Genomic DNA, 70,042 nt, shown 5'->3' on the forward strand with positions numbered 1-70,042 from the left:
ATTTTCTACCTTATTAATTATTACACATAGAGACAACATAAGAGAAATTGTATCCCAATTTGGGGACACACCGTGTCACGACCTCAATTAGATCCAAAGTTGCTCAAATCATCTCAATACTAGGGAATCAAAACCATTGGACAATTCTTGGTCCCTTCTTATTAGAATCGTTTAGAGTCAGATCTCTTACCATAGAATCTATTGATATCCAAAATCGATAGTAACCAAAAAAATCAGAGAATCAAAATTGTTTTAAGAGATTTTTTATTTTATTTTTATGTTATAATTTTGATTTTGATTCCATTAATTTGATAACTCGAACAAAAACCAATAGAAACCATAATTGAGAAAATTTAACGATTCTAATACCTAAAGGAATTGAATTGGAAGTGACCCATTGACATCCCCTAGTCAATACTCTTAAATACCAAATACACATGTACATCATATGTTTTCAATATAATCTTACAATTATCAAAATATACCAAACACCTATTTCCTCATTATTATCTACATTAATTTTATCTAAAGATGTTAAGATTATAAAAAATAACAATAATAGCAAACACCTAAATGAAGTTTATAAATTATTTCGAATCCACTAAGCGGTGAGAGTCTGTAGGTTGTATGTTCAATACCCAGTATGAGTAATAGCTCCTCTAAGCCATCCGTGAGGGTGTAATCTTAGTTATCTGATATTGCATGACCTTAGTTCAAATCCCATTGAACCCACCTTAACTGTTAACCACTAACCCCTTGCTTGCTTAGAAATAAAAAAATATAGGTGTTTATAATTATTCTCGTAAATATTAAGAAAACATTTATATGATATGTTCAATAATTTTCGTGAAATAAAAAACTGTTCTAGTATTGCATTTGTTGGGTTATGATGTGATATTTGATCAATAAATAACGGAACCATAGCCTAGTAATATTAGATCTATGGGCTTCAACTTTCTTATCACAAGTCCTCAGCTAAGAGTCACTTGTCTTGTAGTTGAAGCAATTCGCATCTTTTCCCTATACATCCGTTAAACACCAAAACATTCCCCATACTCAACTCTCCTTCCACCGCCAACTAAGTTCGAATTTTTCGCTCCCGCCAGTTTAAACGATCTATTTTTTGGCGCCAATAAAAACAAAAATAAAATACTCTCTCTCTCTCTCTCTCTCTCTCTTTGTATCTGCGTGTGCGCGAATGGAGATCTCAAGCCCTCCATCCTTCTTTCAAGATCTCAGAACAAGAGAGCTTAATGGATTCAGAGGTATTTCTCGAACATTTCCATCCCTTTAATTTCTAATTCAATCTCGATTTCAACACTAGTTGCAATTTTTAAACCCTTTTTCTCTCTTAATCTCTGCAGTACGAAAGCGACCGCGTTTTAGCAACCTATCGTCAGATTCGGATGATTTTGGTTCTGGAGTTGTTTCAATCGAGCACAACGGTTCCCCCAATCCTCCACTGTCCGTTTCGTTCTGTAAGGTATACTTTATTTATTTATTTAAAGTAATTTTAATTTTATTGTGCATTTTTGTTTACTTATGAACCCTAACTTCGCAGACGCCTAGAAATTCTCATTTTCTAGCTGTTTCTGATGAATTCGGCTGCATTAACTTATACGATACTCGTAGAAAGCTTCCTTCTTTAAGCTCTTGCAGAGAAAATGCAGGTTTGCTTGTTCCCTATCTATTGCTTAACAACGAGAGTTTTTAGGGTTTTCATTTATCGATTTTTTATTCTGTTTTGTTAATTTTTAAGTATTGGTTTTCTGCTATATGGGTTTCAGTGAAAGCTAGGGTTTTCCATTGGGTAGCTCATGATAATGCCATCTTCGATGTATGCTGGATCAAGGTAATTCCCTTATACCCACGTGTGTGTGTATGCGTGCGTGTGCTCTTTCCCTTTTTTTAATTGTAATTCAGAAAATATGGGTCTGGGCCATTTATTAATTTTATGATTTCAATTCCAATCTATTTTTGTAGGAAGACACCCACATTCTGACAGCTTCAGGCGATCAAACGGTAAATTCCTTAGCTTTGTTACATATATTAGACCTTAATTAGCCTTTGGCACATTTAATCGAATGCTGCAGAACAGAACACGTGAGATATATTGTTGGGTACACACTTGGTCATTTTTAGTTCTCACCTTAAATCCCACTATTTTTGACGTTCCACATAAATCTCATTTGTTGATGTCATATTAATAAGTTCATTAAGCTATATTTATTGTGGAGGGCTACAATAGCACTTTATCTGGATCTGAGACGTAATACCAACCAGAGTAAATCTTGATGCTAGGATTGGTTTAGTGTAAATCTCAAGGAGTAGATTGGCATGTATCCTGATATCTGCATTGGACCTGTTTGTTGTTCCATGTGGCATGATTGGGATGAAACGAGTCTCAAGGTTAATTACTAGAGGTTCCCTTGTTTGGATGAAAATGGATTTGGTTGTTAATTAAAGGGGCCTTGGTTTTTCTATTTAAAGTGTCAATCCCCGATGATGTAGTCTTTGGATTCATGACGAACTGCATAAAAAAAATCTCTTGTTTCTTTCTTTTGTGATGTGGTTGACTAAATGTGCGTATGATCCAAAGATCTATGATTCTTGGAGGAATCGGTAAGATCAATGCCACCCTGATTTTTGTCTCCACATTTACCATGTTGACCTCACTGGTTGATTTTCAGCTTACATAGGAAAATAAATTAATTCTCTTCTTAATTTAATGTTTTAAAATTTCAAAAATGTTTGCTTATCTGGACTCATATATCTTCCCATGTACTGTTCAATTGTTCTCTGGAAGGAAAATTCACAATTGCCTGCCATTATTCATGGCCCTCCTGTACGAAAACTGTATTTGGTGGATTCCAGAGACGACTTAAGAAACTGAAATGATAGAAATTAAAAAAAAAAAAAAAAAAAAAACTTTGGATTCATAGTCTAGTGAACCACAACAAAATCTGAATTTAATTGCTGAGTCTGCTATGACTTGGCAACAATTTGTACATGCTGTTCATGTACTACATGTTTCTTTTTTTTTTTTGAAAAGTATAATATATTGAAATGTGGGAAAACAAAATACAAGGAGGCCGAGACAGCCTCCCACAGCGCTACATGTACTATATGTTTCTGCTCCACTTCGTCGTTGTACAATCATCCATTACATGAATGTATTGTTCAAATCTGCTAATATACTTGTAGTTTACATTTGTTGTTCCCACTCATAACAACTAAGCGTGATACAAGTGATTCGACTACTAACTGAAGCCGAGTCACTTGGAAAAATCTATGAATAGGAGTCTAGCTTTAGTCAATTACTTATTTCTAATTTGATTCTAATAGCAATTGGATTGAACAACAATTTTGGCTTGGGCAGATAAGGGTTTGGGATGTAGAGAAAAAGGAATGTGTCAATGTCTTGACAGGGCATACAGGAAGCGTGAAATCATTGTGTTCTCACCCATCTAATTCTGGTAGGATCATGTTATTCATGATATATTTTCCGATCACCAAGAAAGCTTATATATGTTTAATTGATCTCAAAATACTATTTTTGTTAATCAGACCTTGTTGTATCTGGTTCAAGAGATGGATCCTTTGCTATTTGGGACTTGAGATGCAAGCTTAGTTACACAAATAGTCATGGGGAGCACTCATTATTGTATGTTTCTGTTATGATCTCAAATTCTGGTTTTCTTTCTATCATGAAATTAAGTAGTTTGGGTTACAGTTCTACATTTTTAGGTGCTGATTTGTATTTTACTTTGCTGCAGCCCAAGTTCTGTGGTCAAAGGTGCTCATGTCGCAGCTCTAGGAAAACGGACTAGGCGTGGAAAGGTTTGTCAATGAGTTTTGTTCCTTTTTTATTCTTCTTTTTGTTGACTGAATAACTAGACACTTTTCTTGTATTCTTCACTGAAGATTGAGTTGTAACAGGCAGCTTCCATGAGCATCACATCTGTTCTTTATCTTAAAGATGAAATTTCTATTGCCAGTGCTGGAGCAGTGGACAGGTTTGTGTGTGTTGAGTTCTCCATTATTGGACCTACTTTGTAATTTGTATTAATGCTTTTGTAGTGGCGGTTCTTTTGGTTTGATCTTTGTAATTTGGTTCATTTCAGTGTTGTGAAATTCTGGGATACCCGGAACTTGAAAGCCTCGATCACTCAGACATGTCCCCATCCCGAACAATTGCCTGAAAAGGTCAGTTGGATCCACATCAAGTATGTTATACTGAAAGTTAACATACATTTTCTGAGTGATTTTATGCAAATTGGTTAAATAGAAACTATAAAATCCCTTTGAGGAAGATGGAGCTCTGCTTCACCTACCTTTCAATAAATAATGGAGAAAAGAAACCTATAGGCTGGATTTTGAAGCCTCTTGGCTTGTCCAGTCTACCTTGCATAAACACAATCAATTAATACTAAATTACCCATTTTACGAAGTTAAGGTTGAAGTTCTTGACATATTGATGTGCCAATTTCAGGAAAGGAGGGTACATGGGATATCTTGCCTATCGCAAGATTCAAATGGTGTGTTTCTCTCAGCTTCTTGCATGGACAGTAGGTATTTTCCAATCACTATTCTTTCCTTTTTCTCCCACAATGCATTATCTTTCGTGCCCAGTAGCATACAAAATCTCAAACATTGTTTTATCATAATGACTGAGATCATAACACTATTGAACTGTGCTCTAACCTCAAGATCATGGGTTCAATTGAAGCTAACCTAAGACCTCCTCACTTAGACTTCAAAATGCATGCGTATACATTCAGAAATAGTAAAAATAAGACTATTCTAAGATTTTATTTTCGTTCAATCAGAATATACTTGTACAATGTTCTTCAGCTTGATAAAGGCCCCATTAATACTTTCTCTGGAGGCTGGTTTGACACATTTTATGTTAAGGTAAACCCTTTGTATTTGTTTGCCTTACTATCGAATATTTCATTGGTGTCTATGTTAGGATAATTGTGTTTATTATTTCTTTAATTTTGATTCATGTAATTGCAGTCGGCAATTAGCCCAGATGCCACTCACATACTCAGTGGTTCAAGTGATGGAAATGCCTACATATGGCAGGTTCTTGTTTGATTTATCAGTTAAATTAGTTTTCTTGTTTTTTGGCTACTTTCCAGCTTCATATAATTACTTGTCAAAATGTTTTTTATCAGGTGAAAAAACCTCTAGAAGTTCCTATCACGTTGAGAGGTCATGATGGAGAAGTTACAGCTGTAGATTGGTGCGTATTAAAGGCAGTGTCATTCGTCAGTGTTACATTCTAAAAGTGTTATCTCCCCTAATACTTGCTTCTTTACAGGTGCCCATCTGAAATTGGAAAGATAGCAACTTCTTCTGATGATTTCACGGTTAGTGTAACCACTTAACAAATTAACTCGAACAAAATGTTCAACCATGTCCTTCAAGCACTATAGAGTATCGTGTGCTAGTCTTATCGCTTGCATTTCTCTAGAAGATGAAGTTTGTCTTTTAAAAACGACACTTACACATACAATTATTAGTGTTGAGTATATATTTTCCTCCACTCTTGGGTGTGCCATACCCCAGTTAAGCCCCATGACCCTCTTATATTCATAGTTCTCCCCCTCTTTATTAGATCGGTCTTTTAGTGTAGATGGTTGGTTAACATGGTGTCAGAGTTTTAGGTTCATATAGGTCACAGGTTTGATTCGATTCTTTCCACCCTTGTGGGTGAGGGGAGTGTTGAGTGTATATTTTGCTTCACTTTTGGGTTGTCATACCCCAGTTAAGCCCCTTGACCCTCTTATATTCATAGTTCTCCCGTTCTCCATTAGATTGGTCTTTTGGAGTAGTTGGTTGGTTAACAATTAGTACTGTAGTACAAATCAAGGAAAAACATCTAGTTTGCATCTCATATCTATTAATATGCCCAATCAAATCTGATTTTCTATCATGCTTCAATTGATAGGTCCGTGTTTGGAATATCCAGAAAGGTTTCAACTCAAGTACTAGATCCCCTTCGGCTGTTCGAAGGAGAGTAATGGCAATGCCAAGCATTGAGTGTAGAAAACTGTTCATGGATGAAGATCCAATGGATCTCACAAAGGCTGCCAGCAGTCCTCATGCTTCAGAAGATGACTTGATTGGGGATTGCTCACCTAATAAGATTAAAATGCCTGAAATCAGTACACCAGAATCCACAAAGACAAAGATTTCATTAAACTCATTTTTAAATGAAAGCTTAGCAGTGGAGAAGACTCCAGAAGCTACATTGAAGAGCCCATCTTCGGTTCTGAATCCACCTTCTTCCTTGAAAAGAAGAACCATCCGAGATTACTTTGTCGGGATTTCATGATAGTTGAGGTTTATTGCTTTTGGATTTCTCTTTTACAACATACGTCGGAAGATTGGAATACAAAGTGCTGATATTTGGGTTTGGGTCCTGTCAAGAAAGTATGGGTTGAAGCTTATCAAAATAATTTAGTGTTACAGTATCCTTTTCATAAGTTCTAAATCTTTTGTTGTATCACCATTTTGCAGGGTTATATTTGAATGTAAATAAGGATTATTTGATCATAAAAATAATATTCCAAATTTTTTTTTAATGTCAGATATTTCATCTTCAATTATATATTTATTCACTTTGATGATAAGTTCCGATAGTTAAGTTTTGATGGACCCAAGTCTTCCCTGACACTATTTTTGAATAAAATCTGACCGCATTTTGGGCTTCCATGAGTTGGGGCTGGAAGATGGGCATTTCCTGGATCAAATCTTGCAGGCACTATTCACCAACTTAGCAAGATCAAAGAGCATGAAAACATGGAACATCAGTTGTGGTCCTTGGAGTTATGAAGCACACCCATATACCCTTTATTTGGAGTGAAGACTAGACTAAATTACCCTTATTCATGAGCCTAGTTTATCGATATTTGAGAATGGCAGCAAATGAACCTCTATAGTCATATAATCCTCGAGTGGCTAGTTTTACATGTGCAACAATATCATTTCCTGTGAAAAATGTGTTCCTATAAAACAATTGGAATTTGCCCGAAGTGTAAAGTTGGAAGTTAGCAAGACGCTTTGTATCATTGACCAGCCATGTTCAATATAGGACAGCCAGGTTGTAGGGTATAGGTGACTAAATTAAACCATTGTGATGCTTGGTACCAGACCACTGTTCTGATAAAGCACATGATCTATACCGGATGGCCCCTCCATATGGGGATCGGGTAGGGGTGGCAAATAAGTAATCTCTTTAAGTGCCCCCTCTTGGCCAAACGGTAATGGTAATTTAGTAAAATAACTGACTCAATTTTACCCCTTTTGGGGATTATTTAGTCACTATATAAACAAATAAGGGAATTATGGTCTAGAATTTAATTCTAACAAAACTTCGTTAGCATCAATAACACGCGTACTCCTGCATGTTTTTGGCCACAGCTAACCACAACAAGTGTCTTAGGCAGTTAAAGGCAAGAATACATGCACTTAAATCTCTGAAGCGGATTCCTTGTGATGGCACGCGCTTATAGCTGTTTCATTATTGTATTGTCGTTTATCATCAATGCGTTTCGTTGTTTCTCGGTGTGTTTTCTTATAAGACATGGGGTGCTCTCTAGCCAAACCAGACTCAAGCCATTTTCTTCAATTATAGAATAGTAGGTTCTTATTGATTTCATGGAAGATGATGAAAGCCCTTGGAGATGCCCATCAGAAGCATTGGATTTCGACAATTTAATTCAATGTGCATGTCTCAATGGTCTTCTAGGAATGGGTGGCATTGGAAAAATTAATGGGGTGCTTAAGGGTACCCTCCCTACAAAACCATGGTATGCCATCTTCTATTATTTTGGTCTTCCTTGACTTATGTTTCCTCTTCTCTCATAGAAACCTCCCTCCAAAATATATTTCTTTTCAACACACTTTTGAAAGTTTTAGTATTGGCTCTTCCATTTTGCATTTTTTTTCTTGGTAGGAAATATAGGATTGTACTTTCACTTACATGTGCTCTCATTTTTTATTTTTCTTTAATAATTCATTCAATCATTTAATATCTACTAATAAAACTTAGTCGACTCGAAAGGAAAGTGATTTATATTGGATATTTGCTAAGCTGGAAATAAAAACTAAATAGCTACAACAAGATAAGGAAACTTACAAAGTTAAGGAAAAAGGTTTAAAAATTAAATTTGAAAGGGTTAGAGGAATTTCAATTGAACGTGGATCTGAGAGGGATGAAATCCATTTTCTTTTTTGAGATTCTTGTTTTAGTCTAATTGAAGAAGTCTGAGTTGGGCGTCGGAGTGTATTTGATAGTTACAGCACCATTACTGCATGCTCAGGAACCTTCACATAGATCTCAAGGCAAAGAAAACCCCCCCTTTTCAAGTTAATTGATCCATCAAAACAGTAAAGACCTTATGCTCATTAACCAAGTTATGTCTTTTTTTATTGGAGGTTTGAGTGAGGATGGCATTTTTCTTCTACAAGCCATGGAGTTCAAAAAATCCAAACATCTCATAGATAGATAAAGATGTAGGAATTTATCAAACTGTGCTCCTTCGTATACGTCAGGAGTCTATATTGATGAGATATGACTAGAAAAAGTATGAAATCAAATTCTTAGGGAATTATACATTTGTGTACTAATAAGATTATTCACTATTTCTCAAGATTATAAAACAAAAATTTAAAAGTTGCTTGGGCTAAGAGAAAGAAGAGGTCAAGTATGAATGGCATAACATCTACAATTGGATTGAAAAAAGCATAAGCCTTGGGAAATTTGGCGAAGAAAAAGTACTCGAATGAAGGGTAAAATTAAAATAGATATAATTACAGCGATCGTTCACCGAAGTGTGTTATTTTCATGTTTAAATTTCACTTTTGTTCATTATTTTCACTAGAATATGAAGAAAAGAGCGTAAATGATTGATTATATATTTCTCAATTTGATAAAAGATAAAATTTTAAATTAACTAATAGCTGGAAATTTCCTTTTTAATGCAGTTTTTTTCCTCGGCTAAGATGTGGAAGGGTGTAGGGTACTGTGGCTAACTCTTGGGATTGTCCGAGTTCCAAACCAGAAGTGGGAAGCACTTTGGTATGGATATTAAATATGCAAGGGTTAGCATGTTAGACAGAAACAGGATGTTTATTGAAACGTCTGATATTGAAGTCTTTCAAGAAAAGAAAAGAAGAACATCATACTAATAGTCTTGTCCTCGACAATTTTTTATTTTATTTTTAGTTTATTATTACTTTGTGTTGATCTTCTAGACTTGGTTCCGGATAGAGTGGAATGGAGGAACATGATTCATTTAATTTACCCCAAACTGTGTGATAAGGCTTTGTTGTTGTACTTTCGATAATCAATGAAAAATTTCCCTATTAGTGTCAAAATTTTTCTCTTTTATAATTGATTAGCAACCACCAGTGTAATCACTAATGCCTTGCACGTACTCGATGGCTTCACTAATGCATAAAATGTTTTCTCTCAATTTTGCATTTGATCCCTTTTTGGACACTTCTAATTAGGGGTGGGTAACGGGTCAGGCCGGACTTAATTGGACCTTAAAATCCTAACCCAAACCCATTGACATATTTTTTAGGGATGATCAAGGCTTTCCCTGCATTTTTTTCTAGTGTCGAAAAAAAAAAAAAAAGGAAAATTATAAAAAAAATCTAATTTTTTATTATTATGAAAAAAGTAACATATTTTTTATAATTATTAAAAGGAATCCAAATCGGCACTTGAAGTGTTGATTTCATATTTTAATAATAAAAAAAAAAATTGGCACTTCAAATACCGATTTTTTAAAAATAAAATAAAATAAAATATCGGCATTTAAAGTGCTGAATTTGCTGAGATTTAAAAAAAATAAAATAAAATTTCCCTAATTTTTTTTAAAATGACCTACGCCCTATAAGGTTGGCTCACAGCCCAACAAGCGTTTGACATGTGGTGCAATGACATCAACAATAGAAAGAGAATCTCCCCTCTTGCCCGCGGCCCACATATTTATGTTTTTAGATTTTAAATCTTAAAAAGAGTCGTTGGGCCCACATTGATTATCATATTGACAATCTAACAACACAACCTTTTAGATTTCATGAAAATATTCATATTAGAAAAAAAAAAAAAATTTCAAGCTTGATCTAAGGTGTTGAAAATGGATGGTTATTGAGAATCCAAATTTAAAAATAAAATTCAACGGTGAAAAATAACTATATTTTAATTTTTTTTTAAATTCACATAATTTTATCCTCTACAACTCCATTGCATTCGATCATATTTTTGAATGTCACAAGGTGATCAAATAAGAAAGTTAGTTTTTTTTTTTTTTCACTATGGGCAGGAGAGAGAAAGGGGCATCAAGGGTGTTGGCCAAACACATTGTCCATGTATCATCATTTAAAAAGAAAGAAATATTTTTTCAAATTGGAAGCTGTTTTTAAACAACGCCCCAGATTCCCCTTTCTCTCTCCTACTCATAGTGAAAAAAAAAAAAAAAATCAAACTTTCTTATTTAATCACCTTGTGACATTCAAAAACCTGATCCTATGCAATAGGGTTGTAGAGGACAAAATTATATGAAATTAACAAAAAAATAGATATTTTTCACCGTTGAATTTTATTTTTAAATTTGGATGCTCGGTGGCCATCCATTTTCAACACCTTGGATCAAGTTCGAAAAATAATATTTTTTTAATTAATTTTTTATATTTAAATTTGAATAGTTTAATGAAATCTAAAAGGCTGTGTTGTTGGATTGTCAATGTGATAATGAATGGCCCAACTACCCTTTCTAAGATTTGAAATTAAAAAAAATAAATATGTGAGCAGCGGCACTCTCTATTGTTAATGCCATTGAGCCACATGTCAAACGTTTGTTTGGCTATGAGCCAGCCTCATAGGCATAGGTCATTTAAAAAAAAAATTTAGGGAAATTTTATTTTATTTTAAAATTTTCGGCAAATTCATCACTTTAAATGCCGATATTTCATTTTATTAAAAAAAAAAAAGAAATCAGCATTTGAAGTGCCGATTTGGATTCCTTTTAATAATTATAAAAAATATGTTACTTTTTTTTATAATAATTTTTTTTATTGTGTGGATAATTTCTGCTTTTTATTTTTTATTATTAAAAATTAAAATCCGCACTTCATGTGCGTTTTTGAGTTCCTTTTAATAATTATAAAAAAATATGTTACTTTTTTTTTTATAAATTTTTTTTAAAGGTTTGTTTTTTTTATAAATAATTTCCCCCAAAAAATATGGCAGATCATCTGGAAAAATCTAAAAATTTGGGGCATTACGATCATGTGATCCGCTTGGATATTGGCCTAGGAATCTATTATGGATCCACCGACTGGTGCAAGAGCAAACCACAACTGTTGCTGTTCAAGGAGAACTTCTCCTGGTTTAAAAATTTGTTGATATTTGATTATGATTGATGGAAAACTTCTCCTGGTGCTCTCTATCCTTAAGGGATAGTTAAGAGTTTTGTAATTCAGGAACTTGTGATGTTTAATCGAACTTCAATTTTAACAAGTTCTTATATGTATGTATTTGTTTCATGTTCATGTAATACGAATTTGTTTGATAAAAAGATCTTGACAAGTTGTAAATTTTCTTATTGGATAATCCTTGGAAGAATCTGTAAAAATTTTAGTGTTGGTTTTGTGGGTAGAAGAAAGGTGAATTAATATGCATGAAGATTCATGGTTTAAAATATCGTATCGAGTGAATGTTTAGGTTAATGAAAAAACCAATACGGTATCCATCGATACATTCCAACACATATCCGATATATTCTCCCAAATACATGTATTAAGATACAAAGGCTTCTTATTCCACAACAACAAAGCGCTTTTTCACTATTACATATACTAGGGTATTTCACTCGGAAAAGACACTACATGAAAATTTTAAAATTCGATAGAAAAAATTGACAGGCCAAAGCCCACGAATTTTTGTAACTAAATTTTGACAGTCTATGACCGTCAAAATTCTAGATATTTCCAGATTTGACGGCTTAGAGCTGTTGAATTTCTCCCTTTCTCTAGAGGCTGGTTTGACACATTTTATGTTAAGGTAAACCCTTTGTATTTGTTTGCCTTACTATCAAATATTTCATTGGTGTCTATGTTAGGATAATTGTGTTTATTATTTCTTTAATTTTGATTCATGTAATTGCAATCGGCAATTAGCCCAGATGCGACTCACATACTCAGTGGTTCAAGTGATGGAAATGCCTACATATGGCAGGTTCTTGTTTGATTTATCAGTTAAATAGTTTTCTTGTTTTTTGGCTACTTTCCAGCTTCATATAATTTCTTGTCAAAATGTTTTTTATCAGGTGAAAAAACCTCTAGAAGTTCCTATCACGTTGAGAGGTCATGATGGAGAAGTTACAGCCGTAGATTGGTGCGTACTAAAGGCAGTGTCACTCTTCAGTGTTACATTCTAAAAGTGTTATTTCCCCTAAAACTTGCTTCTTTACAGGTGCCCATATGAAATTGGAAAGATAGCAACTTCTTCTGATGATTTCACGGTTAGTGTAACCACTTAACAAATTAACTCGAACAAAATGTTCAACCATGTCCTTCAAGCACTATAGAGTATCGTGTGCTAGTCTTATCGTTTGCATTTCTCTAGAAGATGAAGTTTGTCTTGAAAAAATGACACTTACACATACAATTATTAGTGTTGAGTGTATATTTTCCTCCACTCTTGGGTGTGCCATAACCCAGTTAAGCCCCATGACCCTCTTATATTCATAGTTCTCCCCCTCTTTATTAGATTGGTCTTTTAGTGTAGTTGGTTGGTTAACATGGTGTCAGAGTTTTAGGTTCATATAGGTCACAGGTTTGATTCGATTCTTTCCACCCTTGTGGGTGAGGGGAGTGTTGAGTGTATATTTTGCTTTACTTTTGGGTTGTGATAACCCAGTTAAGCCCCTTGACCCTCTTATATTCATAGTTCTCCCGTTCTCCATTAGATTGGTCTTTTGGAGTAGTTGGTTGGTTAACAATTAGTACTGTAGTACAAATCAAGGAAAAACATCTAGTTTGCATCTCATATCTATTAATATGCCCAATCAAATCTGATTTTCTATCATGCTTCAATTGATAGGTCCGTGTTTGGAATATCCAGAAAGGTTGCAACTCAAGTATTAGATCCCCTTCGGCTGTTCGAAGGAGAGTAATGGCAATGCCAAGCATTGAGTGTAGAAAACTGTTCATGGGTGAAGATCCAATGGATCTCACAAAGGCTGCCAGCAGTCCTCATCCTTCAGAAGATGACTTGATTGGGGATTGCTCACCTAATAAGATTAAAATGCCTGAAATCAGTACACCAGAATCCACAAAGACAAAGATTTCATCAAACTCATTTTTAAATGAAAGCTTAGCAGTGGAGAAGACTCCAGAAGCTACATTGAAGAGCCCATCTTCGGTTCTGAATCCACCTTCTTCCTTGAAAAGAAGAACCATCCGAGATTACTTTGTCGGGATTTCACGATAGTTGAGGTTTATTGCTTTTGGATTTCTTTTTTACAATATACATCGGAAGATTGGAATACAAAGTGCTGATATTTGGGTTTGGGTCCTGTCAAGAAAGTATGGGTTGAAGCTTATCAAAATAATTTAGTGTTACAGTATCCTTTTCATAAGTTCTAAATCTTTTGTTGTATCACCATTTTGCAGGGTTATATTTGAATGTAAATAAGGATTATTTGATCATAAAAATAATATTCCGAAATAAATTTTTAATGTCGGATATTGCATCTTCAATTATATATTTATTCACTTTGATGATAAGTTCCGGTAGTTAAGTTTTGATGGACCCAAGTCTTCACTGGCACTATTTTTGAATAAAATCTGACCGCATTTTGGGCTTCCATGAGTTGGGGCTGGAAGATGGGCATTTCATGGATCAAATCTTGCAAGCACTATTCACCAACTTAGCAAGATCAAAGAGCATGAAAACATGGAAGATCAGTTGTGGTCCTTGGACTTATGAAGCACACCCATATACCCTTTAATGGGAGTGAAGACTAGACTTAATTACCCTTATTCATGAGCCTACTTTATCGATATTTGAGAATGGCAGCAAATGGACCTCTATCGTCACATAATCCTCGAGTGGCTAGTTTTACATGTGCAACAATATCATTTCCAGTGAAAAATGTGTTTCTATAAAAAAAGTGGAATTTGCCCGAAGCGTAAAGTTGGAACTTAGCAAGACGCTTTGTATCATTGATCGGCCATGTTCAATATAGGACAGCCAGGTTGTAGGGTATAGGTGACTAAAGTTAAACCATTGTGATGCTTGGGACCAGACCACTGTTCTGACAAAGCACGTGATCTATACTGGAATGGTCGCTCCGTATGGTGATCGGGTAGGGGTGGCAAATTAGTAATCTCTTTAAGTACCCCCTCTTGGCCAAACGGTAATGGTAATTTAGTAAAATAAATGACTCAATTTTACCCCTTTTGGTGATTATTTAGTCACTATATAAACAAATAAGGGCATTATGGTCTAGAATTTAATTCTAACAAAACTTCGTTAGCATCGATAACACGCGTGCTCCTGCATGTTTTTGGCTACAACTAACCATGACAAGTGTATTAGGCAGTTAAAGGCAAGAACACATGCACTTAAATCTCTGAAGCGGATTCCTTGTGATGGCACGCGCTTATAGCTGTTTCATTATTGTATTGTCGTTTATCATCAATGCGTTTCGTCGTTTCTTGGTGTTTTCTTCTTATAAGACATAGGGGGCTCTCTAGCCAAACCAGACTCAAGCCATTTTCTTCAATTATAGAATAATAGGTTCTTATTGATTTCATGGAAGATGATGAAAGCCCTTGGAGATGCCCATCAGAAGCATTGGATTTCGACAATTTAATTCAATGTGCATGTCTCAATGGTCTTCTAGGAATGGGTGGCATCGGAAAAATTAATGGGGTGCTTAAGGGTACCCTCCCTACAAAACCATGGTATGCCATCTTCTATTATTTTTGTCTTCCTTGACTTATGTTTCCTACTCTCATAGAAACCTCCCTCCAAAATATATATCTATTTGTTCTTTTCTACACACTTTTGAAAGTTTGAGTATTGGCTCTTCCATTTTGCATTTTTTTTGGGTAGGAAATATAGGATTGTACTTTCACTTACATGTGCTCTCATTTTTTATTTTTCTTTAATAATTCATTCAATCATTTAATATCTACTAATAAAACTTAGTCGACTCGAAAGGAAAGTGATTTATATTGGATATTTGCTAAGCTGGAAATAAAAACTACATAGCTACAACAAGATAAGGAAACTTACAGATTTAAGGAAAAAGGTTTAAAAGATTGATTTAATTGTAAGGAGGGTTAGAGGAATTTCAATTGAACGTGGATCTGAGAGGGATGAAATCCATTTTCTTTTTTGAGGAAGAAGTCTGAGTTGGGAGTCGGAGTGTATTTGATAGTTACAACACCATTACTGCAAGCTCAGGAGCTCAACCTTCACATAGATCTCAAGGCAAAGAAAATCCCCCTTTTTCAAGTTAATTGATCCATCAAAACAGTAAGACCTTATGCTCATTAACCAAGTTATGTCTTTTTTTATCGGAGGTTGAAATGATCATTAGAAGAAGAATTATGCCAAAGAGTCATGTCTTGGTTTGAGTGAGGATGGCATTTTTCTTCTACAAGCCATGGAGTTTGAAAAATCCAAACATCTCATAGATAGACAAAGATGTAGGAATTTATCAAACTGCACTCCTTCATATACGTCAGGAGTCTATATTGATGAGATATGACTAGGAAAAGTATGAAATCAAATTCTTAGGGAATTATACATTTGTGTACTAATAAGATTATTCACTATTTCTCGAGATTATAAACAAAAATTTAAAAGTTGCTTGGGCTAAGAGAAGGAAGGGGTCAAGTATGAATGGCATAACATCTACAATTGGATTGAAAAAGCATAAGGCTTGGGAAATTTGGCAAATAAAAAGTACTCAAATGAAGGGTAAAATTAAAATAGATATATAATTATGGCGATCGTTCACCGGAGTGTGTTATTTGCATGTTTAAATTTCACTTTTATTCATTATTTTCACTAGAATATGAAGAAAAGAGCGTAAATGATCGATTATATATTTCTCAATTTGATAAAAGATAAAATTTTAAACTAACTAATAGCTGGAAATTTCGTTTTTAATGCAGTTTTTTTCCTCGGCTAAGATGTGGAAGGGTGTAGGGTACTGTGGCTAACTCTTGGGATTGTCCGAGTTCCAAACCAGAAGTGGGAAGCACTTTGGTATGGATATTAAATATGTAAGGGTTAGCATGTTAGACAGAAACAGGACGTTTATCGAAACGTCTGATATTGAAGTCTTTCAAGAAAAGAAAAGAAGAACATAATAACAATAGTCTTGTCTTCGACAATTTTTTTTTTTTTAGTTTTTTATTACTTTGTGTTGATCTTCTAGACTTGGTTCTGGATAGAGTGGAATGGAGGAACAATATTCATTTAATTTACCCCAAACTTTGTGATAAGGCTTTGCTGTTGTACTATCCATAATCAATGAAAAATTTATATACTAGTGTAAAATTTCTCTTTTGTAAATTGATTTGCAACCACCAGTGTAAGGATGACTTGCACGTACTCGATGGCATCACTAATGCATAAAATGTTCTCTCAATTGTGCATTTGATCCCTTTTTGGACACTTCTAATTAGGGGTGGGTATTGGGTCAGGCCGGTCATAATTGGATCTTAAAATCCTAACCCAAACCCATTGACATATTTTTTAAGGGATGATCAAGGTTTTCCCTGCATTTTTTCTAGTGTCAGGAAAAAAAAGAAGGGAAAATTATAAAAAAAACCTAATTTTTTATTATTATAAAAAAAAACATATTTTTTATAATTATTAAAAGGAATCCAAATCGGCACCTGAAGTGTTGATTTTATATTTTAATAATAAAAAATAGAAATTGGCACTTCAAGTACCGATTTTTTAAAAATAAAATAAAATAAAATATCGGCATTTAAAATGCTGAATTTGCTTAGATTTAAAAAAATAAAATAAAATTTACCTAATTTTCTTTCAAATGACCTACGCCATATAAGGTTGGCTCACAGGTTTGACATGTGGTGCAATGAGTCAATGACATCAGTAATAGAGAGAGCATCTTCCCTCTTGCTCGCTGTCCACATATTTATGTTTTTAGATTTTAAATTTTAAAAAGAGTCGTTGGGCCCACATTGATTATCATATTGACAATCCAACAACACAGCCTTTTAGATTTCATGAAAATATTCATATTAGAAAAAAAAATTTAAAAAATATTATTTTTCGAGCTTGATCCAAGGTGTTGAAAATGGATGGTCATTGAGCATCCAAATTTAAAAATAAAATTCAGCGGTGAAAAATAACTATATTTTAAATTTTTTTAAAGTTCATATAATTTTATCCTCTACAATTCCATTGCATTAGATCATATTTTTGAACGTCACAAGGTGATCAAATAAGAAAGTTAGTTTTTTTTTCACTACGGGCAAGAGAGAGAAAGGGGCATCGGGGGTGTTGGCCAAAAACATTGTCCATGTATCATCATTTAAAACTAAAGCAATTTTTTTCAAATTGGAAGCTGTTTTTGAACAATGCCCGAGATGTCCTTTTCTCTTTCCTACTCATAGTGAAAAAAAAAAAAAAAAAAATCAAACTTTCTTATTTAATCACCTTGTGACATTCAAAAACCTGATTCGATACAATAGAGTTGTAGAGGACAAAATTATATGAAATTAACAAAAAAAATAGTTATTTTGTCACTATTGAATTTTATTTTTAAATTTGGATGCTCGGTGACCATCCATTTTCAACACCTTGGATCAAGTTCGAAAAACAATATTTTTTTAATTAATTTTAATTAATTTTTAATTTGAATATTTTAATGAAATCTAAAAGATTGTGTCGTTGGATTGTCAATGTGATAATGAATGCGGGCCCAACTACCCTTTTTAAGATTTGAAATTTAAAAAAATAAATATGTGAGCAACGGCACTCTCTATTTAAAAAAATGAATATGTCAAACGTTTGTTGGGCTATGAGCCAGCCTCATAGGGCATAGGTCATTTAAAAAAAAAATTTAGGGAAATTTTATTTTATTTTAAAATTTTCGGCAAATTCATCACTTTAAATGCTAATATTTCATTTTATTAAAAAAAAAAAATCAGCACTTGAAGTGCCGATTTGGATTCCTTTTAATAATTATAAAAAATATGTTACTTTTTTTTTATAATAATTTTTTTTATTGTGTGGATAATTTCTGCTTTTTATTTTTTATTATTAAAAATTAAAATCCGCACTTCATGTGCGTTTTTGAGTTCCTTTTAATAATTATAAAAAAATATGTTACTTTTTTTTTAATAAAATTTTTTTAAAGGTTTTTTTTTATATAATAATTTCCCCCAAAAAATATGGCAGATCATCTGGAAAAATCTAAAAATTTGGGGCATTACGATCATGTGATCCGCTTGGATATTGGCCTAGGAATCTATTATGGATCCACCGACTGGTGCAAGACCACACAACTGTTGCTGTTCAAGGAGAAGTTGTTATTTGTTGATATTTGATTGTGATTGATGGAAAACTTCACTGGTGCTCTCTATCCTAAAGGGATAGTTAAGAGTTTTGTAATTCAGGAACTTGTGATGTTTAATCGAACTTCAATTTTAACAAGTTCTTATATGTATGTATTTGTTTCATGTTCATGTAGTACAAATTTTTTTGATGAAAAGATCTTGACAAGTTGTAAATTCTCTTATTGGATAATCCTTAGAAGAATCTGTAAAAATTTAAGTGTTGGTGGTTTTGTGGGTAGAAGAAAGGTCGATTAATATGCATGAAGATTCATGGTTTAAAATATTGTATCGAGTGAATGTTTCGGTTAATGAAAAAATCAATACGGTATCCATTGATACATTCCAATACATATCCGATATATTCCCAAAACATTCAATGTTTTGTATCGGTCTTGGCCGATACCAATACGTATCGACCGATACATTGCGATACATACCGATATTTTAAATCATGTGAAGAATTTCTGTAGACAAATTATGATTCCAATTGAAAAACTATGGAACTTATACTCTAGGGATGAATTCTCTCAAACAAGAAGGGTAACGATATTTACAGCGTTTATGATTGCAAATTTCGTGTTCAACACTTCTTCCAGTAATCCTATGGGATCTGTTTAATTTCTCTATTGGCCAAAACCCACTAGCATTGCTAGAGAATCCCCACATTTTCTTCCTGTTGTTGATGAATAAGAAATATTCTTGTTATTGCTTGACTCATATTCCCCCAAATACATGTATTAAGATACAAAGGCTTCTTATTCCACAACAACGAAGCGCTTTTTCACTATTACATATACTAGGGTATTTCACTCGGAAAAGACACTACATGAAAATTGGAAAATTTGACAGAAAAAATTGACAGGCCAAAGCCCACGAATTTTAGTAACTAAATTTTGACAGTCTATGACCGTCAAAATTCTAGATATTTCCAGAGCTTAGCGCTGTTGAATTTCTCCCTTTCTCTGGAGGCTGGTTTGACACATTTTATGTTAAGGTAAACCCTTTGTATTTGTTTGCCTTACTATCAAATATTTCATTGGTGTTTATGTTAGGATAGTTGTGTTGATTATTTCTTTAATTTTGATTCATGTAATTGCAGTCGGCAATTAGCCCAGGTGCGACTCACATACTCAGTGGTTCAAGTGATGGAAATGCCTACATATGGCAGGTTCTTGTTTGATTTATCAGTTAAATAGTTTTCTTGTTTTTTGGCTACTTAACAGCTTCATATAATTACTTGTAAAAATGTTTTTTATCAGGTGAAAAAACCTCTAGAAGTTCCTATCACATTGAGAGGTCATGATGGAGAAGTTACAGCCGTAGATTGGTGCGTACTAAAGGCAGTGTCATTCATCAGTGTTACATTCTAAAAGTGTTATTTCCCCTAATACTTGCTTCTTTAAAGGTGCCCATCTGAAATTGGAAAGATAGCAACTTCTTCTGTTGATTTCACGGTTAGTGTAACCACTTAACAAATTAACTCGAACAAAATGTTCAACCATGTCCTTCAAGCACTATAGAGTATATTGTGCTAGTCTTATCGTTTGCATTTCTCTAGAAGATGAAGTTTGTCTTGAAAAAACGACACTTACACATACAATTATTAGTGTTGAGTGTATATTTTCCTCCACTCTTGGGTGTGCCATACCCCAGTTAAGCCCCATGACTCTCTTATATTCATAGTTCTCCCCCTCTTTATTAGATTGGTCTTTTAGTGTAGATGGTTGGTTAACATGGTGTCAGAGTTTTAGGTTCATATAGGTCACAGGTTTGGTTCGATTCTTTCCACCCTTGTGGGTGAGGGGAGTGTTGAGTGTATATTTTGCTTTACTTTTGGGTTGTCATACCCCAGTTAAGCCCCTTGACCCTCTTATATTCATAGTTCTCCCGTTCTCCATTAGATTGGTCTTTTGGAGTAGTTGGTTGGTTAACAATTAGTACTGTAGTACAAATCAAGGAAAAACATCTAGTTTGCATCTCATATCTATTAATATGCCCAATCAAATCTGATTTTCTTTCATGCTTCAATTGATAGGTCCGTGTTTGGAATATCCAGAAAGGTTGCAACTCAAGTATTAGATCCCCTTCGGCTGTTCGAAGGAGAGTAATGGCAATGCCAAGCATTGAGTGTAGAAAACTGTTCATGGGTGAAGATCCAATGGATCTCACAAAGGCTGCCAGCAGTCCTCATCCTTCAGAAGATGACTTGATTGGGGATTGCTCACCTAATAAGATTAAAATGCCTGAAATCAGTACACCAGAATCCACAAAGACAAAGATTTCATCAAACTCATTTTTAAATGAAAGCTTAGCAGTGGAGAAGACTCCAGAAGCTACATTGAAGAGCCCATCTTCGGTTCTGAATCCACCTTCTTCCTTGAAAAGAAGAACCATCCGAGATTACTTTGTCGGGATTTCATGATAGTTGAGGTTTATTGCTTTTGGATTTCTCTTTTACAATATACATCGGAAGATTGGAATACAAAGTGCTGATATTTGGGTTTGGGTCCTGTCAAGAAAGTATGGGTTGAAGCTTATCAAAATACTTTAGTGTTACAGTATCCTTTTCATAAGTTCTAAATCTTTTGTTGTATCACCATTTTGCAGGGTTATATTTGAATGTACATAAGGTTTATTTGATCATAAAAATAATATTCCGAAATAAATTTTTAATGTCGGATATTGCATCTTCAACTATATATTTATTCACTTTGATGATAAGTACCGATGGTTAAGTTTTGATGGACCCAAGTCTTCCCTGGCACTATTTTTGAATAAAATCTGACTGCATTTTGGGCTTCCATGAGTTGGGGCTGGAAGATGGGCATTTCATGGATCAAATCTTGCTGGCACTACTCACCAACTTAGCAAGATCAAAGAGCATGAAAACATGGAACATCAGTTGTGGTCCTTGGAGTTATGAAGCACACCCATATACCCTTTAATGGGAGTGAAGAGACTATATTACCCTTATTCATGAGCCTAGTTTATCGATATTTGAAAATGGCAGCAAATGCACCTCTATCGTCACATAATCCTCGAGTGGCTAGTTTTACATGTGCAACAATATCATTTCCAGTGAAAAATGTGTGTCTATAAAACAATTGGAATTTGCCCGAAGCGTAAAGTTGGAACTTAGCAAGACACTTTGTATCATTGACCAGCCATGTTCAATATAGGACAGCCAGGTTGTAGGGTATAGGTGACTAAAGTTAAACCATTGTGATGCTTGGGACCAGACCACTGTTCTGACAAAGCACGTGATCTATACTGGGATGGTCGCTCCGTATGGGGATCGGGTAGGGATGGCAAATTAGTAATCTCTTTAAGTACCCCCTCTTGGCCAAACGGTAATGGTAATTTAGTAAAATAAATGACTCAATTTTACCCCTTCTGGTGATTATTTAGTCACTATAAACAAATAAGGGCATTATGGTCTAGAATTTAATTCTAACAAAGCTTCGTTAGCATTGATAACACGCGTGCTCCTGCATGTTTTTGGCTACAACTAACCATGACAAGTGTATTAGGCAGTTAAAGGCAAGAACACATGCACTTAAATCTCTGAAGCGGATTCCTTGTGATGGCACGCGCTTATAGCTGTTTCATTATTGTATTGTTGTTTATCACCAATGTGTTTCGTCGTTTCTTGGTGTTTTCTTCTTATAAGACATGGGGGGCTCTCTTGCCAAACCAGACTCAAGCCATTTTCTTCAATTATAGAATAATAGGTTCTTATTGGTTTCATGGAAGATGATGAAAGCCCTTGGAGATGCCCATTAGAAGCATTGTATTTCGACAATTTCGTTCAATGTGCATGTCTCAATGGTCTTCTAGGAATGGGTGGCATCGGAAAAATTATTGGGGTGCTTAAGGGTACCCTCCCTACAAAACCATGGTATGCATCTTCTATTATTTTGGTCTTCCTGGACTTATGTTTCCTCTTCTCTCATAGAAACCTCCCTCCAAAATATATTTCTTTTCAACACACTTTTGAAAGTTTTAGTATTGGCTCTTCCATTGGCTCTTCCATTTTGCATTTTTTTTCTTGGTAGGAAATATAGGATTGTACTTTCATTTACATGTGCTCTCATTTTTTATTTTTCTTTAATAATTCATTCAATCATTTAATATCTACTAATAAAACTTAGTCGACTCGAAAGGAAAGTGATTTATATTGGATATTTGCTAAGCTGGAAATAAAAACTACATAGTTACAACAAGATGAGGAAACTTATAAAGTTAAGGAAAAAGGTTTAAACATTAAATTTGAAAGGCTTAAAGATTGATTTAATTGTAAGGAGGGTTAGATGAATTTCAATTGAACGTGGATCTGAGAGGGATGAAATCCATTTTCTTTTTTGAGATTCTTGTTTTAGTCTAATTGAAGAAGTCTGAGTTGGGCGTCGGAGTGTATTTGATAGTTACAACACCATTACTGCATGCTCAGGAGCTCAACCTTCACATAGATCTCAAGGCAAAGAAAACCCCCCCTTTTCAAGTTAATTGATCCATCAAAACAGTAAGACCTTATGCTCATTAACCAAGTTATGTCTTTTATTATCGGAGGTTGAAATGATCATTAGAAGAAGAATTATGCCAAAGAGTCATGTCTTTGTTTGAGTGAGGATGGCATTTTTCTTCTACAAGCCATGGAGTTTGAAAAATCCAAACATCTCATATATAGATAAAGATGTTGGAATTTATCGAACTGCACTCCTTCGTATACGTCAGGAGTCTATATTGATGAGATATGACTAGGAAAAGTATGAAATCAAATTCTTAGGGAATTATACATTTGTGTACTAATAAGATTATTCACTATTTCTCGAGATTATAAAACAAAAATTTAAAAGTTGTTTGGGCTAAGAGAAGGAAGGGGTCAAGTATGAATGGCATAACATCCACAATTGGATTGAAAAGAGCATAAGCCTTGGGAAATTTGGCGAAGAAAAAGTACTTGAATAAAGGGTAAAATTAAAATAGATATAATTACAGCGATTGTTCACCGGAGTGTGTTATTTTCATGTTTAAATTTCACTTTTGTTCATTATTTTCACTAGAATATGAAGAAAAGAGCGTAAATGATTGATTATATATTTCTCAATTTGATAAAAGATAAAATTTTAAATTAACTAATAGCTGGAAATTTCCTTTTTAATGCAGTTTTTTTCTCGGCTAAGATGTGGAAGGGTGTAGGGTACTGTGGCTAACTCTTGGGCTTGTCCGAGTTCCAAACCAGAAGTGGGAAGCACTTTGGTATGGATATTAAAAATGTAAGGGTTAGCATGTAGACAGAAACAGGACGTTTATTGAAACGTCTGATATTGAAGTCGTTCAAGAAAAGAAAAGAAGAACATCATACCAATCTCAGCCTTATTTTATTTTTAGTTTATTATTACTTTGTGTTGTTCTTCTAGAGTTGGTACTGGATAGAGTGGAATGGAGGAACAATATTCATTTAATTTACCCCAAACTTTGTGATAAGGCTTTGCTGTTGTACTATCCATAATCAATGAAAAATTTATATATTAGTGTATAATTTCTCTTTTGTAAATTGATTTGCAACCACCAGTGTAAGGATGACTTGCACGTACTCGATGGCATCACTAATGCATAAAATGTTCTCTCAATTGCGCATTTGATCCCTTTTTGGACACTTCTAATTAGGGGTGGGTAACGGGTCAGGCCGGACCTAATTGGACCTTAAAATCCTAACCCAAACCCATTGACATATTTTTTAGGGATGATCAAGGCTTTCCCTGCATTTTTTCTAGTGTCAGGAAAAAAAAAAGGAAAATTATAAAAAAAAATCTAATTTTTTATTATTATGAAAAAAGTAATATATTTTTTATAATTATTAAAAGGAATCCAAATCGGCACTTGAAGTGTTGATTTCATATTTTAATAATAAAAAATAAAAATTGGCACTTCAAATACCGATTTTTTTAAAATAAAATAAAATAAAATATTGGCATTTAAAGTGCTGAATTTTCCTAATTTTTTTTAAATGACCTACGCCCTATAGAGTTGGCTCACAGCCCAACAAGTGTTTGACATGTGGTGCAATGACATCAACAATAGAAAGAGCATCTCCCCTCTTGCCCGCTGCCCACATATTTATGTTTTTAGATTTTAAATCTTAAAAAGAGTAGTTGGGCCCACATTGATTATCATATTGACAATCTAACAACACAACCTTTTAGATTTCATGAAAATATTCATATTAGAAAAAAAAAAAAAAATTTCGAGCTTGATCCAAGGTGTTGAAAATGGATGGTCATTGAGCATCTAAATTTAAAAATAAAATTCAACGGTGAAAAATAACTATATTTTAAATTTTTTTTAAAGTTCACATAATTTTATCCTCTACAACTCCATCGCATTAGATCATATTTTTGAATGTCACAAGGTGATCAAATAAGAAAGTTAGTTTTTTTTTTTTTTTTTCACTATGGGCAAGAGAGAGAAAGGGGCATCAAGGGTGTTGGCCAAACACATTGTCCATGTATCATCATTTAAAAAGAAAGCAATTTTTTTCAAATTGGAAGCTGTTTTTGAACAACGCCCCAGATGCCCCTTTCTCTCTCCTACTCATAGTGAAAAAAAAAAAAAAAAATCAAACTTTCTTATTTAATCACCTTGTGACATTCAAAAACCTGATCCGATGCAATAGAGTTGTAGAGGATAAAATTATATGAAATTAAAAAAAAAAAAAGTTATTTTTCATCGTTGAATTTTATTTTTAAACTTGGATGCTCGGTGGCCATCCATTTTCAACACCTTGGATCAAGTTCGAAAAATAATATTTTTTTAATTAATTTTTTTTTTTTTAAATTTGAATAGTTTAATGAAATCAAAAAGGCTGTGTTGTTGGATTGTCAATGTGATAATGAATGCGGGCACAACTACCCTTTTTAAGATTTGAAATTTTAAAAAATAAATATGTGAGCAGCGGCACTCTCAATTGTTAATGTCATTGGGCCACATGTCAAACGTTTGTTGGACTATGAGCCAACCTCATAGGGCATAGGTCATTTAACAAAAAAAAATAGGGAAATTTTATTTTATTTTAAAATTTTTGGCAAATTCATCACTTTAAATGCTGATATTTCATTTTATTTAAAAAAAAAAAAAAAAATCCGCACTTGAAGTGCCGATTTGGATTCTTTTTAATAATTATAAAAAATATGTTACTTTTTTTTATAATAAATTTTTTTATTGTGTGGATAATTTCTGCTTTTTATTTTTTATTATTAAAAATTAAAATCCGCACTTCATGTGCCTATTTGAGTTCCTTTTAATAATTATAAAAAATATGTTACTTTTTTTTTAATAAAATTTTATTAAAGGTTTTTTTTTTATAAATAATTTCCCCCAAAAAATATGGCAGATCATCTGGAAAAATCTAAAAATTTGGGGCATTACGATCATGTGATCCGCTTGGATATTGGCCTAGGAATCTATTATGGATCCACCGACTGGTGCAAGAGCATACCACAACTGTTGCTGTTCAAGGAGAAGTTGTTATTTGTTGATATTTGATTGTGATTGATGGAAAACTTCCCTGGTGCTCTCTATCCTATAGGGATAGTTAAGAGTTTTGTAATTCAGGAACTTGTGATGTTTAATCGAACTTCAATTTTAACAAGTTCTTATATGTATGTATTTGTTTCATGTTCATGTAATACGAATTTGTTTGATAAAAAGATCTTGACAAGTTGTAAATTCTCTTATTGGATAATCCTTGGAAGAATCTGTAAAAATTTAAGTGTTGGTTTTGTGGGTAGAAGAAAGGTGGATTAATATGCATGAAGATTCATGGTTTAAAATATCGTATCGAGTGAATGTTTCGGTTAATGAAAAAACCAATACGGTATCCATCGATACATTCCAATACATATCCGATATATTCCAAAAACATTCAATGTTTTGTATCAATCTTGGCCAATACCAATACGTATCGACCGATACATTGCGATACATACCGATATTTTAAATCATGTGAAGAATTTCTGTAGACAAATTATGATTCCTATTGAAGAGCTATGGAACTTATACTCTAGGGATGAATTCTCTCAAACAAGAAGGGTAACGATATTTACAGCGCTTATGATTGCAAATTTCGTGTTCAACACTTCTTCTAGTAATCCTTTGGGATCTGTTTAATTTTTCTATTGGCCAAAACCCACTAGCATTGCTAGAGAATCCCCACATTTTCTTCCTGTTGTTGATGAACAAGAAATATTCTTGTTATTGCTCCACTCATATTCCCCCAAATACATGTATTAAGATACAAAGGCTTCTTATTCCACAACAACAAAGCGCTTTTTCACTATTACATATACTAGGGTATTTCACTCGGAAAAGACACTACATGAAAATTGGAAAATTCGACAGAAAAAATTGACAGGCCAAAGCCCACGAATTTTAGTAACTAAATTTTGACGGTCTATGACCGTCAAAATTCTAGATATGTCCAGATTTGACGGCTTAGAGCTGTTGAATTTCTCCCTTTCTCTGGAGGCTGGTTTGACACATTTTATGTTAAGGTAAACTGTTTGTATTTGTTTGCCTTACTATCAAATATTTCATTGGTGTCTATGTTAGGATAATTGTGTTTATTATTTCTTTAATTTTGATTCATGTAATTGCAGTCGGCAATTAGCCCAGATGCGACTCACATACTCAGTGGTTCAAGTGATGGAAATGCCTACATATGGCAGGTTCTTGTTTGATTTATCAGTTAAATAGTTTTCTTTTTTTTTTTGGCTACTTTCCAGCTTCATATAATTACTTGTCAAAATGTTTTTTATCAGGTGAAAAAACCTCTAGAAGTTCCTATCACGATGAGAGGTCATGATGGAGAAGTTACAGCCGTAGATTGGTGCGAACTAAAGGCAGTGTCATTCTTCAGTGTTACATTCTAAAAGTGTTATTTTCCCTAATACTTGCTTCTTTACAGGTGCCCATCTGAAATTGGAAAGATAGCAACTTCTTCCGATGATTTCACGGTTAGTGTAACCACTTAATAAATTAACTCGAACAAAATGTTCAACCATGTCCTTCAAGCACTATAGAGTATCGTGTGCTAGTCTTATCGTTCGCATTTCTCTAGAAGATGAAGTTAGTCTTGAAAAAAGGACACTTACACATACAATTATTAGTGTTGAGTGTATATTTTCCTCCACTCTTGGGTGTGCCATACCCCAGTTAAGCCCCATGACCCTCTTATATTCATAGTTCTCCCCCTCTTTATTAGATTGGTCTTTTAGTATAGTTGGTTGGTTAACATGGTGTCAGAGTTTTAGGTTCATATAGGTCACAGGTTTGATTCGATTCTTTCCACCCTTGTGGGTGAGGGGAGTGTTGAGTGTATATTTTCCTTCACTTTCGGTTTTTCATACCCCAGTTAAGCCCCTTGACCCTCGTATATTCATAGTTCTCCCGTTCTCCATTAGATTGGTCTTTTGGAGTAGTTGGTTGGTTAACAATTAGTACTGCAGTACAAATCAAGGAAAAACATCTAGTTTGCATCTCATATCTATTAATATGCCCAATCAAATCTGATTTTCTATCATGCTTCAATTGATAGGTCCGTGTTTGGAATATCCAGAAAGGTTGCAACTCAAGTATTAGATCCCCTTCGGCTGTTCGAAGGAGAGTAATGGCAATGCCAAGCATTGAGTGTAGAAAACTGTTCATGGATGAAGATCCAATGGATCTCACAAAGGCTGCCAGCAGTCCTCATCCTTCAGAAGATGACTTGATTGGGGATTGCTCACCTAATAAGATTAAAATGCCTGAAATCAGTACACCGGAATCCACAAAGACAAAGATTTCATCAAACTCATTTTTAAATGAAAGCTTAGCCAGAAGCTACATGGAAGAGCCCATCTTCGGTTCTGAATCCACCTTCTTCCTTGAAAAGAAGAACAATCCAAGATTACTTTGTCGGGATTTCATGATAGTTGAGGTTTATTGCTTTTGGATTTCTCTTTTACAATATACGTCGGAAGATTGGCATACAAAGTGCTGATATTTGGGTTTGGGTCCTGTCTAGAAGTATGGGTTGAAGCTTATCAAAATAATTTAGTGTTACAGTATCCTTTTCATAAGTTCTAAATCTTTTGTTGTGTCACCATTTTGCAGGGTTATATTTGAATGTACATAAGGATTATTTGATCATAAAAATAATATTCCAAAAGAAATTTTTAATGTCGGATATTGCATCTTCAATTATATATTTATTCACTTTGATGATAAGTTCCGATAGTTAAGTTTTGATGGACCCAAGTCTTCACTGGCACTATTTTTGAATAAAATCTGACTGCATTTTGGGCTTCCATGAGTTGGGGCTGGAAGATGGGCATTTCATGGATCAAATCTTGCAGGCACTATTCACCAACTTAGCAAGATCAAAGAGCATGAAAACTAGTTGTGGTCCTTGGAGTTATGAAGCACACCCACATACCCTTTAATGGGAGTGAAAACTAGACTAAATTACCCTTATTCATGAGCCTACTTTATCGATATTTGAGAATGGCAGCAAATGCACCTCTATCATCACATAATCCTCGAGTGGCTAGTTTTACATGTGCAACAATATCATTTCCAGTGAAAAATGTGTTTCTATAAAACAATTGGAATTTGCCCGAAGCGTAAAGTTGGAACTTAGCAAGACGCTTTGTATCATTGACCAGCCATGTTCAATATAGGACAGCCAGGTTGTAGGGTATAGGTGACTAAAGTTAAACCATTGTGATGATTGGGACCAGACCACTGTTCTGACAAAGCACGTGATCTATACTGGGATGGTCGCTCCGTATGGGGATCGGGTAGGGGTGGCAAATTAGTAATCTCTTTAAGTACCCCCTCTTGGCCAAACGGTAATGGTAATTTAGTAAAATAAATGACTCAATTTTACCCCTTTTGGTGATTATTTAGTCACTATATAAACAAATAAGGGCATTATGGTCTAGAATTTAATTCTAACAAAACTTCCTTAGCGTCGATAACACGCGTGCTCCTGCATGTTTTTGGCTACAACTAACCATGACAAGTGTATTAGGCAGTTAAAGGCAAGAACACATGCACTTAAATCTCTGCAGCGGATTCCTTGTGATGGCACGCGCTTATAGCTGTTTCGTTATTGTATTGTCGTTTATCATCAATGCGTTTCGTCGTTTCTTGGTGTTTTCTTCTTATAAGACATGGGGGGCTCTCTAGCCAAACCAGACTCAAGCCATTTTCTTCAATTATAGAATAATAGGTTCTTATTGATTTCATGGAAGATGATGAAAGCCCTTGGAGATGCCCATCAGAAGCATTGGATTTCGACAATTTAGTTCAATGTGCAGATCTCAATGGTCTTCTAGGAATGGGTGGCATCGGAAAATTAATGGGGTGCTTAAGGGTACCCACCCTACAAAACCATGGTATGCCATCTTCTATTATTTTGGTCTTCCTTGACTTATGTTTCCTCTTCTCTCGTAGAAACCTCCCCCCAAAATATATATCTATTTGTTCTTTTCAACACACTTTTGAAAGTTTGAGTATTGGCTCTTCCATTTTGCATTTTTTTTCTTGGTAGGAAATATAGGATTGTACTTTCACTTACATGTGCTCTCATTTTTTATTTTTCTTTAATAATTCATTCAATCATTTAATATCTACTAATAAAACTTAGTCGACTTGAAAGGAAAGTGATTTATATTGGATATTTGCTAAGCTGGAAATAAAAACTACATAGCTACAACAAGATAAGGAAACTTACAAAGTTAAGGAAAAAGGTTTAAAAATTAAACATGAAAGGCTTAAAAGATTGATTTAATTGTAAGGAGGGTTAGAGGAATTTCAATTGAACGTGGATCTGAGAGGGATGAAATCCATTTTCTTTTTTGAGATTCTTGTTTTAGTCTAATTGAAGAAGCCTGAGTTGGGCGTCGGAGTGTATTTGATAGTTACAACACCATTACTGCAAGCTCAGGGGCTCAACCTTCACATAGATCTCAAGGCAAAGAAAACCCCCCCCCTTTTCAAGTTAATTGATCCATCAAAACTGTAAGACCTTATGCTCATTAACCAAGTTATGTCTTTTATTATCGGCGGTTGAAATGATCATTAGAAGAAGAATTATGCCAAAGAGTCATGTCTTGGTTTGAGTGAGGATGGCATTTTCTTCTTCAAGCCATGGAGTTTGAAAAATCCAAACATCTCATAGATAGATAAAGATGTAGGAATTTATTGAACTGCACTCCTTCGTATACGTCAGGAGTCTATATTGATGAGATATGACTAGGAAAAGTATGAAATCAAATTCTTAGGGAATTATACATTTGTGTACTAATAGGATTATTCACTATTTCTCGAGGTTATAAAACAAAAATTTAAAAGTTGCTTGGGCTAAGAGAAGGAAGAGGTCAAGTATGAATGGCATAACATCTACAATTGGATTGAAAAAAGCATAAGCCTTGGGAAATTTGGCGGCAAAAAAGTACTCAAAAGAAGGGTAAAATTAAAATAGATATAATTATGGCGATCGTTCACCGGAGTGTGTTATTTGCATGTTTAAATTTCACTTTTATTCATTATTTTCACTAGAATATGAAGAAAAGAGCGTAAATGATTGATTATATATTTCTCAATTTGATAAAAGATAAAATTTTAAATTAACTAATAGCTGGAAATTTCTTTTTTAATGCAGTTTTTTTCCTCAGTTAAGACGTGGAAGGGTGTAGGGTACTGTGGCTAACTCTTGGGATTGTCCGAGTTCCAAACCAGAAGTGGGAAGCACTTTGGTATGGATATTAAATATGTAAGGGTTAGCATGTAAGACAGAAACAGGACGTTTATTGAAACGTCTGATATTGAAGTCGTTCAAGAAAAGAAAAGAAGAACATCATACCAATAGTCTTGTCCTTGACAATTTTTTATTTTATTTTTAGTTTATTATTACTTTGTGTTGTTCTCCTAGACTTGGTACTGGATAGAGTAGAATGGAGGAACATGATTCATTTAATTTACCCCAAACTTTGTGATAAGGCGTTGTTGTTGTACTTTTGATAATCAATGAAAAACTTCCCTATTATTGTAAAATTTTTCTCTTTTATAAATTGATTAGCAACCACCAGTGTAATCACTAATGCCTTGCACGTACTCTATGGCTTCACTAATGCATCAAGTGTTTTCTCTCAATTGTGCATTTGATCCCTTTTTGGACACTTCTAAGTAGGAGTGGATAATGGGTCAGACCAGACCTAATTGGACCTTAAAATCCTAACCCAAACCCATTGACATATTTTTTAGGGATGATCAAGGCTTTCCCTGCATTTTTAATAGTGTCAGGAAAAAATAAGAAAGGAAAATTATCAAAAAAAACCTTTTTTTTTTTAATTATAAAAACATAAAATATTTTTTATAATTATTAAAAGGAATCCAAGTCGGTACTTGAAGTGCTGATTTTATATTTTAATAATAAAAATTAAAAATTGGCACTTCAAGTTCCTATTTTTTTTTAAAAATAAAATAAAATATAATATCAACATTTAAAGTGCAGAATTTGCTGAGATTTAAAAAAATAAAATAAAATATTCCTATTATATATTTTTTTTAAATGACCTACACCTTATAAGTTGGCTTACAGTCCAACAAACGTTTGACATGTGGTGCAATGAAATCAGCAATAGAGAAAGCTTTTCCCTCTTGCCCATTGCCCGTATATTTATTTCTTTAGATTTCAAATCTTAAAAAGGGTCCTTGGACCCACATTGATTATGATATTGACAATCCAACAACACAACCTTTTTGATTTCTTTAGATTTCAAATCTTAGAAATGGTCCTTGGACCCATATTGATTATGACATTGACAATCCAACAACACAACCTTTTAGATTTTATAAAAATATTCATATTAGAAAAAAAAAGAAATTAAAAAAATATTATTTTTTGAACTTGATCCAAGGTTGAAAATGGATGGCCACTGAGCATCTAAATTAAAAAATAAAATTTAGCGGTGAAAAATAACTATATTTTTAATATATTTTTTTAAAGTTCATATAATTTTGTCCTCTATAACTCCATTGCATTAGATCATGTTTTTGAATGTCACAAGATGATCAAATAAGAAAGTTTATTTTTTTTCACTATGGGCAGGAGAAAGAAAGGGGCATCAGGGGGTGTTGGCCAAAAACATTGTCCATATAGCATCATTAAAAAAGAAAGCAATTTTTTTTTTTCAAATTGGAAGTTGTTTTTGACCAACGCCCCAGATGCCCTTTTCTCTCTCCTACTCATAGTGAAAAAAAAATCAAACTTTCTTATTTGATCACCTTGTGACATTGAAAAACCTAATCCAATGTAATGGAGTGGTAGATGACAAAATTATATGAACTTAAATTTTTTTTTTTTTTTTTTTTTAAATAGTTATTTTTCATCGTTGAATTTTATTTTTAAATTTGGATACTCGATGGCCATCCATTTTCAACACTTTGGATCAAGTTCGAAAAACAATATTTTTGTAAATTTTTTTTTTTAATATGAATATTTTCATGAAATCTAGAAGGCTGTGTTGTTGGATTGTCAATAATGTGGGCCTAACTACCCTTTTTAAGATTTGAAATTAAAAAAAATAAATATGTGGGCAGCGATAAGAGAGAGAAGCTCTCTCTATTGTTGGTGTCATTGAGCCACACGTCAAACATTTGTTGGGATGTGAGCCAACCTCATAGGGCGTAGGTCATTTAAAAAAACAAATTAGGGAACTTTTATTTCATTTTAAAATTTTCTTGACAAATTCGTCACTTTAAATGCAGATATTTTATGTTATTTTTAAAAAAAATCTGCACTTGAAGTGCCGATGTGGATTCCTTTTAATAATTATAAAAAATATGTTGCTTTTTTTATAATAATTTTTTTTATAGTTTTTTTTTTGTTGTTGTTGATAATTTCCCCTTTTTATTTTTTATTATTAAAAATTAAAATCCTCACTTCAATGCTCTCTATATCCTAAAGGGATAGTTAAGAGTTTTGTGATTCAAGATCAGTAAAAGTCAGGAACTTGTGATGTTTAATCGAACTTCAATTTTAACAAGTTCTTATATGTATGTATTTGTTTCATGTTCATGTAATACGAATTTATTTGATGAAAAGATCTTGACAAGATTGCAAACTCTCTTATTGGATAATCCTTGGAAGAATCTGTACAAATTTAAGTGTTGGTTTTGTGGGTAGAAGAAAGGTCGATTAATATGCATGAAGAATCATGGTTTAAACTATCGTAATGATTGAATGGTTCGGTTAATGGAAAAACCGATATGGTATCCATTGATACATTTGATACAAATTGATACATTCAAATAAATAGCTGATATATTCCCAAAACATTGAATGTTTCGTATCGGCCTTGGCCGATACCGATATGTATCGACCGATACATTGCGATACATACCGATATTTTAAACCATGCGAAGAATTTCTGTAGACAAATTATGATTCCAATTGAAAAACTATGGAACTTCTACTCTAGAGATGAACTCTCTCAAACAGGAAAGAGTACCGCTGTTTACAGTGCTTATGATTGCAAATTTCGTGTTCAACACTTCTTCTAGTGATCCTTTGGGATCTGTTTAATTTCTCTATTGGCCAAAACCCACTTGCATTGCTAGAGAATCCCCATATTTTCATCTTGTTTTTGATGAATTAGAAATATTCTTGTTATTGCTTAAACTCATATTCCCCCCAAATACATGCCTTAAGATATAAAGGCTTCTTATTCCACAACAAAGAAGTACTTTTTAACTATTTCATATACTAGGGTATTTCACTCGGAAAAGAAAATATTCCATACTAATGAATTTGGGTCCATAACCATGGGTTCCAATGCATGAGATCTTGTAGCACTTACTAATGAGACCCTATCAAGTGGTATTATACAAAAGAAAGATGGAATTGGGTTTGTAAAATGGTCTTCATATAGCGGGAAATTTGTTGGTTCCTAAAGAAACCCAAATTAAGATTGTGTTGTAGAGTTAAACGAGAAACATGATGTTTGCATGGTTCTCTAAAATGTTCAGAAATTTGATACGTGCTTTATTTTTGGTGAATCAATCTTCTTATTGCTTAAAATATATAGCCTTTTGGAATGATTTGAGTACCGCTGCATAGACTTCCATGGAAACCCGATTTTGAACGATTTTTTTCCATGAGAATCCTGCTTCTCTCTCCCATTCAATAAAAAAATAAGCACTCTTGGTGATAATAAACCATTATATTATCCATCATATCATTGCAACCTACCTTTGAGGGGTTGTTTGGATTGACTTTTCTAAGTGCTTCTGACTCCTCGCGGGAGTCAGAAGCACTTACTCGATCATTTGGATATTCGATGCTTTGAAAGAATAACTTTTTAAAAGAGTAAAAATAATACTTTTTGGAGAATCATCGAAATTGATACTTCTCTTTTTTGTTTTTACGGAGAGCACATGTTCCGTCAAAAAATTTGCCGCGATTCCAATTTTACCCCTAATTTTTATCGTTTTTTTTAACCTTAGCCATACGAACATAACAGACGAGACTCCATCTTCTTCACACGCGAAACAGAGAGGAGACTCTCGTTTGACAGAACCCTCGATCGAGTCATCGAGAGCGATCTCTCTCCCTCCGACGGTGTCTTCTCCCTCGGTCGACTACGGTGGTTAGGTCTTCATCAGCGTAAACTCTCAACGGAACCTTCTCGTTCGATAGAACCCTCGATAGAGCCCTCGAGAGTGATCTCTCTCACTCCTACAGGTCTTCTTCCTCGAGCGACTGCGGTGGCTAGTGCTCCATCAACGGAAACCCTCAAGGAACCTCGAGAACCCTCAACAGTGGCAAGATCTCTCTGATCTTTGATACCCTCGACAGAACTTCGACAGAAAGAGGTAACCCTCGTCTAAAATATTTTTTTGTAAGAGTTATTTTTCTTATATTTTTGGTTTTTTATTTCCACTTTGAAATTCTCAATCACTTCCCTTCAAACCTGTTTTGTAAACAGTTGAAGGATCTTGAAAATTTGTCCGTTCTTCAATGAATTGAATCCAATTTTGTATCTTTCAATTGGATATTTCTTCTATAACTGATTCTCTAACCATTCTTAAATTTACTTATTTATTTATTTAATTTTTGGTTGAGTTGAGTCAATCTGAAGCTACAGTCATACCATTTGGCTCACCAACTCGTTCGATCTCGACCACACATTTATTATGATGGTCAACGATTCGGATTGTAGGTATATTGACCAATCAGTAATAGGAAGGTTAAGATCCACCCTATAAATTGGATCAATGTGGTTGTGGGTCCATGTTCAATTCGGATAAATTTAGGGAAATTTCATGAGCTAGTAATCGACAAATTGCCAATTAATTGAATTAATTAGTCATTTGTTGATTAAATCAATATGTCTTATTTGGAGAATTTTTGGAATTTTTTTTTGGAGAATTTGTTTACATACTTCAGAAAACAATGCATCAATGGTGTTATTGCTTGCAAGCACTGCCCCAGGGACAGAGATCATGCAAGCCGCTAGTGAAGCCTTTAAAAGGGTCAATGCACCTGACCCTACCGAGGTTGAGAACTGTCGATGAACAGCCAAGATTTCATCAAGATGCTTGTAATCAGATGTGAATTAATCAAATTAGTTTTAAATTTTTTATTATCACTTTTAGCACCAGCACAGAACAACATAGCAAATGATGCAAGAGCACCAAATATCGGGATCCATCAATAAGTCTCTTTCCATTTTTCGATCATTTCGATGGTCAAATCAATCGGGATTTTTTCTCCCTTTGTAGACATGATGACCATCCTCATGAAAAATATTAGGAGGGTTGTGATTTTATGACTCCTCCCTCTGACATACTCCCCATATTCCCATGATGTGGCATATGCTAGATTCATAGATTTTTTTTCTAGGGATATATGTGCAGTTGTGTATCCTAATGAATAAAAAATCTTTGGTCTAACACATGCCACGTCGAGAGAGTATGGGATAGTATGTCAGATGGGGAGGTTGAAATCCATTATTCAAATCAGAATATATATGGTGGGATGGGCATTGATATCTCTGTGCATGCATGCATATATGTGCGTGTGTGTGTGTGTGTGTGTGTGTGTGTGTGTGTGTGTGAGAGAGAGAGAGAGAGAGAGAGAGAGAGAGAGAGAGAGAGAGAGAGAGAGACCTGTACATTCTAAGGTTGCCATTAGCATTCCAACCAGCAGCAGTATTGCAGACATTGTAGGGCTATTGCTTCTTGTATAGAATGTAGCCATTGAGAAGAAGATGTATTTAACTATATTATTTCATCACCAACATCATTTTGAGCTCCTTCTATAGTGAGAGAAATGGAACTAATTCTAATAGAAAATTTTTGGGTCTAGAAGTCTTTGAAAAACACTTTCCTTACTAACATAGAAAGATTTTAAATCTTACCAAGGGTTGTTGAGCTCAAATGGAATACAAATTGGCAATCACTCCATAGAAATTTGAGTTTCAAGAAATAACCACTTATCAATATTCTAAGATCGGGTTTCTCTCTCTTTCTCTAATAGAAATGATTATGTGCCTTTAGGGGTGTGCAATAACTAATAGTGGTTAAAACAGATTTATTAGGTGCGTGCAAAGGTATATTTTAAAGTTAACAGATTTGTTTATAAATATTTTCTTTTCATTTTACATATGTTGGTGTGATTATTACATATGATTTTATGTATGATGATACAGGTTTTATTTTATGATAATTGTCATGTTTTTATACAGGTTTTATTTTTCATATGTCCAGTATTTAGGGGAGGTTCTGTCCAATTAAAAGAAAAAAACAAGGATTTTTTGAGTATAAAATGATGTTATAATGTTTTTATTTAATAAAAACAGTAACTGCTACTTTTTTAAGGGTATATTGTTAAGTTATAATGTTAAAAACAGTAATTATTACATATAAGGGCATTCTGGTCATTTTAATAGAATACAGAATAGTTTCCTAACACAAAACTCTGTGAGAAGTACTTTTGGCAGTACTTCTCAGATCTTGCATCCAAACGTACAACATGTATCCAGCTACTTCAGACAGTACTTCAAAAAATACTTCTAGAAGTACTTATGTTTTAAGTACTTCTGGCTCCTGTATCCACACGGGCCCTTAACATTCTATTGATAGTCTAGATGTTGCAAAATGTATCTCTCACCATGGTTTGAAATATTAGGATGTATCTATCGATACGTATCGGTATCAGCCGAGCTGATATGAAACATTGAATGTTTTAGGTATGTATCAATTGAAACCATATTGAAACTTTCATTAACCGAAAAATTCAATCAATACGATATTTTAAACATTGTTGCTCACCATCATTTAAATAGACTTTCAAACTTGTAATGTGGTGCAACTTCTACTAATCTAAAATAGTAAATCTTTCTAAAAACAAGGGTAATTGTACACTTTCTTTGTTGGGGTCTTTTACTATAAAATTTTGTTATTATGCCATTGTCGATTTTTTTCTTGTTGGTCCTGATGTTCCTTCGTAATCTTTTTCAGACAGGATGCTGAGGGTGTCATCGTGCTCAACATCGGAAGTTACATGGGAGGAGTAGATCTTTGGCAAAATGATTATGATCATGATGATGATTTCAATCTTCAGTCCATGCATGATAAACTGCTTGAGGTTGTATGTATCAGTGGAGCATGGCACCTTGGTAAACTTCAGGTATGGGTTTTGCTGTTTTTTTGCATTATTTATGAAGTTTTAAATATAGAGATTCTATTGCCACACCAACTTTTGATAATGCCACACCAATTTATTTTCTAAATCACCAAAGAATTAGCACACACTTGCAGTGACATTAGCAAAAGTTGGTGTGGCAATAGAAGCTCTCTTTAAATAGCATGCCAATCATTGCTGAAATGAGTTGTTGTTTTCATCGTTATAATTATTGGGGTCTTATTCTACAGGTTGGACTTTCACAGGCGAGGAGATTAGCCCAAGGAGGAGTGATAAGAATACAAATTTCAAGTTCTTTCCCCATTCAGATAGATGGAGAGCCATTTATACAACCACCTGGCTGTTTAGAAATAACACATCATGGACAGGTATAATTTGTTCGGAGTTTCATTCACACTGATATGTCCTGGCACAACGTCCTCGGTTGCGTACTTCACACACACACACACACACACACAAGGTTATCCAATTCATTCGAAAGGTACCAACTGCGAACCGGTTCAAACCAACCTGTTCGCTGTGGGTTTGTGAAATGTAGCAAATCTGATGAATTCCATTCTACTTTATTATTTTTAAATCCCCCTCCCCATGATAATAGTTGTGAAAGCCTATCATGTTTCCTGTTCTTGTTTTTTTTTTCTTTTAGTATGTAGTTATAGTTCTTCCCCTTTGAATGGTTTTTACTTATCGATGGATGCAATATAGGGAAAATGATTAATGAAATGCTGCATGCAGAAGGATGTGCTGAAAAGAGCGAAAAAGGCCAAGGAAAAAACGGCACGTGAAGCACAAGAGTTCATTCGCCAATCTACAACGATAACAACACTGACCTCCACCAAAGATGTTACCGATCCAGCAATTTCAATATCATTTGGTCTTATTTAGTTTAATTATTGTCAGTTATTTGTAGCTTCGACAGAATTTTCGATCTTAACAAAGAGGTTTACATGTATATTAATTTTGGGTTATTTAATTTAATTTGGAGCTTGTTTTATGATTTTTCTTTTTCTGATTTTTTTTTTTAAATATTATTTCGTTCATTGTGATTAGTGAATTAGAGGACCGTGCTATTGTTTGTTAAACCTCCAAAATTTGACGGTCATACTCTATGGATTTTTTTTGTTTTTTTTGAAGTCCATTCTCCAATAATTTGATAGTCCAAGGCCGTCAAAAAAAAATTCTACAAGAGAATATTTGACGGGAGGGTCATTCAAATTTCTCAAAATTTGACGGGCTAAGACCGTCAAATATGGGCCTTTTTCACATAGTGTACTACCTTTCTAATTTCTCTTGTAGTCCAACTTGGTTCTTTCTAGCCTCCTTGGCATGTCAGTTTAGCTCAAGGACTGAGCATGTTGAAATAAAACTTAGTCGACTCACCATGAAAGAAATTTATGTCGGCTCTCTCATAGACTGCAATCAAAAACTTCCTACGAGAAGATAAGAAAACTTGAATAAGGACCTAATTTTAAATTTAAATTTGAAAGAATGAAAAGATGGGATTGAGATAATTGTAGGGAGCATACATTAAAGGAAATTTAAGGGAATCTGGATCTCTTCCTCAGAAAACTAGAGGTGGAGACTTATGGGAAAAGTGTAAATAAAGTACTTGCGGCATGGAAATCTTACTCAGGTGTTGGAGTGCATTTGGCAGGTATCACACTGATATCGCATGCTCATGAGCTCGACCTTCGCACGTATAAATCTTGAGGCAAACAAAAATTTCCTCACACTTGATTTTGAACGATTGATCTAATTTTTATATTTATATTTATATGAATAAAAATATAATTTCAACTATTAGAAAATATAGTATATTGTAAAGGGGGCAGTTCATGGGACATATGTAAAAACAATGGTTTTCAAAATATGGGTTAGAGGTTTTGGATTGAGCTTATTTTTTGCGAGGATGGTCACTATGATGAGAAGATCATCCTCACAAAAAATCAGCTTAATCTGAAACTTCTAAATCCATCGAAAGTCATTTACAAATTATTGGCAAAAATTGACAAAAAATCGACGGTCCACATTCTAAATCACTTTTAATGGGGTTAGAAGTTTCAGATTGGACTGATTATTTTTTTTCAGATGATCTTCCCATCATAGAGATCATCCTTACAAAATATCGGCTCAATCCGAAACTTCTAACCCATATTTTGAAAATTTATTAATGTTACATTGTTTTTACATATGTTTTTTCATATGTCCGTTGATCTGTTCCCTATTGTAAATATGTAAGTCCATGTAATCTTAACTCTTTAGGTTGTAAATTAGTCAATTTTGATTTTATATACTTCATTGGTTGGCTTATGAAAGTTTAAATTTGTGAGTTTAACTATAGGACAAAGCTCATAAATAATTATGTCAATATTTATCAAATACTATCGATTTTTATCTTCTTACTCCAAATGATAAGGTCCCATAAAGCCATCTTTGGGACCGTAATTACACAAAAATTATTGACATCTAATTGCTATTTCTCCTTAAATAAAAGTAAATTGTATAAAATTATCAAATTATCGAAGCTAATAGAATTTTCTACTTTTTGTAAGTAAAGAGAGGCAATTTTGAACGCAAATAATTATATAACAATTTTTGTTACAATGTACAAGTTAAATGAAAGTAACCAACCAAAGATCAGAGCTGAACTCTGCCACATCACCGTAGCTTACCAATGACCTACTGCGGCATGGTAATCTCGAGGAATTATGCCTCGAGATATGTACTAAAGGTTCTAGATTCTTTGACCGTTGTAACGGTGGATTCTTCTCGAATCGAATATCGCAAAAAGATGATCCGAAAACCCAAATAGAAAATCTATAAATTGAGGGATTGTCCCAAAGGAAGGGGTCCCTCTTGATCTTCCTAATTTCTTTGTTTTTTTCTGATTTTTGTGTGAGAGACATTTCTTTTAGAGTGAGAGCTAAAATGACCTTTTTTTTTTTTTTTTTTTCTTGTAATCTTAGTTTAGTTCTTAGTTTATTTTGAAGCTTTGTAATAAGAGAGATTCAAGCTGAAGTTTGGGAATCAAATTACGGCATAGATTGTCTCATTCTTTTCTCCACCATATTTTCTCTGTTTTATTTTGTTGCAACTTGCTCCTTGCAATGACTAGTTAGACTCTCCATAAAGAGGTCAATGATGCCGGAGTGAGTCTATCTTAATTTAGTTTAAGCAATTATATTATTTCTCTTTTAATTGTGCTTGTGTGAAGTTTATTAAATTTGGATTATCTGATTTGTATCGATTGTCTTCACTTTAATGATTCATGCTTAGATAATATTAAGCTTAATTATGCTTAGTAACAACTTGAAATATAAATCTGATGATACAATTTTGATTCACTAATCACCTACTATTGGATTTATCTATTAGACTTAATTGAATTATCTTCCAATCCACAAATAATGGTTTGTTGCGTGGATTGAGATCGAATTAGAGTTGTTAGATTACCAAGATAGCTTGCAAATATTGAATTGATCTCTCTACTCTTTTACATTGCTTTAATTTCTATTATTGTTTCAATTTTATTCTACTTTCTAGCTGCAATTTCTTTAACTCTGTTTTCAAAATCTGTTTTGATTTCAATTCAAAAGAGAATCCGAATCAACTATTGTCCTTGTGGAATGAATCTTACTTACCAAAGTTTCTTTTATCATTTGTTTAATTTAACATCTGCAATCCACTACAAGTCCGAACACTAAACATGTTTCAATGGTAGAATTATCATTTATTAAGCATTTATGCTTGCTGTAGATACCCCAAATTGGACAAGCCTGATTGAAGGGAAGGCCTCAAGTAAGGTCCATCTTACCTCAAAGATCTTGCAAAACCCAAAAATAAACCATTAGCCCACAATAACTTGAAAAGCCTAAAATTTAAGTTAATTTGGCTTGTCATATAACCTTTTTAAAAGAGGACACTTGGCACCATATCCTTAGTCCTCTAAAAAATCATGTCAACTTGGAATTCCATCAATCTCAAGTCTCAAGGAAAAATATCCTTGGTGAGCCATTGCAAAAATTCCATTGGTTGGTCAACTATTTGACAAGAAATCCTCATATCACCCCCATTGGATGGGAAATCAAAGAGAAAAACACTTCGGTCCCTTGAAAATATTGTAGCAACATGATTTTTTACGATGAAAAATCTTATTATTCATTTTTAAAAATGGGTGTGAATGAGAATCCGAGATAATTTTTAAAAAAATTAATGTGGGGTGACATGTGTAAAGGTAATGTGATAGGTAAAAAGTAGATTTTAGTTCAGTTGTAAATAATATATAAAATAATGAACAAATATGGAGATGTGAAAAAATTCTTTTGGGAGCATAAATGGGAATGTGACACTACGTCATATTGGGGTTTTTGCGACGCCAAAATTGCGCTAAAAACGACTGCTAAAGGCTGTCGTTTTTTGCGACAGTTTTTAGCTGTCGTTCAACCGTCGTTTCAACGAAACTGACGTTAATAAGTAAAAATTGGGGTGCCAATAGTCACTCTTAAGAAAAATTGTTTCGAGACCTTCGTTTACAGAAGCTCGATCTCTGTCGAACTTCTTCTCTCTTCTCTCACTCGACTGCTCTCCTCTATATCTCTCCCGCTCGACTGCTCTCACGCTCACTCTACTGCTCTTCTCTCTCTCTACTCGTCTCTGTCTCTCCTCTCACTCTCACTCTACTGCTCTTTTCTCTCGACTTTGTTTGTCTTCGCGCTTTCTCTTGAATCCGTCGCTTTTCTCAAATTTATCTCTCTCTCTTAGTCGACTCTGTCTCGATTTCGATCTAGCATATCTCTCTCTCGCTCACACTCGACTCTCTCTCTCTCTGAGAATCGATCAGAGTCTTTTTCATTTTGGAAAGTAAATTGATCGGATTTTTTTTTTTTTTGGAAAGAAATCGATCGGCGTTTGATCGAAAGCTTTAGGGCTTTGTTCGATCTCTCTCCCTTTGCTTGGTTTCTGATCGAATCTTCAGGTATGTTAAAGTTTTTGATTGAATATCAGATTTTCCTTAATTAATTTAGGGTTTTAAATGTTTTCTTCCTTGTTAGAGAAAATACTGTTGTGTCTTGTTGATTTAACCTTCTTCAAGACCTTGTTTGCCTCAACATACCCAACTACTGTCACCTTCTATTGTTTCTTGTTTATGTCCACAGATTTAACTCCTAAACAAAAAACGAAAATATTGGAGAAATTTTTTTTATGTGATATAGTTTATTCTTATAATTTTTTTTGAATGATTTGAATTGCTAGCGTATGAGGATTTACCTAGTTTTATGTGATATAGAGTTAGTTATTGTGATTGGTTCAGGTTCATTTCCGTTGGATTTGATTTTATGCAATATTTCTTGCTCTATATGATTACGACTACCTAAGGAAATATGGTCTTCTCTACCTAGGCTTTTCCTTGTGGAAAGGTTGGATATAGTTCAAGGAACCATTAGTTTTCATTCATGTAACTTTTACTCGGATTCATGTCTTGGTATCCTACATTGACTTGAGATGGCAATACTAGACATTTAAGAATAAACCTACTTGTTTGGGTAGGTGACGGCCTAGTTGTTGAGAAACAGATCTTGGGTTTGTGATCTGTCTGCACCTTTGGAGTTACTGATCTCACTATAAACAGGCTTACGCATTTGCAACGCTAAACAATTTTTTTTTACCTAGGCCAATCAAATGGATTGCATTCGATAAATATTTTCTTTCATTCGCTTGCATCTAAATCATGAGCCTTTTTTTAGCATTCAGGATTGTTTACATATGATGACTTGGATGTATAAGTGTGTTGCCAGTTTTCCAGTGTTTGATGATATAGGAACATCATTAAAAACTTTATTCTTTTTTCTCTAAGTAATCTTCTTTTTTGCTTCTCATTTTCAAGGGATATCAAATGTGCTAATATATTGGTGGATGCAAATGGATCTGTAAAACTTGCAGATTTTGGATTGGCAAAGGTTTCTTTCTTCTCAGCTTGCTATCTCTTCCATGTTTCTTATTTGTAAACTTCTTTATCTTACATTGCTGGTTTGCACCTTCTCAGGCAACCAAACTAAACGATGTGAAATCTTGCAAAGGCACTGCATTCTGGATGTGTACGCAATTGGTCTTTTCTAAGTTTATTTTTTTTAAGTTGCTTTATCTCTGCCCTTGCACTATTTGGCAATCTGATGATTCAAAACTTCAAGTGTCAAGAGTGCCAAATTCTTCAAGTGCCACATATCTGATAATATTTAGGCAAATATTTCACCCTTTCAATCTTCCATACAAATTTTGCATGCACCCACTTTGGATATTGTTTCCAACCTCTTTTTATTTTTATTTTTTATTTTTTGTAGGTTTAAATGTGAAGGGGTTTTTATCCCAAGTATGTGGTATTGGTTTCAAGCTTTAGTAGTTTTTTCTCTTAAGATTTCTCTTGTATGACAGATGCCATCATTATTTAGGATTGGCAGGGGTATCCCACCACCAGTCCCTAATACCCTTTCAAGTGATGCACGGGACTTCATCCACCAATGCTTACAAGTTAACCCAAACGATCGGCCCTCTGCTTCTAAGCTCTTGGACCATCCATTTGTGAAGAGGCATCTTCCAATTTCCTCGGTATCTGGTTCCCCCCCTTTGCATAGTGATGGGAGACAATCTTAGATTCACCTTGCATCAACATTTGATGTTCGAAGATAATTAAGGTAAAGATCATTTTAGATATCAAGTGTTCTATTCAAAATGGAGATTAACTTGACCCAAACATACAATTCATTTTTGATGGTCTGAATAAAATTCATTTTTGTTTTTCTTAGAACCTAAATACTATAATCTAAAAAGTAAAAAAAATCCTACAATTTTAATTCATACAATTCACTAAAGTGGGCCAATTGTTTTTTGTGTTCTAGTCACACAATTTTAATAGAAATTCATACTTCATATTGAAGTGTTCTATTCACACAATCTTAGGATTTAATAACATTGAAGTGTTCAATTCGTTTTTGTTTTTCTTGACCCTAAATAATACAAAATAAAAAAATTAGTGTATTCTATTTTTTTGGATAACCTAACAGTCTAACACAGAGGTGTAAGGACAATACATGCATGTCCATCCATGCAAACTCAAAAGTTTATAATTTAGATTGTTGATGAGAAATCAAAGCTTGTTTAATTTGAGACTGAAGTGATGCCATTGATGGCGAGGGTTATGCTAATAGTTCTTTCCCCCCTTCCTATTTAGACTGCTTACATGTTGATACATGATTTTGATTTTCTCGAGAATACATCTTTTGTTCATATATTGTCCTTATAGAGGCTGCAAGGTATATTGTTTTGTTAATATTTGAGTATTTATTCAAAACCTTGTCATTATATGATTGATTCAGGAGTAATTTAATTAGGCTTGGTTCAGATGGCATTCTTATACCCTCTGTTCCACCCCAATTGGTGGAGAATACAGCTAAATTTAAATAATTTTCATGCAGCTTTCCTATGTATAGACCAATCCAGGCATGAATCCAAAGCCCTAAAGGTGTTAAGCATGCACTTTATCTCCACATTGGTGTTGTGTTTACCTGTAGCATTTAATGTTTCTTTATTTCACCTTTTTGTTCTGGTTTATTTATATCTTGTTAGTGGTTGTATGGTGTGTGAGATTGTTAAGTATCTTTCTTTATTTTTGCAGGCAACACAAGAAATAGAGAAATGATTGTAAATTGAAAATGGATAGCGTGTAGCTTAGCAAAAAAAAAAAAAAAAAGGGAAAAAAAAAAGAAAAAATAAAAGAAAAAGAAGGAAATAAAGAAGAATTTGAAGAAAATTCTTGACGAGTTACATATCGTGTGGAGAAAAGGGAAAGATTACTGTAGTAATTCAATGGAAGCCAGCACTAGACAATTGGGGGCCTAACTCTCTCAACAAAATGGTGAGTAGATGAGATTCTCAACTAGTCGGACATGATTGGGAGTTCAACTTTTATATGAATGTCCGTGTCATAAGTTTGACACTTGCATCCCTTAATGCCATGGAAAACACTCTTTTGTGCCCAACTTACTAGTGGATATTGGACTTACCCTTTGGTGACCCTAGACAGCAAACAATGGTCTGAATGGTGATTTCTAGCCCTTGAATTTTATCATTCTCGTAGGTGGTCTTCAGTCATTTGATTTGACCATGCTTTTTGGGTATTCGAATCAACATCTTGAAATCACCAATCGGACTGATTTTGTGTAGGCCCACTAAGAGCTGAGGCATTTATCCATGGTACCGGTTGGCCTGAATGTGCCACATGGCATTTATCCATGGTGCAGGTTCTTATTGTAGGAATGTTGTTTATTTTCATCTTGTAACTTGTATTGATTGTTATAGTTTTTAAAAATTCTTGTGGGGCAAGTGCCCTCACTGTAAAGCTGCCCCTGCCATAAGGTGATCGTCAAGTACATGATTCATAGAGCTGAAATGTTTTGTTTCAGAAACTTTAGGTTTGGTGTCAACTATCAAATGGTGAATGGGAGTCAGGAAAGATACAATCAACTTCCGGGAGAATGCTTTTGTTTTGATTTACACTGTATTTTCTGACCTAAGATTTATCTTGCTTGGTTCAATATTGTTAGTAGTTTGCAGTCGTTGATGTTAGAATATATCTGTACTTTGGTTCCTTATTTAATTTGACACATTTTTAGTAGTATTTATTTATGTGCTTGTCTTGAGTCTCAAGTTAAATTTTATATGGATTATGTGGAAATGCTAGTCCCACAGACATTCCTTTTCATTTGGGACAATCTTACATTCTTATGTGTAATATTTATGGCAGGCTAGGGCTCCTCTGGGTGTTCTAAATGTTGGTCGAAAGTCCCCTTTCATTACAACAAGCAATTGTATTGCTTATTTTTATTACTATTTCTTTCACTATCCTTAGCGTTCTTAATCCATGATAAGTGATGATGGCAATTACATTATTCTTATGTAATATTTATCCTTCTTTTTATTGACTAAATCCAAATCTGGTTGCATATTTGGTTATAGTTTCCCATTGAAAGTAAAAAGTGGAGATGGTGGCAATGATTAAGGCCAAGCTGTTGAAATTACAAGTTAAGAAGAGACTCAAGGACAGAAACTGGGTCTCCAATAGATTAGAATAGCTTAAAACTAATCGAGTGAGGTTTTTCATGGAGCTGAAGCAATCAGGCATTTCCTGTAAGCACCCTACTAGACAAAGCTTTTGAAGGAGAGGCAGAGGTGAGAATGGTTCAAAAGAAGGTAGCAACTCTTCTTGGCTGAAACAATAGTTGTTCGAAGCTGATGCTGATAGAGATAAGGAGAGAAGTCCAGTCATCTTCATTATAGAAGCATATAACTCACTTGCATCTTCTTCCGTTAACTGAAGAATTCGAAGCTCTCTGATTTGGGTAAAGTTACTTAACTCACTGGCAATGCCATCACCGATGTATAAACCACTCAAGGTCTGGAGGTTCGTCAATTGCCCTATCCCTATAAGGGCTAAGGTTCATTCCTCCCCATAATTGTATCTGTTTATTTTAAGGTGCCTTAATTGTAATAGATTCCGAATTCCACTTGGTACTTTTTTGAGCGAATAACAATCTATATCCAAATTTTGGAGGTTTCGAAGATTGCCTATACTCTCTGGAAGCTTCTCTAACTTAAGAAACCACAATTTTAGATATCTTAGGTTAATCAGATTCCCACTTCTTCTATTACGATGCTCTTACTTCCTTCATAACAGAGTACTAACACCTGCAACAATTTCCAATTGTATAATTTCATTTCCAAGGGATTTGAAATAAATAGAGATCGAATTGATGAGATATGAATATTTTCCATTTTTGTGTCGTAGTTTTTTATTTGTAGGTGATGAATATCCTTAATGTACAAATATTTATCTCTTGCTGCAACACAGTGATGATAGGGCTTGGGAACAGAGCAAACCAATTTGTTGGGGTTTTCTTGAAGTTGAACCATTTTATTATTTGTACTTGTGAGTAATCTCTTTTTTTTTTTGTTTACTTGGCACTTTATTTTATTATTATAGCACAGTTATTATTATAAAATACAAGTATTTATACTGAATTGGGTTCTATTATTCTCCTATGCTCTTTGCAGGGTGGATATGCGCTCGAACAACAAAACTTGTGGGGCTTCACTGCAATCTTCTTCAGCCAGAACTTCTTCTAAGTTGTGGGAATGATTGCTTTGTAGGCTTCTCAAACTTATTGTCCATATGAATCATGGTCCAATTCATCAACAACTGGGGACTTTGTGGATTCTCGAGCCTCAGGAATTCACAAGGAGATGATGCTCTTAATCTCTGTTTCTAGGTGATATTTTTTTTCCCTACTCCCACCTCTTACTTTTGACTTTACAAAGCTTATATAGATTAAATGGAAGACTTGTTCTCAGGATGGTAACAGCCAATGCCAGTACACTTTCCACATTCACAAAGTGTTTGTGAATGTATTAACATGTTTGTGAGCTCCACATTAGTAACCATGTTGGCTTCTGTATTAATATGTCTGCTTTCCATCTGTAAATATATGTCTCCTAGATGAGGTTCTTGAATCTCAATGGGGTGCTTTATGTGCCTGTCAAGCTCTCCATTTCGTTGCTGAATGTTCCTCAGTAAGCATCTCGAGACCATTGTTCTTCCTCTTATCTTGATCGATCCATCCTGCAGCCGAGTTTAATTGATGTTCTACTTTATATATCTATTGATAAATTTTATTGAACCTTGCAGAATTATTGAGTATTAAATCTTTTGGAGTTACATGACTTAATATCTGCTATGTTTTTTATGTGGCTATCAGATGTATGATACAACTGGTCAAGATGCATCACCAAGGAAGAAGTAGCAGCCATGCTTCGAGTAAGTAGCACTTTCCATATAAATATCATTTAACTAATTTCGTTTTCCGTATGATCATAGTAGAATGGTCATTATCCAGGCCTTGCCAGAGGACTGCATATGGGATATGCGTAAATTAGAAGCTAAATCTTCCCGAACTTGATTTGCATTTAAGACTCAGGGAGTCCTGAATTGCTACCTCGAATATGATAAGGACCTGATTTGGTATTGAAATTAACAGGAGAAAAGCCCAATTTACAGTTAGGGCATCTTGCTTACTTGTGCAACTGTGGCAGATTCAAAACGTGGAAAAGAGATTCATGGCTATGCATTGGTGGCGAAGAAGACATATTCGTGAGTAGCTCTCTTGTTGACATGTATGCTAAGTGTGGTTTCATACACGAAGCTGGGACGTTGTTCAACAAGATGAGCAAGAAAAACACGGTTACTTGGAACTCTATGATTTTTGGATATGCAAATCACGGATACTGTAATGAAGCAATTGCGCTCTTCAATCGGATGGTGAAGGAAGAAGTACAACTGGATCACCTGACTTTCATAACAGCCCTCACAGCTTGTTGTCATGCTGGAATGGTTGAAGTTGGATGGAAAATTTTCCATTTGATGCGAGAAGAACATGGGATTGAACCAAGGTTAGAGCATTATGCATGCATGGTGGATCTTGTAAGTCGAGCAGGTGATCTCAATGAAGCTTATGATTCGATTAAGAAAATGCCTATCAAACCTGATTCATTTGTGTGGGGAGCATTGTTAAGGGCATGTAGGAATCATGGAGACATTGAACTTGCAGAAATAACGGCTAAGAATGTGTATGAGCTCGAGCTTGAGAGTGTAGGGTGCTGCTTGCAGTTGTTGAACTTAAGCGGATAATGGCGATTGAGGTGACGCTGAAAGGTTGAAGAAGATGATGAAGAGGAGGAGGTTGAGAAGAAATAACGGGTGCAGTTGGATAGAGATTGGATAACAAGTGTAGAGAGCAGCATCTCTCAAATTTCTTCAATAGGAATCTGGACTCATACCTATCATGGAACCATTTTCTTTAAGTAATACCCAAACTATTTCATTAAGTCATTGTCGTAGCATTAATTTGTCGTGACATTGTGGGGTTTTCTATTGGATCTCACACATTTTTTTTAATAAAAAAAATTATTACATTGAAATGGATAATACAAATGATAATACAGCCTCAATTTGCACTTTTTAGCTATTGAAATTTTTTTTAATTTATAAATATAAAAAAATAAAAATACAGACAGTGTGGGCATTTGTAAATAAACGACTGTCAAAAACCGTCGTTTTTCCCGACTGTCAAAGACAGTCGTTTTTCCCGACTGTCTTGGACAGTCGTTTTTTAAAAACCACTCCTTTTAAAACGACTTTTTTCCCGACTGTAGGGGCAGTCGTTTTTGAAAAAAACGACTGTCTTGGACAGTCGATTTTGGCGTATTATGACGTAGTGTGATATACGTAAAATGGACCTTGGTTTTCATGTAAATAATTCTAAAAATAAGAACTAATAGATAAAATTGAAATTGGCCATCTTAGAGTGTGACATGTGTCTTCTTTTTGGCAAAGGTGTGAAACCATGGACTTTGGACTTCTTAGGTCTTGATGTGGGTCATGGGCTTGGACGTAGACTTGGAAATGGGTATGGATTGGATATTAGAAATGGTTGTAGGTTCGGATTTGAATTGGGAATAGTAATGATTAAAGAAATACATGAGACACTTGCCAATTGAAACCATGGGTTAATTAAAGGTCTTTGGGCTTTTATTTTGAGCAAAAGAGTAGATTTTTTGAACATTTGGGCTTTTGAGCCCTTTATCGATATTTTGAGGCTGGATTCCACTTTTGTAGACCTTACTTAAAGTAGGCTCCTGTAAATTGGGGTATTTACAAATGTATTAAAAATCATTGGAATGAACCTTCCTACTTTCTTAAGGATAAAATGGATCAAGGTACATGTATTTGGTCCTTCATTGACACGTTACTCTCTAAGAGGGCCCATTTTGAAGATACACATTGACCCATTCTTTTTAAGATATTTTCATGGGAATCAAATACCACATTTCCACATCTCTCCCATTCATCTTTCCAAAATCATTTTTTACCTACCCCGACAACTTTCCACATGTCTTCCCCTCAATCATCCTCTCCAAAATCAATTTTCACCTATCACTCCACCTTTCCACATGTTTTTCAACCATTCACCCTCTCGAAACCACTTTTTACCTACCACTTACTTTCCCTCCACCATCATGATTTTGTCACATGACGTAGTCCCACATGGACTTGGCCAAATGACATAGCTTAGGAGGACCAAGATAAATTTCAATTTTTTCCCTAATAATATTGAAAATTAAGGGAAATTCCATGCAAAACCCTTGTTTTTTTTATTATTATAAAAAATTCATTACTACAAAATAGACTTTAGAGATCACTTGAATTTTAGAATTATATAACGATTTTGAAGAAATGACATAAAAGAGTGATTTTTGTAGGAGATGGGTAGAGAAAAAATAATTTTAGGTTTTAGACATTGATTTCTTTTTGTAGTCTGACAAATTGACTGGAACAATCAAGGTGAAACTATGACACTAGTGTTACAAGAGTTATGGAAAAAGAAAGAGGAGGGAACAAAGGAGTTTGTTGATGTTCAGTCACATATTCAAAAAATATGTGGATAAATAGCTGTTAGCTTTAAACTTTGTGAAGCTGGCCTATCCCTGAAGAAGTTCGATGCATTTCATTCTCAAATCCTGTTCCTTACTCTGTTGAAAACATTTTTGATGTAGATGAAGAAATGTAGGCTGCAGTCTAGCATGGTAATCATAATAAAATCAAATGTTAAGGTTTCTTGACGTATGTACACTTATTCTTTATGTCAAATAAATGAGTTAATAGTTTTGATGTTAGTGGTACTACTGGGAATAATTATTCTTTATATTGAGATTTAGTATGAGTTTTACCCAAAATCGTGGTAATTTTTATTTTTTTCATAGTCTGGGTGCGATTTTAAATAGCTCTTCTGACAGTGATCAAGCAAAATTATATATAAGCAAAGAACTTTGACATTTGTTTTTACCTAATGTCTAACGTATGTCTAAACTTAACTTTAGACATTGATTTTTAATAACTGATGTTTAAAGTAAAGTTTAGCCATCGATTTGGTTGATTGATGTCTAAAACCTCATATTTTAGACAACACTAGGTATAGACATTGATTTTAACCGATGTCTATAGTATTAGACATCACTTAAAAATCGATTTCTAAAATCTTTTTTGTACTAGTGATTGTACCATTCTACCCTCAAAAGTGCTCTCAAACTCTATAAAAGGAAGCCTCTCCATCGATTTTTCAACCGATGTCCATAGTAATCTCTTTAAGTGGACCCACTTGGCCAAATGAAGGCTTATCAAATAGCCCCAATGCACCCTCAAAAGGTGAACCAGAAACTAGTAATTCAGTTCTTCAATTAGAGATAATATTCTGGAGATGTTTGTAAGGATTTTGACAACCAAAACCCACTAGAATATTCTTCAATAAATGACATGGTTTTGCCCCTTTTAGGTGATTATTTAGTCACTGAATAAACAAATAAGGGCATTATGGTCTAGAATTTAATTCTAACAAAACTTCTTTAGCATCAATAACACGCATCAAGGGCGCGTTCCTGCATGCTTTTGGCTACTGTTAACCACAACAAGTGTATTAGGCAGTTAAAGGCAAGAACACATGCACTTAAATCTCTGATAAGGATTCCTTGTGATGTCACATGCTTATAGTTGCTTCGCTATCATATTGTCGTTTATCATCATTGCATTTCGTCGTTTCTGGGTGTTCCTCTTATAAGACATGGGGGCTCTCTTGCCAAACCAGCCTCAAGCCATTTTTTTCTATAATAGAATTAGTTCTCATAGATTTCATGGAAGATGATGAAAGCCCTTGGAGACTCCCATCAGGAGCATTGCGTTTCGACAATTTAGTTCAATGTGCATGTCTCAATGGTCTTTTAGGAATGAGTGGCATCGGAAAAATTAATGGGGCTGCTTAAGGGCACATTCTCAACACACCAAGGTATGTCATCTTCTATTATTTTGGTCTTCCTTGACTTATGTTTCCTATGCTCTCATAGAAACCTCCCTCCAAAATATATATACTAGTTCTTTTCAACAAACTTTTGAAATATAGGAAATACTATATTGCAATTTTTTTTTCTAGGTGGGAAATATAGGATTGTAGGCGTCGGTCTCGTAGTTTCAACTAATTCACATGCCCTCATGTTTTGCTTTAATAATTCATTCAATCTTCTAATTAGTTTGTGCTTCTTTTCGTTAATAGTCATTTAATTTTTGTGTACAATGTGAGTATAATATTCTTATGGCTAACTTTTATATTTTTAATATGGACGAGTCCAAAGCTTTTAAGACCTTAGCTATTGAAATAAACTTGTCTGTCACATGCATGACTTATTAAAGGAAAATCTTAAAGTGATTGCGCAGGACACTGCTTTCGACATTGAGCTGATGTGGAGATGTAAAAAGAACCACAGATGCTTTTCCTCGGGATACAAGTGGAAGTATATATGGTTCTTTGCAAACCTCCATGCTAGCTTGGTGTCAAATGCAGTGTCTTGTGTTGTCACTCTAGCATGACTCTTTATTAAATATCAACATATTTACTTAAATAAATACCAAAATATTTCCATCCATAGAGATTGAAATGAAATATCAGTGACAGATTTACATTTTCACAAAATATTTACTTTAACAATTTTTTTATATTTTTGGTGACATAAAATTTAGAAAATAATAAACTAACAGTAAATAGCATGTTGTATGGTAAAAATTGCCATATTTTATATGTAATTCCAAATTGGTTCTGGCCAACCTCCTTGACAGGCCAGTTACCTTAACTCTAGGAGATGTATGTTGAAATAAAACTTAGAGCCTGTTTGGATACACTAAAAAAAGTTACTTTTTTTATTTTTATTTTTATAAAAACTTTTGAAAGTTGAAAAGTAAAAAAAGTTTGTTTGGATTAATTTTGAAAAACGACTTTTTACTTTTTCAATGTTTTTTGTTTTCTTTTTAAGATCATCTGGGTTAAGGCAGACCCAAACCAATTACAACTTGAAATCGTGCACCACTACAATCCTGACTGAGGATTACAAGCAAATCACTAGGGAGGGAGGATGAATCCAACATGAAGCAACCTATAGAGTCTTGAAACGAGGCAAGTCTATCAGCAGCCCTATTTGTCACACCCTCGTTTTATGATCTAGATTTTGCCAAATCTTGAGGGTGGAGTGAAAAATAATAAAAATCTCAATGAAGATCTTCAAAACTTAAATTCGATATGAATTTCTTTCAAATAATTTCAATAGAATTTCTCCTAAAAATTGAACTTAGTAAAAATTTTCACCTGTATAAATATACTTGTATAATCAAAATCCATGTTTTTATTGCATTCCAACCATTATATCATAACGAATATACATCACTTCAAAAAACATACATTACAAAAACGTCAACTTTTAGAGGTGTTTTTTCTGGATGGTTTTGTGAAACGTCATCAACTGAGTAGGAACAAGAGCAATTTTAGCGAAAATGCCTCCCACTACACAAAATCAGCGATGATTCATGGAAAACGCCTCTCATTGTAAAATCTGTAAGTATTTTAAGGCGAAAATAATCGACGATTTTGTGAAGTGCCAGTAAAAGACCCAAAATAAAGGCGATTTTATCAAAACGCCTTCAAAGAGACGACAAACATAGGCGGTATTTGCGTAAACATCCTCAATAGATGACGAACAGAAGCAATTCTTGAGAAAACCTTGATGAATCTCAATACATTTTGGCGCCAACGTTTCGCATTCTTCATTTTTGGCACAATTTTTTGCGGGGAATCCAAATTTTGTCAATCTCTCTCTCTTCCTTCGTTTCATACTCGTACCTCTCCCTCTCACACTTTCTCCCTGTGTCTCATTCTCTCTCCTTCTCCCACTCTTTTTTTTTTGTTTTTATTAGGATTTCCATCTTTACAAGTCGTAGAAGTTTAACTCGTAGCTGATTTTTTGCCCTAGCTCTGTAGATTTGAGGTTTATGGAGTTTTTGTTTTTGTTTTTTAAAGTCTCATTTACTTTGACATGATTTGCTTGCATGATCTACAACTCTGTGTTGCTGCTTGTGTATAAGTACTTCATATCTGATGTCTAGAAGTTTTGTTAAAATCATAGTATTTAGGCCATGAATCCTACCAAAAACTAATTGAATCCCCTGTATGAATCATATTTACTATTTAAGTGCAAATCTTAGGATTCATACATCAATCATATTGTGAATGTGATCCTATGATTTAAAATAGACCATAGGACTCAAATTTGTAATGTTTTTAGGGGGTGCAATGTATCTGCTCATGGTATTAAATTTTAGTATACCTCCGAACAATTTATCAAAATATTTCAAATTTTGATATATCAGTCAAATTTGTACACCAATAATGGCTTCATTTTATAGTTTTCCTGAATTTTCACTTATGTAAAACCGAAAATTTTATGTCGAGATTCCTATTGCTGGAAAATTCCCCTAATTGAATTTAATAGTTATAGCTTTGATCGTTGGGTATTCTCTCTTCTTTTTTTTTCCTCAGAAAGCATTTGTGATTCATCGGGTGCAACTAGATCGATACTCTTCAGTTGAGGAAGCCTTTGATGATGGAATGAACCGATTAGAACTTTTAGTGTCCAAAGTAAATGATATAGCCGTGCGAGTAGATCATTTACCCTTCTTTACATTAGTTTCCTACGACTACTCATTGAGAGTATATTTGAATTGATTGTCTATTGTTAGCCCGAGGATAACTTCTGGTTCTGTAAATTTATATACTCGCCATTTTGGTTCATCGTTAAAGAGGTCATCAATGACAAGTGAGGAAAATAAGAAAGTTGTACTGCAGGCTAAAGAACATATCCTAGCCGGAGATATATTCCAAGTTGTGTTAAGCCAAAGTTTTGAGCATCGAACATTTGCAGACCCGTTTGAGGTTTATAAAGCATTAAGAGTCGTTAATCCAAGTCCGTATATGGGGTATTTGCAAGTATGTCTACTCTTCTCTATAGCTTTTAATAATTTCAGCATGTTAATATTGATTTTAACTATATTTTCTTTCTTAATCAGGCCCAGCGATGCATCTTAGTGGCTTCAAGCCCAGAAATTCTAACTCGTGTCAAGAAGGTGAACTGATACAACTACTTATGGTGACTAAGATAATTTGAATTCCGAATTGACTTTCTCACCGTGCTAAGAAATGGTCTTCCATATACTATAGATAACCAAGTTGTTCATGAATTTACTATTTATTATATGCATTATAATACTATATAAAGCAGCCAGCTTGATTCCTTCAAGAATACCTTGCAAGGAATCAGATTGGACCTCAAGCCTAGTGCATTGGTAAGAAGCAGCCAGCTTGATTCCTTCCAGAATACCTTGCAATTCGTGATGAAGGACTGAAATAGGTTGAACACATCCAGCATGAGCAGCCTTCACTCTTCCTTCCTCATCCCGAATGATAGCACCATAGCCACCTCTCAAAGAGGAGAAGGCACCATCCGAGTTACTAGCCCAATAACAATGTCGAGGTTTCTTCCAAGAGCAAAGAACTCTTCTCCTGTGGTAGAAGGATGCTTTGAAGCGTCAGGCACTCAAGAAAGCTCTGTTATAATCCGAATCTTCAATGCTCTTAAGGTCATCTTCGAATCTGAGCCATACATCCTCCATAATGGAGTGGAAAATAGAGGCTTGGTTCTTGAATTGATTCCAAAAAATGCAGTTGCATCTTTTTCTCTATATGTGGTATACATAAGTACATACTATTCCTAGCACTTCAAATTGTATATTATTTGGTTTTGATCTTCTACTTAAATGCTATCTGATTATGAACATTTAAATGTGTGAATTTTCCTGTACGACTCGAGCCCTGAAATAATTATGTCAACATAGTAGATCTTTATTTTCCACTTCCAAATGGGTGTTGATTGTGATATTATAAGTGTGCTTTTATGCTTGTTTTACTATTCCTTAAATTTTACACTATATTTATATGTTTTTTTATCCATTGTTTAGAAAACCGAACCGATTGTCAAATCGAAATTTTGCTCAAAAGATTGGACTGGAGTTCCTTTCGGTTGGACTGATTTATATTTAGTAAATAAATTTTAATCATATAAATCAAATAAAGTAAAAGAAAAAAATTATGGATGTTATCACAAATCTATGGAAAAAAAGCATACAAAGATTAAAGAATTTATTGAAACCATCTAGTTTCTTTAAATCTACGATGGCTTTCAACTTCTTCTCTTACAAAAATTCTTATAAAAATGATTTTTAGTAATAATAAGATTTTAGTTTTGAAGAATCGGTTCATGATAATTGACGGCTCGTACAGTTGTATATTTGAATTTCAAAAATCAACTGTTCTTTTATAAGGTACCAGTTCAAAGTAAATCGAACCAATATTTTTTAAAATTTAGGTCGGACCGTTGGTTTGGTCCGATTTTTAAAACACTGTTTTTATCTTAGTTTCTTAATTTCCTAATTATATTGTAATTACACTGATTGCAAATTTTGTTGTTGTTATTTTCAAGTTGATTGATCCATTGGAACAATAGGGCTGTTATGCTCATTAACCATGGTTTATCTTTTTGATTAGAGGTTGAACCAATCATCAAAAGAAGAACCATGCCAAAAAGTTATAGCATTTCTCTTCTGCGGGCCATGGAGTTTGAAAAATCCAAACATCTCAGAGATAGATATAGATGTAGGAATTTATCGAACGAACTGCACTCCTTCATATACGTCAGGAGTCTATTGTTGAGATGTGACTAGGAAAAGTATGAATCCAATTTCTACAATGATGAATAGTGCAATCGAAATTCTTAGGGAATTATACATTTGTCTATGAATCCAATCTCTTGAGATTATAAAACAAAATTTTTAAAGTTGCTTGGGCTAAGAGAAAAAAGAGGATAGGTATGACGGGCATAACATCTACAATTGGTTAGAAGAAAGCATAAGCCTCGGGCAATTTGGCAAAGAAAAAGTACTCAAATGAAGGGCAAAATTAAGATAGATATGGTTACGGCTTTTGTTCACCAAAGTGTGTCATTTGCATGTTTAAATTTCATTTTTCTTCATTATTTTCACTTGAATATAATGAAAAGAGCATAAATGATTGACTATATATTTATCCATTTGATAAAAAGATAACATTGTAAACTTACTAATAGCTGAAAAATTTCTTTTTGAATGCAGCTTTTCCTGGATTAAGATGGTGAAATGGGGTGTAGGGTACTGTGGCTAATTCTTGAGAGGGATGTTTCCACAATCCATGGAAGGGCTTTTGTCTCTTTGTATTTATTGATAATAGGTGCTCTCGACAAATAAGAAATTGAGTCTACATAGTTTCAGTGGTCAACATCATCCATTTAATAAGTTGTGGAATTTGGTGGATCAGTTCCTAATTCTTTATCATAGTTCTTGAGTTTAGAGTGGGGGAATTATATGTTTTAGCATAATGGGTCTCGCCGAATGATTCTGACTTGGGGGTCCATTATTTCTACTAGTCTGTTTTGGCTTTCTAAATTTTGTGATCCTACCTTAATAGGTTTATAATTGTGTGTGCGGAGAAGTCTCATGCCACTGCCATTAGGATGCAATCCAGCTGGTTTTTTTATTCCACACAAAATTTCTCTAGAAGCCATCAAGTGACAATGAATATGATAATTCATTCAAGTATAACTTCACCATATATGTGATACAAAAGCAAGCAATTTGGAACCACAAATCAGAAATCCAGCCATGTCACTGGAATGTGTTTGATCTTGTAATTTTCTTTTCCTCCATTGGGACTCAACTTCCGTGCATGATCACCATGCAAAGGGTAGATATACAATTCTCTGAGTGTGGTGATTAACTGCAAACCTTTGGGGAGAGTGCTCAATCTATCACGGTTTTGGACGGAGAGGCCTTTCAAGCTTCGCAGAGCTCCTTCTTCAAGCTCTGTCCATTCAACTAGTTCATCATCATAAATCGTGAGAACTTCCAGACTAGGAAACCCGTCGATCCACAGAACTGCCCATATGCTTTATTTTGTAGGCCTTCCACAAAGTGAGACATTTTAAATTGGGAAGAAATTGAAGGACTAAAGTTGGGTTCTCATATAGATAAAGAGTAGTATAATGATAGGTGAGTGAGGTTTCCAATTAGGCTGAGCCAATCGGGCAACTCTGTCAGATGCCCTTCCAATTGAAGCTTTCGAAGGAGTGGTGGAGGGGAGAATGGTTCCAAGGAGGGTAGCAGTGAATCCTGAAAGTAGCTATTCTCTGCTGCTAGAGACAATGAGAGAAGTCCAGTCATCTTCATTATAGAAGCAAACAGGTTACTTGCATGATCTTCCGACAAACTTCTAACTTCAAGTTCTCTTAATTGCGTCAAGTGCTTAACTCTTTGGCAGTTCCACCATCTGCATACAAACCAGTTAGAGTCTGGAGGTTTGTCAATCCCCCTATCCCTCTTGGGACCTTCGTCACATGATGGCCTAGATTCGGAAAAAAGATTTGGTCTTCTATCGATTATAAGGGGCCTTGATTGTAGAAAATTCAGGATTCCAATTGGTAGGGCATTCATTCTAGAAGTACAAAGAGTTTGTAGGTTCTGAAGACAACTAATGCTATTTGGAAGCTTAACCAAAGAACATTCATATATACCTAGATACCTTAAGTGTATCAGATTCCCCACTTCTTCAGTCATGCTCTTAATCTTAATATATTGAAGGTCCAACACCCGCAAATATATTAAACTACAGAACATAGTTTCCAAGAAATTCTGATAGGAATTGAGATTGCCAGGGATCCCACGCACAAATAGAGATCGTAATGGGATATTGAAACTTTTAATGTTTGATCAAGATATTGCGGGCAGTTGTAGGGATGTTATAATCTGATCTTGCATTGGCAACAAAGAAATTTTCATCCTCTGCTACATGAACAAGAAATTTGTGATACGGCCTGTGGACTACTACTATATTCCTGCAACGAGGTAAAACTTGACCAGGTCAACTAACTTGTTGATATTGTCATTGGCTACATCCTCCATTCTCTCTCCTGGAATTTCTTGTATTAGACCTTCGGCTATCAATAACCATATCAATTTATATGTGTATATAAAACTGAGAGTTCAACAGTACCATAAGCAGGGTTTAAGGTAATATGGCAAAGTACTGTATTTTAGTGTGAAAGAAGACATATTCTTCACCTTCATTGTCACCACCACCAGCAATAAATTGAGAAGCGCTCTTTGTGTTATTTTTTACCTCAGTTTCTTGGATGGATGCAATTGAGATATCCAGTGCTTGAGACTTGTTATTCAAAATTTCATCAAGACATTCATTGATCCTCCCCAATGTTGAGGAAAAATCTAGAGTACTTGACTCTAAATACACAAATATTGGATATAAACAAGTAAACAATTTACTTGTACTATACCCTCAATAAAAATATCACTCACAAGTTAAAGAAGAAAATAACACTCTATTAAGAAAAAACACACTTTTACAAATACTCACACTTTTTACAACCTCTCAAGACCTCTTACTCTCAACTTATTTCTCACAACTTGTTTCTTACTACTTGATTCAAAATGAGAGGACTCACCCCTATTTATACTAGTGACATCTCCTTAATTAATGGCTAGGATTGTGCCAACACATTTTTAATCTAGTGGTTACAATTTTGTCATCTAGAACTTTCTAAAAATATCTATTAGTCTAGAGTTTTCTACCAAAATATCTACAATTCTAGAATCTTCTATTTTTCTCTTATCTAAAGACATCTAGAGTTTTCTTTAGGAAGATTCTAAAAATTGGGCTATAAATAACTATTGGGCTTGGACAATAAATCTGGGCTTTTCCCAATTTGGGTTGGTGTTGAATTTTAACACCCAATTCACTCCTGAATTTGGCAATTTTCAATGTCTGGTGGTCCGACGAAGTCCCCTCTTGGCTATTCATGAACTGAACGATGAAGAGATCGATACAATCATCTGCACTGTAGATGGTTTCTCTCACCTTAACCAACCAATTTTTAATTGATTCTTCCACTTGTGTGCTCTGGGTAGCATCTCCATCTCCAGTAGTACTGAAGTAAGTGATCTCAATGAGTTTTTTGTTGAAAAATGAGATTTGAACTTGTAGATCTGAAAGTTGAGTCTTGAGTAGAAGGATTTGGTCTTCTAGAACCGAAAATGTTTTGGTCTCTTGAAGTAACAAGGAATTCAGTCTTTGAAGGAAGAATGCTACTAATGCATCTGCCATTTCTTAATTTGTGGCGAAGAGAAATGGCAGAGATTGAAAACAAGAAGCCTTTAACAAAAATGAGAGATGAGTAGTGCTACATAATACATATAATTTGAAGCTCATATTAATATAAAAACAACTGAATCAGCAATGTTTTCTTTAGTTCAATTTTAGATACCTTTCTTTACTTTGAACAAACCAAAGTTCCACACTCATGGCCAAAGTTTCCAAAATTGGATTGAGGGTTCAATCATGGTTCAATTTGGTTAGATCAATTTGTATATATATTAAATAATTTTTTGTAGATACGTGGGCTTTGAAACCTTTGCGGAGGTTTGAGTTTATTTACTTGGATTTTGGAGTTGCAACTATTCAATTAAGCTATGAATAGGCATCATAAAATTGTTTTGAAATTTATTTTCCTTGGTTTGTAGTGATTTTCATATCTAAAAGGACAATAGAAAAGGTCTTTCTAGATATTCTAAGTAAGAGAGTTTGGTTGAGGGACAAGGAATGGGTTAAGCACCTTGTCCCTCTCATACATTGATGGTTACCAATATGATCATAGATGAAACCTTTAAAACTAATTTTTTGAATTTTTAAAGATAGAGGGAGTTGTAGAGAGAGTTAAGGAAAATAGGCTATAGTTTAATTTAAAAAAATAAACAAATTAAGATGATGAGCAAATTACTACTAGAAGTACGTGTTTGCTGGATTTTTTTGCGAGCTTGAGACTTTGATGGAAATCTACATAGATTTTGTCATTTGGGGTCCCAAAACTTCAAAATTAATTTATGTACTCCCTTAGAAGACTTTGTTTGTTGATTTGATCCTTTGGTGAGGTTCATGACTTGAACCACATCATGTAAGAATAAAAACTACATGCATGAGATTTTTGTCAATTTTTGTTGGCTCTAAAGGTTAGATATAAGCTTAGAAAGACTTGTATCCTTACTTGAAGTCATTTTAGTGAGTGTGTGCATGAGTGTTTACATGGGATGGACTCAGCAAGAGAAGATTACCTCCAATGAGGGTTTACTTTCTTGCTCTATTGCCATCAAAATAAAACAAAAGAACTATTATTCTAGGAAACTTAAAGTGCAAGAAAAGTAAAGAAAATAAACAACTAATTTAAGAATTTAAATTCAATAAAAGTAAATGAAATTAAAGACAACTTATTCTAATGCTCTCAAGGAGCTTATTGATAACTTACTGGGGGAGATTACCTCAAAGAGGGATTACTCTCTCTTTCTCTCCAAGTCTCTAGCTAGGAATTATAAGATCTTCATTACTAAAAACATAAGGAAAGCTTGAAATGAAATAATACTAAAAGTAAAGAATGGGGGGATGAGAATAGGGGGATTAGAGGGGGTTTAAACTAGAACTTCTCCCACCTTGGTCTCCCTCTTCTTCTTCTTCTTCTTGGATTTTGTTTCTTGAGAAAATGAGTGACTATATGTATGGATAGAATTCTAGGAAGGCTTTAGGAGCTTTAAGAAAAGATTTTGACAGAATTTTGAAACTCTAATTCTTCTTTCTATTTGTCTTGAATAGGCCGAGTCATTTTTTTTATAATATTTTGAAAAACCCTTGAGGATAAATTGGTCCTAAAACCTAAACATCCCAATATTTTCATTAAAACCTTAATGAAAGAACTTAATTACCTCTCCTCTCTTTGACCTTGATGGTCTTTCACTCACCTATGAGTCTCACAAATCATGATGATCAATTGATAGATTAGTATAAACCAATAATTTTAAGAGAATTCTTCGAGGAGGGAAAAATGATCCTGGACCTTAGGTTTTGAGTCAATTGTGAGAGAACCAAGCAAAATGGCATATAATTTGGTGGTTGGTTTTTGGCCTCTTAGTCACTTCCCTTGGGAGAGTCTCCAACACACTGGGGATAAGTTGGTTATTGAACTCAAGTTCTAAAGAATTTTCTAAGGTGGACGAAGTGGTCATAGGTTTTGGAAAGTGGTCAATTTACATTAAATGCCATGAAACTTTTTTAGATTTTGAAGAAGTTTAGAAAAGGAGAATAAAAATCCTCTCTAATGAGTCTCAACAAATTGGGCATAGAGGAGGTAATTCACCTTAAGTGAAGACTAAGAAGGGCTTTGAGTCAAGTTTATAAGAACTAAAAGATTACGAAAGGGTCCTAGGTGGGAGAAAATCATGATGGTTAAGCATGGGTAAAAATGAAATTAATAGGGGATCTAAAGAGGGAAAATCCAACCTAGGAGGGTGGATTGGGTCATTTCCCAAGAAGAATCTCGTGCATACGTGGGTTTTCTAACTGTCTAATTAAATTGAATGTATGCTAGGTACGGCAAAAAGAAATTGTGCCTAGCCTTACTTGAGGTAAGGCCAGTGCAATTTTGAATCTGCACATCACAAAGGTAAGGTCAATACAAACATTGACTTGGCCATATGCATCAAACGTCCAGGCAAAGCTATGCTTGGCCGTTTGGTCCATATGGCTAAGCAAAAAAATCAAAATTTTGATGATCTGTTAATCACTCTTATTTGGTTTAAGTGGGGTCTCCCTTTTTGATTGAATTCTCTTGATTTGATCCTCGATATTGGATTCGAAGGAGATCTTGAGTTTGTTCGGTCAAATCGGGGTGTACGTTTTCAATATATAAAAACTATAAATCAAATAAGATGGGGAAAAAAGAGGAATTCATGGACTTTTTCATGAATTGTTTGAAAAAACACAAAAGGATTAAAGATTTTCTTGAAACCTTTCTATTTTCTTCAAATCTACAAAGCTTTTCAAGTTCCTTTCTTTAAATAATCCTTAAAGAAAAGAATTTTAGTTTTCATAATTTTCTAGATTTCAAGAATCCGGTTTGTGAGAATCGACTGTTCGTACAGTTGAACCATCCATGTCCTTAAGGGTTCCAGTTTTTTAAACATTGCTCATGACTCATCCATCTCCTTGAATTGTTTGACTAATTATACTATGAAAAACACTTTCCTTTCTAAGTTGGTGAGGAAAGTTTCTTGACCCTGTCACCTTGTGGCATCTAAAAACATGATCCAACGCCACGGCAATGTAGAAGACAAAATTTTAAGAATTTTGAATAAAAAATAGTTATTTTTTTGTTGAATTTTAATATTTGGAGTTGGGTGGCTGTCCATTTGTGAAACCTTGGATAATGCCAAGAAAATATATTTTTTTAATATGAGTTTTTCCATGAAATCTAGAGGGCTGTGGTGTTCGATTGCCGGTGTGGTGATCCATGTTTGCCCAACAACCCTTAGAAATCTTACTAAGTTAATCAGGCTAGCTTGACTCCTATATTGTTTGGTGGTGGTATGTGCAAATGCAGGGTGATTGTGTGATATTAAATAATAGAGAGTGACATGTTGAATAGGTTATGAAAATGGTCGGTACTTGAACTCTAATAGTGATTGTTTATGATCTGTTCCGTGGACATAGACACACCACCGAACCACATAAATCCTTGCGTTTGTATGATTTCTGTTATCTTTGTTGTTTTGATTTTTTTCACAATATCCAGCATAATCTAAAAACAGAACAGTACAATAAGCAGGATTTAAGGTAATACGACAATGTACGGTATTTTAGTGTGAAAGACACTATAGAATTTTCACCTTCATCAAGACCACCAACACTATATTGAAAACTTTTGATGTTTTTTACCTCCAACTCTTGGCTGGACACAATTGAGATATAAAGTTGAGACTTGATATCCAAAACTTCCATGAGAGACTCATTGATCTTCACCAATTCCCTCTTGAGGTCAGCAGTTGTTGTTGTTCAGTCCAAACCCATTGTGGCTTAATTATTATCTTGAGCATTATAGAGAATGGTGGTATGGATGTATATATGAGCTCCTAAGTACCAACCACTTTCTCTGCAAAAAGGGTGAGAAACCAATGTTCCTGTAGTTTAACGTTTTGGATTATATAAGCATATAAAATAGAAACTTTTCTTGAATTCGATGGAAACAAAGTCACATAAACTATCACCCACCCCATCAATTGTTTGATCCATAGTTAAAAGGAAGAAATAGTTTCTGTTAAAGAAAAAAAACTGTTCTAAGCTGATGAATCAATTGCATGATGCCACGTGTATTGCAAAAATTAAGAATTATTAATTAGGCGAAGAGAAAATTGAGCGACAAGTGTGTTAAATTGTTAAGTGGTTGGATTTTACTCTTTTTTTCCCCCTATACACGATCTTATCATGCTATTGATTCATCAACTTATTATAGTTTTTCCTTAACAGCAAATTCGGACTCGTTTTAAAACTAGTCTATGTCTAATGTACTCGATATGATTGGATTTCGAGCGAGGTGACTTGCCCCATCTCCAAGATTCTTTCTAGTGAAATTTACCAACCCATTAACCAGAAATCTTGAAATTACTGTGTCAGTACACGTTACAAAATATTTACCAAAAAAACACTTTTTTTGTTACATTGTGCAGCTAATTCTTATTTTCTTTTTAACGGCGAGATAATAGAGACAAAATTGATATTTCATAAAATTAATTCAGGGGCTGTCTTCCCTTATTTTTGATAACTCTCACAATCTCATCAGGCCTTATCAATAACAAAGCAAAGAATACAGTTAAATTCAGGACCCTGGTTGAGAGAATTAATGTGTTGATCAACTCATAATCTCATCAGACCCTAATTGCACAACGCGTTACTTATGTGCAATGCCCATCGTTGAGGTGGACATCCTTGGGGAGGGGGTGAATAATTGGGTAGAAGAAATAATTGAAGGCTTAACGTTCATCACATGGTCCATAACTCCATATCTCACATATGCTGAGAAAGTTACAATTTAGCTGATGGGTTAGTGTTAATGGTGGCCAAAAATGGTTCTAACTGTATCTTCAGAATTATATTTTTTTTACTATAGATAAGAAAACATCTTGTTTGACACACTTTTGTCTCCCAAATTTTTGCATGAGTTTAGTGTAAAGTTCAATGATCATGTAAATTATTTTAAGTTAATATAATCCCACCATCTTGCTTGGCACAAAACACTAAAAAAAAGAATAATGATAAATTGACTCCCCCCTCTAACAAACTCCACTCAAATGCTCCCCACGTGGCTGTGTATAGAACCATAGATTTTTTCCTCGAGATACACTACTGCACAGCCACATGGGAAGAATTTGGGTGGAGATTGTCAGAGGGGGAGTTAGAAAATCACGACTAAAACAAAAAAGAAACAACCCCGTGCATAATGGATATGAGAATTCATTAACCATCCATGTGATACAAAAGCAAGCAATTTGGAACCACAAATCAGAATTTTGGCCTTATCACTGGGATGTGTTTGATCTTGTAATTTTCTCTTCCCCCTATGGGACTCAACTTCCGTGCAAGATCACCATGCAAAGGGAAAAACTCCAATTCTTTGAGTGTGGTGACTAACTGCAAACCTTCAGGGAGAGTCCTCAATCTGTCACAATTTTGGAAGGAGAGGTACTTCAAGCTTTGCAGAGCTCCTTCTTCAAGCTCTGTCCATTCAACTAGTTCATCATCACAAATAATGAGAACTTCTAGACGAGGAAACCCATCCGACCCACAAAATTCTCTGCCAATATGCTTTGTTTTGTAGGCCTCCCACAAAGTGAGACACTTCAAATTGGGAAGAAATTGGAGGACTAAAGTTGGGTTCTCAGATAGATAAGAAAAGTGTAATGATAGGTGAGTGAGGTTTCCAATTGAACTGAACCAATCGGGCAACTCTGTCAGGCGCCCTTCCAAATGAAGCTTTTGAAGGAGTGGTGGAGGGCAGAATGTTTCCAACGAGGGTAGCAGTGAATTCTCATTGTAACTTTCCTCTGCAGCTAGAGACAATGAGAGAAGCCTAGTAAGCTTCATTATAGAAGCAAACAGGTTACTTGCATGATCTTCCGACAAACTTCTAACTCCAAGTTCTCTTAATTGCGTTAAGTTACTTAACTCATTGGCAATACCACCACCTGCATACAAACCACGTAGAGTCTGGAGGTTAGTCAATCCCCCTATCCCTCTTGGGAACCTAGTCTCACCAAAAGGGCCTCCATACATTATAAGGTGCCTCAATTGTACAAGATTTAGAATTCCACTTGGTAGGGCATTCATTTTAAAACTACAAACACTCAGAGTTTGTAGGTTCTGAAGACTACTAATGCTATTTGGAAGCTTAGCCAAACAATATTTATACAAACCTAGATACCTTAAGAGTATCAGATTCCCCAATTGTTCAGGCATGCTCTTGAACTTAATACATTGGAGGTCCAACACCCGCAAAAATCTTAAATTACAGAACATAGTTTCTAAGGAATTGTCATAGGCTTTGGGACTGTAAGGGATCCCAAGCACAAATAGAGATCGTATCGGGATATTGAGATTTTCCAAGTTGGGTGGGATTTTCTCATTGACGTCCTTGATCAAGACATGGCGGGCAGTGGTAGGGATGTTATAATCTGAACTTGCATTGAAAATAAAGAAATTTTCAACCTCTGCTACACGAAGAAGGAATTTGTGATATAGCTCGGGGACTCCTATAGTGCTCAAGCGAGGTAAAAGTTGAAGCATTCCCAGCTCAACTAACTTGTTGATATTTTCCTTAGCTACATCTTCCATTCTCTCTCCTGGAATTTCTTGTATTAGACCTTCGGCCATCAATAACCTTATCAATTTCTCTGTGCAAATAAAACTGAATCTAAAAGTGCAACAGTACCTCAAGCACTCCATAGATTTTTCACCTTCATCATCACCACCACTTCCACTAGATTGGGAAGCGCTCTTCATTTCATTTTTTACCTTCCTTTCTTGGATTGACACAATTGAGATATCCAGTTGAGACTTGTTATCCAGTATTTCATCGAGACGTTCGTTGATCCTCCCCAATTCACTCCTGAATTTGGCAATTGTCGATGTTTGGTCTGATGAGCACCCATGGCTATTGAATTGAATGATGAAGAGATCGATACAATCATCTGCATTGTAGATGATTTCTCTCACCTTAACCAACCAATTTTTAATCAATTCTTCCACTTGTGTGCTTCGGGTTGCACCTTCACTTCTGAAGTAACCGATCTCAATGAGTTTGCTGTTGAAAAGTGGGCTTTGAGCTTCTAGATCTGAAAGTTTGGTCTTGAGTAGAAGGATTTGGTCTTCCAGACCCAAAAATGTTTTGGTCTCTTGAAGAAACAAGGAGTTCACTTTCTGAAGGAAGAATGCTACTAAGGCATCTGCCATTTCTAATGTGGTGAAGAGGAGATTGAAAACTGTCAGATAAAACCACTTTTGTTGGCTGAAGTCGGTTAAGGAAGGCAAATTTAACTTGGACTTGTTTTGGGTCTTGAACTAGAGTTTTATATTAGAGCAAGGGGATATATCAACTTAATTGTTAAGAGTTGAAAAAAGTCAAATATAATGACTACATTTAATGAAACCAGTTTTTGTCAAATATAATTAAGATGATACAGACAAAAGAGAATAAAATTGACAAGAAGGCTCACCACCGTGAAGACCACGGCCATGCATGTATCCTCGTGTTGGAACCGCCATATGTGCCTATATAAATGCATGTGAGCTTAAGCATATGATATAATCCTATCTTTGTGATCATTATGTGAAAATACCGAAATATCGACGGTCCAAAATCGTCGAATTATGGATCAATTTGACAGTCCCGACCGTCGAATGGGGCTATCGAAAATTTTCTTGTCGAAAAAAATTTCGACGGCTAAAAACCATATAATTTTTCATAAATTCGACAGTTATAAGCCGTCGAATAAAAAATTTCGACAGCTATAAGCCGCCGAATAATTATTTTCGACAGCTATAAGCCGTCGAATAATTTTATTCGACGGTCTTAAACCGTCGAATATAGGTTCTTATCATATTTTCGATCAAAACTTTTGTTACAAAATGCTTTTGTTTTCAACCTGTGAAAAAAATCACACATTTATATCCACATCAACATTCACATTCCATCCCATCTATTCACATCCGATCCACACCAATTTGCATTCAATTCATAATATAAAGAATAATAAGATTTAAAAAAAAAATTACTTATTTATTGGAAGAATTCCTGAGATCATATTCAAATACATCAATGTAATGAAGTCTTACAAAAAATAAAATAAAATAAAATAAATCCCACTAGATATGAAGAGGACATGAAATTCAGATGGATCGTATAGTTTCGGAAGAGGACGGGCATGGGATATGAAGAGAAAGAAGGCTGCTGTGAAGATGCCACTGATGGTGGCTTGGATGTCATCAAGGTACATAACACTGAGTACGTAAGCAGTCCCGAGGCAATTTAGGCCAAGTATCTTGAACATCTGGAGAGTGGTCACTAGAGTACTCCTGCCCTGTCGGATTATATCAATGGTGGGAGCCACAGACGCATGCTTTGCAGTGAAAGAAGATGCCATTGACG

The 70,042-nt window shown here is 34.5% G+C and overlaps 6 protein-coding genes and 5 long non-coding RNA genes across 29 annotated transcripts in view; 9 read left to right on the plus strand and 2 right to left on the minus strand.

Moving 5' to 3' along the window:
• The first annotated feature begins 1,191 nt into the window (after nt 1-1,191).
• LOC147398758 (Transducin/WD40 repeat-like superfamily protein) lies at nt 1,192-28,823 on the plus strand. Of its 3 annotated transcripts, none has more exons than XM_086448044.1 (16): nt 1,192-1,265; nt 1,365-1,483; nt 1,562-1,670; nt 1,788-1,852; nt 1,984-2,022; nt 3,380-3,476; nt 3,568-3,664; nt 3,777-3,840; nt 3,940-4,016; nt 4,125-4,206; nt 4,493-4,572; nt 4,830-4,914; nt 27,294-27,362; nt 27,456-27,523; nt 27,602-27,650; nt 28,232-28,823. In XM_086448044.1, the coding sequence occupies exons 1-16, from the start codon at nt 1,199-1,201 to the stop codon at nt 28,673-28,675; spliced, it is 1,611 nt and encodes a 536-aa protein (XP_086304170.1). In that variant the 5' UTR covers nt 1,192-1,198; the 3' UTR covers nt 28,676-28,823. The 3 variants fall into 3 exon arrangements, with proteins under 3 accessions (XP_086304170.1, XP_086304171.1, XP_086304172.1); XM_086448045.1 differs by lacking the exons at nt 27,294-27,362; nt 27,456-27,523; nt 27,602-27,650; nt 28,232-28,823 and adding exons at nt 12,191-12,259; nt 12,351-12,418; nt 12,497-12,545; nt 13,127-13,869; XM_086448046.1 differs by lacking the exons at nt 27,294-27,362; nt 27,456-27,523; nt 27,602-27,650; nt 28,232-28,823 and adding exons at nt 5,020-5,088; nt 5,181-5,248; nt 5,327-5,375; nt 5,957-6,795.
• LOC147398759 (uncharacterized) lies at nt 7,533-9,390 on the plus strand. The gene is made up of 2 exons (XR_015179999.1): nt 7,533-7,820; nt 8,998-9,390. It is a non-coding gene; the product is annotated as an uncharacterized LOC147398759 (long non-coding RNA).
• On the plus strand, nt 14,757-16,603 carry LOC147398760 (uncharacterized). Its single transcript, XR_015180000.1, has 2 exons — nt 14,757-14,994; nt 16,216-16,603. It is a non-coding gene; the product is annotated as an uncharacterized LOC147398760 (long non-coding RNA).
• LOC147398761 (uncharacterized) lies at nt 18,637-21,321 on the plus strand. The gene is made up of 6 exons (XM_086448871.1): nt 18,637-18,687; nt 19,559-19,630; nt 19,736-19,804; nt 19,896-19,963; nt 20,042-20,090; nt 20,672-21,321. Exons 1-6 carry the CDS (start codon nt 18,637-18,639, stop codon nt 21,056-21,058), a joined length of 696 nt encoding a protein of 231 aa, XP_086304997.1. The 3' UTR covers nt 21,059-21,321.
• Nucleotides 28,824-29,810: 987 nt separating the features above from the next.
• Nucleotides 29,811-31,734, plus strand: LOC147398762 (uncharacterized). The gene is made up of 2 exons (XR_015180001.1): nt 29,811-30,074; nt 31,343-31,734. It is a non-coding gene; the product is annotated as an uncharacterized LOC147398762 (long non-coding RNA).
• Nucleotides 31,735-35,207: 3,473 nt separating this feature from the next.
• On the plus strand, nt 35,208-39,452 carry LOC147398763 (diacylglycerol kinase 2-like). 3 transcript variants are annotated; one of them, XM_086448049.1, is made up of 4 exons: nt 35,208-35,556; nt 38,206-38,374; nt 38,635-38,757; nt 39,125-39,452. In XM_086448049.1, the coding sequence occupies exons 2-4, from the start codon at nt 38,249-38,251 to the stop codon at nt 39,272-39,274; spliced, it is 399 nt and encodes a 132-aa protein (XP_086304175.1). In that variant the 5' UTR covers nt 35,208-35,556; nt 38,206-38,248; the 3' UTR covers nt 39,275-39,452. The 3 variants fall into 3 exon arrangements, with proteins under 3 accessions (XP_086304175.1, XP_086304173.1, XP_086304176.1); XM_086448047.1 differs by having other exon boundaries at nt 35,212-35,556; nt 38,620-38,757; nt 39,125-39,385; XM_086448050.1 differs by having other exon boundaries at nt 35,214-35,556; nt 38,620-38,757; nt 39,095-39,388.
• Nucleotides 39,453-42,821: 3,369 nt separating this feature from the next.
• On the plus strand, nt 42,822-44,483 carry LOC147398764 (uncharacterized). The gene is made up of 3 exons (XR_015180002.1): nt 42,822-43,364; nt 44,274-44,346; nt 44,433-44,483. It is a non-coding gene; the product is annotated as an uncharacterized LOC147398764 (long non-coding RNA).
• A 6-nt stretch (nt 44,484-44,489) lies between these two features.
• On the plus strand, nt 44,490-50,413 carry LOC147398765 (pentatricopeptide repeat-containing protein At5g59600-like). Of its 13 annotated transcripts, none has more exons than XM_086448053.1 (6): nt 44,526-45,078; nt 46,059-46,298; nt 47,399-48,368; nt 48,494-48,708; nt 49,195-49,253; nt 49,474-50,413. In XM_086448053.1, exons 4-6 carry the CDS (start codon nt 48,683-48,685, stop codon nt 50,121-50,123), a joined length of 735 nt encoding a protein of 244 aa, XP_086304179.1. In that variant the 5' UTR covers nt 44,526-45,078; nt 46,059-46,298; nt 47,399-48,368; nt 48,494-48,682; the 3' UTR covers nt 50,124-50,413. The 13 variants fall into 13 exon arrangements, 10 of the variants coding, with proteins under 10 accessions (XP_086304179.1, XP_086304186.1, XP_086304187.1 ...); XM_086448060.1 differs by having other exon boundaries at nt 48,291-48,368; XR_015180003.1 differs by having other exon boundaries at nt 44,514-45,078; nt 46,059-48,368; nt 49,333-50,413.
• Nucleotides 50,414-53,094: 2,681 nt separating this feature from the next.
• On the plus strand, nt 53,095-57,282 carry LOC147398766 (uncharacterized). 3 transcript variants are annotated; one of them, XR_015180007.1, is made up of 3 exons: nt 53,120-53,331; nt 54,350-56,352; nt 56,433-57,282. It is a non-coding gene; the product is annotated as an uncharacterized LOC147398766 (long non-coding RNA). The 3 variants fall into 3 exon arrangements; XR_015180008.1 differs by having other exon boundaries at nt 53,129-53,331; nt 55,906-56,352; XR_015180006.1 differs by having other exon boundaries at nt 53,095-56,352.
• A 9,618-nt stretch (nt 57,283-66,900) lies between these two features.
• LOC147398767 (disease resistance protein RPM1-like) lies at nt 66,901-68,847 on the minus strand. The gene has a single exon (XM_086446760.1). It carries the CDS (start codon nt 68,845-68,847, stop codon nt 66,901-66,903), a length of 1,947 nt encoding a protein of 648 aa, XP_086302886.1.
• Nucleotides 68,848-69,807: 960 nt separating this feature from the next.
• Nucleotides 69,808-70,042, minus strand: part of LOC147398768 (protein STRUBBELIG-RECEPTOR FAMILY 3-like) — a 3,015-nt gene continuing 2,780 nt past the window's right edge. The window contains exon 6 of the mRNA XM_086446761.1: nt 69,808-70,042. This exon is cut by the window's right edge and continues 222 nt beyond it. The gene's annotated coding sequence lies outside the window, so the exon portion shown is untranslated.

Source organism: Akebia trifoliata, chromosome 7 (assembly GCF_017979445.1).
Source record: "Akebia trifoliata isolate Shusen 1 chromosome 7, ASM1797944v1, whole genome shotgun sequence".
Lineage (NCBI taxonomy): Eukaryota > Viridiplantae > Streptophyta > Magnoliopsida > Ranunculales > Lardizabalaceae > Akebia > Akebia trifoliata.

What these genes read in the sequence shown, in the direction of transcription:
- LOC147398758 (XM_086448044.1), top strand. Translation starts at nt 1,199, where the DNA reads ATGGAGATCTCAAGCCCTCCATCCTTCTTTCAAGATCTCAGAACAAGA. An exon ending in TTCTCACCCATCTAATTCTG is followed by an intron (nt 3,477 to 3,567) that starts GTAGGATCATGT and finishes TTTGTTAATCAG; the next exon opens with ACCTTGTTGTATCTGGTTCA. An exon ending in TTGACACATTTTATGTTAAG is followed by an intron (nt 4,915 to 27,293) that starts GTAAACCCTTTG and finishes ATGTAATTGCAG; the next exon opens with TCGGCAATTAGCCCAGATGC.
- LOC147398761 (XM_086448871.1), top strand. Translation starts at nt 18,637, where the DNA reads ATGGAAAACTTCACTGGTGCTCTCTATCCTAAAGGGATAGTTAAGAGT. An exon ending in TTGACACATTTTATGTTAAG is followed by an intron (nt 19,631 to 19,735) that starts GTAAACCCTTTG and finishes ATGTAATTGCAG; the next exon opens with TCGGCAATTAGCCCAGGTGC. An exon ending in GAAATGCCTACATATGGCAG is followed by an intron (nt 19,805 to 19,895) that starts GTTCTTGTTTGA and finishes GTTTTTTATCAG; the next exon opens with GTGAAAAAACCTCTAGAAGT.
- LOC147398763 (XM_086448047.1), top strand. Translation starts at nt 38,249, where the DNA reads ATGGGAGGAGTAGATCTTTGGCAAAATGATTATGATCATGATGATGAT. An exon ending in GGCACCTTGGTAAACTTCAG is followed by an intron (nt 38,375 to 38,619) that starts GTATGGGTTTTG and finishes CTTATTCTACAG; the next exon opens with GTTGGACTTTCACAGGCGAG. An exon ending in AAATAACACATCATGGACAG is followed by an intron (nt 38,758 to 39,124) that starts GTATAATTTGTT and finishes TGCTGCATGCAG; the next exon opens with AAGGATGTGCTGAAAAGAGC.
- LOC147398765 (XM_086448051.1), top strand. Translation starts at nt 48,936, where the DNA reads ATGAGGTTCTTGAATCTCAATGGGGTGCTTTATGTGCCTGTCAAGCTC. An exon ending in TCGTTGCTGAATGTTCCTCA is followed by an intron (nt 49,010 to 49,194) that starts GTAAGCATCTCG and finishes TGTGGCTATCAG; the next exon opens with ATGTATGATACAACTGGTCA. An exon ending in AAGTAGCAGCCATGCTTCGA is followed by an intron (nt 49,254 to 49,473) that starts GTAAGTAGCACT and finishes TGAAATTAACAG; the next exon opens with GAGAAAAGCCCAATTTACAG.
- LOC147398767 (XM_086446760.1), bottom strand. Translation starts at nt 68,847, where the DNA reads ATGGCAGATGCCTTAGTAGCATTCTTCCTTCAGAAAGTGAACTCCTTG.